General features: G+C 42.3%; 1 protein-coding gene across 2 annotated transcripts; it reads left to right on the top strand.

The window, feature by feature from the left end:
- The first annotated feature begins 14727 nt into the window (after positions 1-14727).
- On the top strand, positions 14728-38145 carry PRRC1 (proline rich coiled-coil 1). 2 transcript variants are annotated; one of them, XM_058823899.1, is made up of 9 exons: positions 14728-14805; positions 20770-20880; positions 23849-24244; positions 25652-25809; positions 27992-28094; positions 31103-31266; positions 32685-32788; positions 34834-34936; positions 36427-38145. In XM_058823899.1, exons 2-9 carry the CDS (start codon positions 20790-20792, stop codon positions 36634-36636), a joined length of 1329 nt encoding a protein of 442 aa, XP_058679882.1. In that variant the 5' UTR covers positions 14728-14805; positions 20770-20789; the 3' UTR covers positions 36637-38145. The 2 variants fall into 2 exon arrangements, with proteins under 2 accessions (XP_058679882.1, XP_058679881.1); XM_058823898.1 differs by lacking the exon at positions 14728-14805 and adding an exon at positions 14909-15025.
- Positions 38146-60948: the final 22803 nt, after the last annotated feature.

Genomic DNA, 60948 nt, shown 5'->3' with positions numbered 1-60948 from the left:
AAGAGACTGATGGCCAAGGCTGCCTCGCCAAGTGTGAACCATGCTGCCGTTATGCTGGATGAGCCCATCGAGCTGGAGGACCTCTCCTCGGAGGCCGAGGAAGCTGCAGATGAGGAGGGGGCAACCGCGCCGCCCCTCGACCATCCACGGGCGGGCGGACTCCAGTTCGAAGAAGGCTAGGCCTGGCCGGACCAGCCGCGAGTCCCTGCGTTTTAAGTTCATATGGACTTTCCTGTTCCTTTTAATTTTATTTGATAAGAAACGGGGAGATGTTGTAGTGTGTTCTTAAGTTTCTTGTTTTGCTCCCCCATTTTATGTATTGTTTCCCCCTATTTTATGTAAAATGGTTCTGTCCTCCCCAGTTTTCCCGCCACAAGCCCTTTGTCAGTTAGGTTTCCATGGTTACCCCTTCCCCCTCGCTTTGTCAGTTAAGTAAGTTATATAATTTCCCCTCCCATGATTTTCCTTATAAGCACATTTTCCTCCTCCCTGGGCCCAGTCAATCACCCCCCACTCCTCCTAGTCTTCGAGAACCTTCTTCTCTTTGGGGGTTGTGGTTGGCTGTGGTCCCAGGGCCCCTCCTTTGTATTTACTGGTTGCTTTTGTATGTCAGTTAGGTTATGTACCTCCCCATACCTTTCCCTATTGGCTAGCTGGGCATCCCTCCCTTCTCCACCCCTTGCCTTTAAAACCTTGCCTCTCCCTTTGTTCTTGGCCATTTGCTGGTCGGTGCCTACCCTCTGTTGGTGCCTACCTGCCATCAATAAACCGAATTCCACCCCCAGCAAGTGGTCACTCCTTTCCTCGTCTCCTCTGCGTTGCGAATCCGGTCCGCCATCCAGCCAGCCCAAGGCCAAGACGCCAAGGGGGGCTGGCCTTCAATGCAGCAGAGGCATCGGCCTTTCACCTTCTGCTAGCTGGACCTTTGGCCACATACGCCCTCGCGCACCCTAGTGCCACCCCATGTCATTGCTGTTGTCCTTTTGTTCGGCGCTGCGCCTGCCCTGGCAGCGGGATTCTGCAGAGCCCAGGAGAAGGAGACTGTCACCCCCCATCACCATCTAGCCGGGAGGTGTGACAGGTAGGGATTCCCCTGAAGCCCAACGAGTATCCCTTCACAGGGAAGGAGCCCAATCCAGTGGACACATGGGATGAGTGGATGAGGACTTTGCCACATGCACCAGAGGAGCCCCAAGAATTGGAGTTTTTGGGGTCTTCCAAGGCCACATATTGCATTAAGTTTTACTACCACCCACCAGGTAAGACATGGCCTACTGCAGAGTATCAAAAATCTATTCATATGAGAGATGCGTCACCAAATGAAAAAACATACAATCGATTTGACTGGTGCAATTACACCAGCAGCACACTTTCCATCTCCACCTGTCATCCCAGAGAGTTACCCCGGGGCATGTTCCTGATCTGTGGGGACAGAGTGCAGGCCAGGACTCCCTCCTTCCTCCCAGGAGATCCTTGCACGCTTGGCCAGCTTACCATCTGAACTCCAAACTCCACAACTATTACCAATTGTCAGAAAAAGAACTAATTGGCCCACCAAGAACAAGAGCTCACTCAATTAGATGAAAATTGTGACAGCAAAATTATCAACTGGTCATACACGTTGTTAGTGATGTCCATTTTCCTACCTTTGGTTTCTGCCACCAAAGCCCTCACAGAGCTTTCTCACCTGCAGTGCTGGCTTGGTAAGCAAGCCAACTTAACATCCGCTGTGTTAAGTGACCTCCTGACCAACGAGGAGTGTTGTAGCGTGTTTAGTTAGTTTACTTAATTGCTCCCCCATTTTCTGTATTTGTTCCCCCTATGTTCTGTAATGGTTCTGCCCTCCCCAGTTTTTCCCGCCATTGAGTTGTCATTCCTTCTGTTATCCTAGTAACTCCTGCCACTGGTGTTGTCAGTCCCCCTTGTTATGTAATTCCTCCTCCCCCTAACTCCCTTATATGTATGCCTGTTTCTCCTCTCCTGGCCCAGTCAATCACCCCCACTCCTCCCAGTTTGCTAGAATCTTCTTCCCTATGGGGGTTATGATTGGCTGTGGTCCCGGGGCTCCTCCCTTGCATTGTATGGATTGGGTTTTCCCTGACGTCTATTATGTTAAGTTCACTCCCTTGTCTTCCCCTATCGGTTCTATGTAAACCCCTCCCCTTTATAACCTTGTTACACCCCTCGTTCTTGGTCACTCCCTGGCTGACGTCTTGGGTTCCTCAATAAACCCGATTGTCCCCATCGAGTGTCCAGCTCCTTCATTCTCAATAACAGCGAGCCTGTCCACAGGGAGCACAGCCCAAGGCCACCAGACGCCGAGGGGTGCTCCCAGATTTGCAGCTGGGTGTTGGCCGCCCTCCTGCTGGCCGGACACTTGACCTTAAAGGCCACACCTCGCCGCAGAGGAGACCACCTGTCATGTGACGCTTCAAAATCGTGCCACCATCAAATTTTACTTCTTGCCCACAGACATGGCTGTGAGGAATTCCACAGGCTGGGCTGCTTCAATCTATCTAGCCACGGCAAAGGCATCCATGCCCGCATCCAAAAGATTCAGGACATGGTCAAAGAACTCAACAAGAAAGAAACCCAGTGGTCCAAGAGCTTCTCTGCAAGCCTGGGACTCGAGGGTTGGGTTGGTTCCCTCCTTCAAAATGTTTTCTCGTTTTTCTTACTCATCATTATTTCTACATGTATGTTTGGATGTTTAAAAGACTACTGAACAAGTCTCTAAAAGATGCTTTTCTATTGAATAAATGTCGTGTGGTGTTGTTCAATTTCCCCAGTTATTTCCCCATTTTATGTATTCTCCCCCCAGTTTCTGTAAAATGGTTCCTCCCTCCCCTGACTTTCCCGCCACTGCCTCCCTTCACAGTTAGTCTCCATGGTTACCCCCTTCCCCCTCAACAGTCAATCTTCCCTGTTATTCTCCTTATAAGTAGGTTTTTCCTCCTCCCCGGGCCCAGTCAATCACCCCCCACTCCTCCCAGATTTCCAGAATCTTCTCCTCTCTGGGGGCTGTGGTTGGCTGTGGTCCTGGGGCCCCTCCTTTATGTTGTATTTATTGGTTCGTCTCCTTTGTCAGTTATGTTTGCACCTTTCCTAGATTGGCTAGTTGGGCTCCCCTCCTCTCTCCACCCCTTCTTTTTAACACTGTACCTCCCCCCTCACTTGTTGCCACTTGCTGGTTGGCACCCTCCTTTCCTGTTCCTGCCATCGAACCACCAATAAACCGGAGTTAGCCCCCAGCCTGTGGTCACCTCTTTCTTCGTTCCACTGTGCTTCAGTCCACACCGCGCATCCAGCTCAGCCTGAGGCCAAGACGCCGAAGGGGGCTGGCAGTGTATGCGCCGGGGGTGTCGGCCCCCTCCCTCCTTACTTCAGCTAGCCGGACACTTGGGCCAAATACGCCCTCGCGCAAATAAAGAACAAGGAGTTGTGGGGGCTGGGGGATTGGCCAGCAAGGGACTGACTGCTCTTCCCTGGAGAACAACCCTTGAAAGAAGCACACTACACTTAGGGTAAGGAAGCCCTCCTCCCATCATCCTTTGCAGTTCTATGTTAATGTATTATAATCCCATTGGTTTCTACCCTGTCCCTCTCCCAAGTTTCATGTATGTCTGTCACAGACATCTTTTCATTAAAATCCTTCCATTAGGATTTTTCCTGCTGAAGCTGAAAAGTTTCAGCAGCAAAAAGTAAACAATGGTTATCTGCTGCTGTGGAATGCAACAGGTGGATCTGTGATTGGTATCCTGTGGATGTTTGGATTTACTGACCACTCACGGCAGAGCTGTTCTCGCCTTCTGCTAGGACACAGAACTTGGTTATTCATTCCTTTTCTATTCCTAGCTTACCTAGCTTCTGAGAACTTTTAGTATAATGTTATATATATACCATAAAATAATCAATCAAGCCTTCTGAACATGAGGTCAACACTCTTGCCTCTCTCTTCATCCTGCAGCCCTTACAAGCCCTGTGACATATCCCTATTCATTCCTTGTTTCTCCCCGCCATTAGAGTTCCCTATATAAACCCCTGTTTTCCCCTGTGAGCCACAAGCTGCTGCCCCCGGCTCCCTTCACAGAGGTCCTGCTCTAATAAAAGCCTCCAACTCTGTGGAACCAGCCACACAGTGCTCAAGTCTTTCTTCACATCGCTGGCACTGCCGCAAGATTGAGAGCTGAGAAATCACTCAACTGCCAGGATTGTGCCTGTCCCCCTGGGACATCTTCATAAAGGCGCTTCTTCAGGAAGGTCACGGCACTCCTGCCATCAACACCGCCATGGCAGCGTAGTGCAGAAAAGGACTCGGGTTGAAATGAAGGGACTAACAAGAATCCCAGCAACGCAACACTGCAAAGCATCTGAGTACTCTGTCTCAGCAGGACCCAAGACAAGCTGTGTTCAACCACACCAGGAGCGTGGCTGCAACTCTACTCATTTGCCCTGCAGGTGTGAACTGCACAGAGCATGGTTCCCAGGGCTGGGGGAGAAAGAACTGGGGCTCGGTCCTCCCAGCGTGGCAGAAACCCAGAGCGGCTCTGGGGACATTTCCAGGTGCCCCAGGTTCCTCCTCCCTCCCAGCCAGATGTGCTCGGAATGTGTCTCATTTGGGCTGGTGCAGCACAGAAAAGCGCTCAGGTTGAAATGAAGGGACTAAGAAGAATCCCAGCAACGCAACACTGCAAAGCATCTGAGTACTCTGAGCAGGATCCAATACAAGCTGTGTTCAACCACACCAGGATCGTGGCGGCAACCCTGTTGGCTTGCCCTGCCTGCGTGAACTGCACAGAGCATGGTTCCCAAGGCTCGGGGAGAAAGAACAGGGGCTCGGTCCTCCCAGTGCGGCAGAAACCCAGAGTGGCTCTGGGGACATTTCCAGGTGCTCCAGGTTCCTGCTGCCTCCCAGCCAGATGTGCTCATAATGTGCCTCACTTGGGTTTGGCACAGTACAGAAAAGGGCCCGGGCTGTAATGAAGGGACTAAGAAGAATCCCAGCAACCCAACACTGCAAAGCATCTGAGTACTTTGAGCAGGAGCAAAGACGAGCTACGTTCAACCACACCGGGTCTTTCTTATCTGCGGAGACAGGGCATATCCAGGAATCCCCTCTCGGGGGCCTATCCCTGACATCGCTGAACATGACCCAAATTCCAATTCAGAGTGCCCAAATTAAGCTCAAAGACTGTCAAAAGGGGTGCATCTCAATTCAATGAGCATTGTGACAGTGAAATTTATCACTGGGCCAAATCTAAGTGTGTTGCTGTGTCCGTTTTTCTACTTTGTTGTTATCACACACTGTACCCGTATTGGAAAACTGAATTGTCCTGGGATTCTGGACATAATTACAAACTGGCCGGAAGGTGAAAACTTTGGTCTTGCTGATGAAGGGGAACAAGAAGGGACCACCGCATCCCAGAAATCTCATTTCTGGTCCAAACCACCACAGGTAACAGCTGCAAAAGCTCTAAGTGAGCTACGAAATCTTAAATGCTGGGTGACTCGCCAGGTGAACTTAACGTCTATGGCCTTAAGCAACCTCTTAGATGACGAGGAGATAACCAAACTGGTGACCCTGCAAAACAAGGCAGCTACTGATTTTCTGCCACTGGCACACAGGCATAGATGCCAGGAGTTTGAGGGGCTGGGTTGTTTCAATCTGTCATCCAAGAGCCAATCCGTCTGTGGGAGGAGGGGACAAGGGGGAGGTTGCAGAGAAAGTTTGAGGTAAGGTTGATGTCAAAGGGGAAAAAACTGTTCTTGTATATTATCCATTTTGGCTGTTTGTCTCTGCACGGACACGCGTAGAATGGCCTTGGGACAGCCCGCGTTTCAAAGGACGAGTCTGGACTCTTCAGATTTTCAGTCTTCGAATTGTTTATTATTTCTTATCTCCGAGTCCTCCTTCTGTCTGGCCGTGCCGTCTTTTAAGCATCCACGACTGTGCGTGTGTTAGCAGCAGAGACGCTCTGCGACAGGACACGTCAAGAACAAGGTCTGCCCGCACCCACCCAGTAACGGGGTTCCTGGGAGCTAGCTGGGCCCTGAAAACCTTCCACGCATCCATCCAGGAAATCAAAGGCATGGTGGGTAACGTGCAACAGGAAGGCAAGGACTGGTTTAAGGGCTGTTAAAAAACTGGGGCCTTTCCGGGGGGATGCTGTCCCTCATGAAGGACAAAAGTTATTTTATTATCATCCTTTTTCTGCTGTCATTGTGTTTCGGTGTCCTGAAGCGGATCATCACTGCCTCCACCACAAAGCCTTTCTCAGCGTCCAAAATAGTGCTTGCCACCGCAGTCACAAGAAATGACGGATGACGGAAAAGACAGAAAGCAGAGAGCACCGAGGTATAAAAACGACTGAACTCCTTTTCCACAGTGCCCTTCTCTTTATTTTTAAACAAAGAAGAGGGAGATGTGGCGTTGTGTGTTTTAAAACATTCATATGAGTTAAGTTGTTAAGCTGGTTATACCTTTTAGAAGTTAAAAATATGGTTTGGTCCTCAGTTTCCCCCAAGTACTTCCCTCATAATGGTTTTTCCCTAAGTTGTTCACCCCTTGTTTTCCTGCCAATGGCTTGTCCCTCGAGGTGACTGATCCCTTGATCCTTCCTTTATGCCCTTATTAGTTTATTTCCTCCCTCCTGGTGCTGCCCACTTCCCCTATCATTGTAGCCTTTATTTCGACAGCTTTCCGTGTCAGTCATCCCTGACTCAATGCATGATTTGCCTCTTCCCTCCTCCCCATGTAATCCTTACTGGTGTTCCACACTCCTTCCTTGAGCTTCATTTATTGGTCACCTTGTGTCTCCTGCTGTCACGCCCATTTCCTTTATCATTGCCTCCCCAAGCTGTCCTCCTCTGACACCTGTCACCAGTTCTGCCTGGGAAATAAAGCGCCCTGGCATCCACACAAGTGTCCACTAGTGGGAAGTTAAGATATCGCAATGTTACTGTCAGGCAGAACCCCTCCCGTTTTACCGTTACCTTCTACCGTTAACTGTTGCAGTGTGTTTGTTAAGTTTATTGTATTGTTCCCCCATGTTCTGTATTGCTCCCCCCATTTTATGTAAATGGTTCTGCCCTCCCCAGTTTTCCCGCCATAGCCCTGCCACTCATTCTGTTACTATAGTTACTCCCGCCCTTGGCCCTGTCAGTCCCTCAAGTCATATAATTCCTCCTCCCCTTCATTTCCTTATTTGTATACTTGGTTCTTCTCCCTGGTTCCCGTCAGTCACCCCCCACTCCACCTAGTTTTCCAGAAACCTCTTCGCTCTGGGAGTAGTGATTGGCAGTGGTCCCGGGGCCCCTCCCTTACTTTGTATCAATTGGGTTTTCCCTAATGTCTGTCATGTTACGTTCACTCCCTTATGTTCCCTTATTGGTTCTTTGTAAACCCCTCCGTGATACACCTCCTCCCTTTAAAACCTTGCTTCTCCCTCTTCTCTTGGTCACTCCCTGGTTGGCTTCCTGGGATCTCCAATAAACCCGACTTTACCCCCAGAGTGTCCAGCTCCTCTCTACTCCTCTCTACTCGTCTTGGCAGCAGCGAGCCCCGTCCGCAGCCAGCACAGCCTGAGGCCATTAAGACGCCGAGGGGTGTTGGCAGGATTGCAGCTGGGTGTCGGCCATCCTCAGCTAGCCGGACACCGACCTCTAAGGCCAGATACACCTCGCCGAAGTTAACCCCTGTTATAAATGACCTGGTCTAACAATTAATAAATGCCATTTACCATCTACCACATTGGTGAGTGTGTGTACTTGGACCATGTGGCAAAAGTGCTGCCACTGAGCCGTTCTCGACCTGGGACACCACACCTCAAGCGAGGCAACATCCACTCTCTCCTTCCTTTATCTCGGGACTTCATAGCTATGCTCTTGCCTGCACCACCCATGCTGCAGACAGCACCACTATCCAAGAGTTTTCCAGAAGAACCTGGAAGTGGCAGATCTTGTGGTCTCCTCTGGCCACACACCAGGAGCAGCTAGCCGGCATTTGTCCAGCTCCCGTGGCCACAGAGCAGGCTACAGCAGCGTAGTGCAGAAAAGGACTCGGGCTGAAAGGAAGGGACTAGGAAGAATCCCAGCAACGCAACACTGCAAAGCATCTGAGTACTCTGTCTCAGCAGGACCCAAGACAAGCTGTGTTCAACCACACCAGGAGCGTGGCTGCAACTCTACTCATTTGCCCTGCAGGTGTGAACTGCACAGAGCATGGTTCCCAGGGCTGGGAAGAAAGAACTGGGGCTCGGTCCTCCCAGAGTGGCAGAAGCCCAGAGTGGCTCTAGGGACATTTCCAGGTGCTCCAGGTTCCTGCTCCCTCCCAGCCAGATGTGCTCGGAACGTGTCTCACTTGGGCTGGCGCAGCACAGAAAAGCGCTCAGGTTGAAATGAAGGGACTAAGAAGAATCCCAGCAACACAACACTGCAAAGCATCTGAGTACTCTGTCTCAGCAGGACCCAAGACAAGCTGTGTTCAACCACACCAGGAGCGTGGCGGCAACCCTGCTGGCTTGCCCTGCCTGTGTGAACTGCACAGAGCATGGTTCCCAGCCCTGGGGGAGAAAGAACAGGGGCTCGGTCCTCCCAGTGCGGCAGAAACCCAGAGCGGCTCTGGAGATATTTCCAGGTGCCCCAGGTTACTGCTTCCTCCCAGCCAGATGTGCTCAGCCCTGTTTCTCCAACCAGGCCATTTCTCCAACAATGGCCTTCATGTTGGCTCTGTTAGCCACTCATACAGGGCTGAAGGTGTGTCCTAACTTTTATTTCAACTTGATATTTCAACTTGACCAGGATGAAGTTGAGCAGATGCAAGATGCCAGGAATATCTCCATGGTTTCTCCATCAGTTTTGGTTAGGATTTCCTGGCCAATGCACCAGTGATCAGCACAGCCATCACCTGGGTTTTGTGAGCAGCACAGCGTCCACTTCGTGTGAACAACCCAGAGCGTGCCTCACTTGGGTTTAGGATAATGCAGAAAAGGACTCAGGTTGAAGTGAAGGGACTAGGAAGAATCCCAGCAACGCAACACTGCAAAGCATCTGAGTACTCTGTGTGGCAGCTTCGGCCGAGCCCTCCACCTTTGGCGCTGAACGTGACGCAGCTTTGAAAGCATCACAGCTCAGGAGGGAGCCACCTAATGGCGCTGGACCTGTCCTGTGGGCATGGGCCCTTGTGGAATTACTCGTTCCTAGCAGCACCAACAACCCTGCGTGAGTACGCTGATTTATGTCCAGTGGTGCTCCCAGGGGAGCGAGGGTGCACCCCTTTCTTGCAGCAGGCAGATAAGAAGATGCCTTCCTGGACTGGGGACTGCTCCTGCTGTGTTTTTTCCCGAAGTCAGTGGTTTGGTGAGATTTCCCCTGATGGCGCTGGGATGTACCCAGCTGGGGGGGCTCCCTTTAGGCGATTGTTGATCCCAGTGGATGGGACACGCAGCATGAGCAGTTGCCGCCACGGCTTTTGGGACCCTTTTCAAAGTTTTAGGTTCTCCGTTTCCACCAGCAAGTGGGTGGAAATGTTCTGAGTTGGCAGCATGGGTAACAGGCTGTCTTCTCAGCAGAAGGAGGTGTATTTCCAAGTTGTGGGATTCCTGCAGGAGGGGGTTGGACAGTTTTCCAAAGGTTTAGTTAAAAGCTTTGACCGATCGATATTTTCTTAGTTTCCGCAATTGACCGCTAAAGAGTCAAAGAAGAAGAATTTCTGGAAGGCAGTGAGTTGTGAATTAACAGACAGTACCAAGAAAAGTGATCCTACTGTCAGGGAAGGGTATATGCAGCTGTTTCTTTTAATTATCGAAGTTGTAAAAAATGATGCTGCGATTCGTGAACAGGAAAGTGGAAAATGTCCTGCAGCAAGCTCCCCAGTTCTTCCCTCAACCCCTGTCCCTGCCTTCTTTCCCTGTTCCCACTTCCCCTACACCGGGTGGAGGGGGGGAAGCAACGTGTCCAGAGCAGACGCAGGGCTGCTACCTGACTACTACCAGGGAGACTACTGGGGTAAGTCTCCCTGACTTACCCCAGTTCCCTCGTCGGGGAACCTGCTCCTAACCCTCCTTCCAATCCCTTTTTCCCAGTTGCTGAGTCCGAAAAAGTTCAAGGTCACTTCAGTACCCAAAACCCCTTCCCGAGTAACAGGAGTGTACCATGCTGCCTGGAGTGCCAGAGCAAGCTGGGGTGACTCTGATCACACACTCGGAGAGACACTGGCGAACAGTGCAGGAGGACCAGGAATATCTCCATGTAGTCATTTTGGTTAGGATTTCCCAGCTAATGCACCCATGGTCAGCATGGGCATCACCTGGTGTGTGAGCAGCGCAGGGTCCACTTGGTGTGAAGAGCTCAGAGTGTGCCTCACTTGGGCTGGCGCAGCACAGAAAAGCTCTCAGGTTGAAATGAAAGGACTAACAAGAATCCCAGCAACGCAACACTGCAAAGCATCTGAGTACTCTGTCTCAGCAGAACCAAAGACAAGCTGTGTTCAACCACACCAGGAGTGTGGCTGCAACTCTGCTGGCTTGCCCTGCCTGTGTGAACTGCACAGAGCGTAGTTCCCAAGGCTGGGGGCAAAGAACAGGGCTCGGTCCTCTCAGCGTGGCAGAAACCCGGAGTGGCTCTGGGGACATTTCCAGGTGCTCCAGGTTCCTGCTGCCTCCCAGCCAGATGTGCTCAGAACATGCCTCACTTGGCTTTGGCACAGTGCAGAAAAGGCTCAGGTTGAAATGAAGGGACTAAGAAGAATCCCAGCAACACAACACTGCAAAGCATCTGAGTACTCTGTCTGAGCAGGACCCAAGACAAGCTGTGTTCAACCACACCAGGAGCGTGGCGGCAACCCTGCTGGCTTGCCCTGCCTGTGTGAACTGCACAGAGCATGGTTCCCAGGGCTGGGGGCAAAGAACAAGGCTCGGTCCTCCCAGAGTGGCACGTAAGCAGAGAGCCCTGGGGACATTTCCAGGTGCCCCAATTCCTTGCTCCTTCCCAGCCAGATGTACTGAGCCCCTCTTCACTTCTCACATACTCTGCTGCTTTCTAAGCAACTCAGAAAGTGCCATCAATGCTGAGGACATTTTTTTGTCACCGGAGTAACATGGGGCTACTTCAGTCAGCTCTTCTACCGCTGGCACCGTGTAGGACGCCACTTCCGAAGGACATTGCTGCATGGCAGGAAGCCCTCTGGATTTGAACTGTTCCTGTGGGCATCAGCCCTTTGGATTTGGTTCTTGGCAGCACCAGTGCCCTTGTGTGAGCACGCCGACTGTTGTCCAGTGGTGCTCCCAGGGACGGAAGGGCAACCCTTTCCTGCAGCGGGAGAGGATGACCCCTTTCTTGCAGCAAGAAAGGACGCCTTCAGGACTTAGGACTCTCACTGCTGCTTTTTCTCCTGAGGTCAACGGTTGGGTGAGTTTTCCTGGTGGCCTTGGGACGGACCCGACTAGGGGGGCTCTCCACAGGCAACCACGCCCCTGGGGGTGAGGGAATGCACCGCGCGCAGTGCATGGGGCCTGCCGCCATCGGCTTTCAGGACCCTTTTCCAGTTTATTTTCCTTAGTTTCCAGCAGTGAGCGGGTGGGAGTAAGTTTGGTCAGCAGCATGGATACTTGGCTGTCCACCATCAGAGAGAGATTTATCTCCAAGTTGTGGGGTTCCTGAGGAAGGGGGGTGAAAAATTTCCCAAAAATTTGGCTAAGGGGTTTGTTCGTTGGATGTTTAAGTTCCCACAAATAATGGCCAAAGAGGTTAGTGATGAGAATTTCTAGAGGAGCGTAGGGTGTTTGTTAACGGAAAGCACAAAAAGAAGGAACCCTACTGTAAAGTAAGGATATATGCGGTTGTTTCTTTTGATTATTAAGACTGTGAAGACTAGTAGCACAAATTGTGAGTGGGAAAGCAAAAAATGTCTGACACCGTGGTCCCCAGTTCTCCCTCAACCCCCATCCCTGCCTTCTTTTTCTACCTGTTTCCCCTACATTGGGTGGACAAGGGAGAGCAACCGATCCACAGCAAACGCAGGGTTGCTACCATCTCCCTGGCTCCCCCCAGTCCCCTCGGTACCTTCACCCTGACAGTGGTGGCCACACTGTCAGGGAATCTGTCCCTAAACCTTTTCCCAATCCCTTTTTCCCCATAGCTAATCCTGAGAATGTTCAAGGTTGATTTATTCCCCAAAACCCACTCTCGCACATTCCAGAGAAGTGCCACAAGATGGCCGCCACCTCGTGGCAGCCGCTGCGGCACCACAAAATGGCCGCCACCTCATGGCAGAGGCTTCTCCTCCCCAGAATCCTTTCCTTCCAGCACTACCCCCTGATCCTGCCTTTTCCCTGTCCTCTTTCCCCCCGCATCAAGGCTGAGGATGTTTTTTGTCACTGGAGTAACAGAGTTTTGGGAAAGTGAGAGATCACAGAAAAGCTTCAGCTTTTGTTCATCACTTACACTTCCTCTTAATTCTTTGTGAAAAATGCATGTATTTTATGATTGACTTTTTGCAAATATTAAAATGTGTATTATACGTGTTGTGTTAGAAAATAATGCTATATTAATTTTCTGAAGTACTGTGTTAAATATAGTTTTAGGTTATAAACATTGTTAAAATATAAACTATGCTATGTAAGATGCTTTGTTTAAAAGAAAGGACTTGCAGTGAGATAGCAGCCACAGGACACGTAAATCTTTGAGAAAAAAAGAATTTATTGCCTTCTTATTGGAAGAAACTAACTTCTTCCCACCTCGAAGGCACTGTTATGATTAGAGGGAAGAAGCTGATGAAGACCAGACGGAATCCTGTGTTTGAATGAAATTTATGCATCATGTATGAAGTGTATGAATACGCAACAGGCTATTGTTCTTAAGGATTAATCCTTTGTTAACGGGTGTCCTTTTTTTGGGCTCGTGATGTCCAGAAAAAGGCACCTGGACGTCTGTAACTCTTCGCTTTTATTGTTGTATTCTCTTAATTCAATGTGTCCAAATTGTTATTACTCTAATTGTGTTACTATTTTTTAAACCATTTTACTACTATTAAACTTTTAAAAGTTTTAGAAACAAGTGATTGGCGTTTTTCACCTTCTTGTTTCTCTAATATTTTTAAATTATTGCTGCTTGTTTTCTTTCTACGTACTCCTTAACAAAGCATACCATAAAATCATTGTCACAATTAAATAGCTCATCCTTCCTATTGATACAAAGCAACGTGCATCAACATATTTGGCAAACAGTTAAAAAAAACCTGAAGGCATGTATTCCTTCTGCTTCTCTAGCTGCAAATATCCCCTGCTTATCTCTATTCTCTTGGTTAACGCCCTTGGTCTTGTTCTTTCCAATGGGTGCTTCCAACTAGCTTGTTTTACCACAGTCTAGAGGAACAAAAGACTGCTGTTGGTTCCAGCAAACATTTCCAAGCACACACAGCATGAGAGTACACTGGATCTAGAGGCACTTCACTCACAGCATCCCTCTAACAATGAATGCTAAATTAATAACTACATCTGGATGCATATTGAAGAGCTGCACACTTCAACTGATAAACCATTTGGATTCGAACGTAAGAATTCTGACAGTATTTTGCTGTGTATTTCTCTCTGAGAGAATGTACAAATTTATTCTCCATCAGGACACAGCTTCAAGGGTGTATTGCAGGCTCTGGATTCTCACATACTCTGCTGTTTTACCAGCAAAATGCAAAATACCATCACAGCTGAGGACATTTTTTGTTACTGGAATAGCAGTTTTGGGAGAGTCAAGAGGGCACAAAAAATCTTCAGCTTTTGTTGCTCACTTAAATTTCCTCTTATTTCTCAAACCTTAAATTCTACTGGGAAATGCAGATACAAGAAGAAAAAACCATCTCCTGAAAAAAATATTGAAATCTGTCTAATTTAAAAGTACTTGGCTTTGCTAAATTTCCCTTAATATCATATGCAGATTCAACAGGAAGTGTATCTGTTGAGTCTTATTTTTCAGGCCTTAACTGAGACACACTCCAAATTCCTGCATTAGCTGCAACAGGAGCCTAATGGAGCGTCAAGCCTGCAAGACTTAATTAATCATGTAATTTTTTTCTTCTTTTGTAAGCAGGGATAAGACATCAGGGGGGCTATTCAGGTCCATAGTGCGGCTGGTGCCCCGGGGGCCGAGAGGCCGATGGCCCCGGGGCTGTGCCGGCTGTGGGGCGGCAGCAGGAGCAGGGCAGGGCCCGTCCCTGCTGAGGCCACACCTCGAGGACTGCAGCACCTCTGGGCCCTCACACGGGGAAAGGACCGGCTGCGGCGTGATCAGGGAAGGGAACGGAGCCCCAGGAAAGGCTGAAGGAGCTGGTCACAGGCTCCACTCCATAACCTCAGAAGCCTTTCCCACCCTAATTCGCTCTGTGAACCCAAATCACTTAAATGGAGACGTACTTCAAATCTCTACAATTAGTGATCTACACAGGATGCCCGATTACGTCTTAAGGCTGTCCTTAGAAGGCTAAGATCTAAGGGCACCACGTAATTCAGACGCGCATTCCGCCCACACCCGCTCCCTCACGCCGCCAACGTGGCGCTGCCGAGATCCCGCCCGGCCCGCCGCTTTTATATGCGTGCGGAGCGAACCAAGCTGAGGGCGCAAGACGGGGGTGCGACCCCCCCGCGAGGGGCCGTTGGACCCGGCCGTGAGAGACGTGGCATGGCGCGGGGCCGGCGGCGCGCAGAATGCTGGGAGTTGAAGTCCAAGGCGGCGCCGGCTGCGGCCTCCTACCGTGTATCTCTGGGACGGGAAAGGCCGGGAAGAGACAACACGGGACGGGGGGGATCTGTCTCGGTGAGGGCACTTTTGGCGGCGGGAGGAGGCGCCGCGTTGTGGACCCGTGGTTCCCGGCGGTGGGGAGGAGCGGCCGGAGGGCTGGGCCGGGCGGTGCCGGGGCCCGGAGCGGCTGCGGGAGGTGCGGGGTTCGCTCCTCGTGTTTTGACCCGGCGCGTCCTTGCAGGGCTGCGGCGGCTCCTGCGCTCCGAGAGCTGCCAGCGCTGAGGCTCGCTGTGAGGTGAGGGTCGGGGAGCAGCACTGCGCAGAATTCCCGGTGCGATTTATCCCGGGGATTCCTTGGGTCGCCAGTGCCGTCCTGCTCCTGCCTCAGGCCGGGTTTCCTCCTGCGTGGAGAGTGTGGGTGCCGGGTTTTTCGGAGCCTCGGGGCACCGAATTCCAGCCCCGCAGCGGGGAATGGGAATGCTGGTCCTGGTAAAACGCCTGCGGGTTCATCCTCACTTTTGTTAATGCCGGAGGGAAGTGGTGCTTCAGGAGCCTTACTGCTTCATTGTGGTGTGTCTGGAGGCATAATTTGCTCTTTGTATGATTTATTTCGTTTTATTATCGCAAAAAACCCCCCCGCATTATTTCTTTTGGGAGAATAGCTCTGAAAGTGCTGGAGCTGTTGCATCATGCCCTGTGATATCCATACTCTGGAAAAATGATGGGAGCGGGCTGTTGGAATGGGCTGGGTCTGGCTGTTTCTTTGGTGCTGTTATTTCACGGTGCTGTGCAGTTCAAGACCTGGCTCTGCTGCAGCCATCGCTGGTGTGTGAGGTTTTGAGAGGGTTTTGTGACACTGAAATATTTGATAGCAAAGGGAGGAGGCAGGGGGGTGTAGTTTGCTGCAAATCCTGAGGATTGGCAGTGGCGTGAAAATGTGAAATAATTGACATTCTAATGAGTCTGATGAGGTCAGGCAGCCTTTGGAAAAATGGAGCTTGCTGGGTTTATGTGTCTGTGGACTATGCCAGCACTAGTGACAAGGGAAGGCCAACAGCCCTTGCTGTCATGCCTGATGTTTCCAGCTGTCCTGGTGCGTGTTAGTTCTCATGCACAGTGGTGAAAAGGCTTCTTTGGGGTTTCTTTTAAGGTGAAAAAGTTATGCGGGTGCTGCAGTTAACATAATTTATGTGGTGAATATGGAATCACAGAATGGTTTGGGTTGGAAAGGGCCTTGAAGATAATTTTGTTCCATCCCCTGCCATGGGCAGGGACACTTCCCACTATCCCAGGTTACTCCAAGCCCTGTCCAGCCTGGCCTCGGACACTGCCAGGGATCCAGTGGAAGCCTCAGCTTCTCTGGGCACCCTGTGCTGGGGCCTCACCACCCTCACAGTCAAGGATTTCTTCCTAATACCTGACCTAAACCTACTCTCTTTTAGTGTGAATGTTTTTCACTCTTTACTGATAGTTCAATACATCAGATTCTGCATTAAGCTATACCACGAAACATGTAAACTAGCACATTGCACAGTTATTTCATTTGTGGATTTTCTAGCTTATGTCACATCTTTGAAGCGCCCATGTTAACTTGGAAGAAGCACAACTTGAACAGAGCCCCAAAATAATAAGTGCACAGTACTGTTTACCTGGTGCAATCAGCTTCACTGTGAATTGGGAGGAAAGTTGACTTAGCTTCAGTTTCCTCCTCTAAGGCCTTAATCGTGAAAAGATATTTGCCACCTCAGTTTCCAGTCAAGGGATCGCCTCACACCCAGGTGCGTTGTTCGAGGTGTGACATCAGTAAAGAGCCCAAACTCTCACAAGTCAGGTACAGGAGAGTTTTGGGGGCTTGGTCTGTTGGGGGTTTTTCTTGTGTTGTTTATCCCCTCTCATGATTACTTCTCTTTAAGACTTTGGACTTTGGAACAAGTCGTTCACACGAGGTGATTAAACTGATGGCCTCTTTGTGCACTGTCTTTGCACAGAGAAAGGTGATCTCCTTAGTGCTCTCCCTTTCTAAAGTGAGAGAAAAAAAAAAAAAAAAAAAACCACAAAAAACAAAAACCAACCACGAGGAACTTTTCAGATGAAAGTTTTAAATGTACTCAGGGTCCAGTTCTGGTTTGGTTTCATTTTTTGAAGAGTGTTGCCATTTGTTTGGTGTTAGCTGCACCTCATTCTGCACAGTTGTCAGCGTGTGCTTAGCGACAAGCAGTGCCTGCAGCATGTGAAAACTTAATTAAAAGTTATGCCTAGTATGATTAAAGTCAAAACGTTTAGTGACATTTCAATTTAGTGTTCCAGCTTAGTGGTTATGTTTCATTTTAGGCTCTATTTAGAGAGCAGTTTCCTCTCTTAGTGTGCCTAAATATATTGTGGTTTATTTTTGTGGGTTTTGAGGGGGTTTGGTTTTTGTTTTGTTTTGGTTTTTTGTTTGGGATTTTTGCTTTTTTTACTAGCAGGAGCACTTACTGAAACAGAAGAAGAGATCAATTAAAGATGACTGAAAATACACCTCATTATAAACTCTGAAGTGTAGCTGATTCTAGATGATGTGTTTTTATCCACATGAAATTTGCTAATCTCCCATTTGTAGGTAATCTTACCATTAGCTGTGAATGTCTGTATTTTAGAGTAATAACGTGAAGAATGCTTTTGAAGTGTGGTTAAGTCGTTAGGATGATTGCAAAATATTAGCACAAATGCAATTACTTTCTATTAAAATAAAGTGAGAAGATTAATAACTTGCCATTCTAGTCTCTAAATCAAATTATTTACTTCCTGCTTTTAGCACAAGCCCTGTTAAAAACTTCAGTCCGAGTTGTAGTCTGGTTTTGTGTTCAGTATACACAGCCTAATTACCTAGTTTGAGAACTAGGTTAATGGCTGAGATTTTGTTTTAGATTAATGGATGAGGTTCAGCTGGTGAGAATCAGTAGAAATGGTTCTAGAGACGGATTTTGTGGGTGTACTGTAATTCCTTTGTGTAATATGAGGATTTAGCATCATCCTTACAGTGTCTTCATTGTACTGAAAAAGGTTTTTTTTAAAAAATAATTGGTCAAACAGAATTCATGCTTCTACTTCCTAAAGGGTTTGTTTTAAGGATGACTGATCACTGTAAATACATTTTTCCTGTATTTCTCATCACCATATCCCCACTTTTTCATTTCCATATAAAAACAAACCAGGATTTCCTTCTAGGAAGACGTGGCGTTATCGAATTTGCAGTTTCTGGTCACGGATCACTAGATGGCAGTACTGAAATTGTTTTCACCTAAATTCCATGTGCTTCACTTTCCCCGCCTCTGGGTTTCTCCTTTGCCTCTTCAGTTTAGTAAACCAAAATGTTCCAGTTTGCAAGAAGGCACAAAAGTCAGTTCCTTGAGAAGTTGGGCTGAGTTTCCAGGTGCTCCCTGTTGCAAATTGTGTGTTTGTGGCTTGGATTACGTGGAGTTATTATTATAGATTTGGGGTTTTTTGTCAAGTCACTGAAAAGACAGTCCTTAAGGAAATAATTGCGGGCTCGTCCTGCGGGGAAACTTTTTCCCTGCATCTCCCATGAGGGAAGTTGGGAATCCCCCTCTGGGATTTTCGTTGAGGACTGAACACTGCTAATGGATTTCTTGGGTCCTTTTCCCCATGGTTTTCTCCTTCCACCCATTCCTCTCACACTGCTGGGTTTGGGTGTGCCAGTTATGTTCATGAATATCCTGTAGGATCATTTCAATAATCTGTGGTGCTGGGTTATTTCAACATTGTGAGCTATTAGGTTTAAGTTACCCTTTGTGCTTTCTGCTTTCCTTTTGCCTATTCCTGTGTCTGGTCTTTGTCCTTATTTTTTTTTTTCTTTAAATTATTTACTTTTTTCATATTGCAGTACCTGCAAACCACAGGTGGATCCTGTTGAAAAATCACTGTACAGAAAAAAAAAAATCACTGCCTGTTTGTGCAGGCTCCACATTAGTCAAGACATGGTTGAAGTCAGATCCATATGGGATTTTTTATCGTATTTCAGCAGCTGACATGATTTTTTGCACATTTGGAATTATTATTTCTGTCCTTAATCTTTCCTATTGTGAAGCTAATAGCAAAAAACAGCTACAGAGTTATTTATATTTCTACTAATTCCTGATTTTTCCGGACGTCAGGTGGCTTTTTGGGGAGTTGCTCCTTCTCCCACCCCCCAGCACCACCACTGTAATAGATTTCTGAAAATTTGAAAAATCCTTGCACAGAGTTTTTGGAAAGTTGCTCTGTGGAACTTTACCAGTAATTCTGCATGGCCACAGAATTTATTTTAAGTAGTAAGCACCTCTCACCAGCTTTTAATCATGGAATTGGGTGAAATCAAGCAGCAGATTGGAAGAGCCTCAAAAAAATGTTTCTAGGTTTTGGTCAGTGATTATTTTAATTGCACAGTGGAAAATTCTTTCATCCTTTGCAGTGTATAACTGGAAGAATAACTTAAGAAATACCTCTGTGCAGAGGAATGTAAACTGATTAAAAGACAAAAATCATAAATTGCAAGTTCCTGCCCTTAGTAAAGTTAAATGGAAGCGTGTGCATTTCTTTTTTATGGGATGATGGGATGTACTTTGCAAGGACAGTCTGTTCCCCACCAGGCAGCTACTGACCCTTTCATCCCATCTGAGGAGAAGCCTGTAAGTGAATTAGAGATGCTCAGAGCCCAAAATCCATCTGTCATAAGAATTTGTTGAAGAGTGCTGCACATAAGCCACGTTGACTTGCTTTCCATGGCTCGACTGAAGCATTTAATCCTGAATCACTTAATGCAGATCATACTAATTTGGCAGAGGGTCTGTGGCTTCTGCTGTGTGATTTTGATGCTCTCATTTCTTTTGGGAACTCCTCCTCCACTTGTCAAGACTGACATTGATGTCCTGCTCTCTGGATTTTTCAGTTTGGTAATAATAGTAATTTTTCCTTCACGTTAAACTGAGAGTTGTATGTACCTTTGAAAAAACGATGAGAGAATGAGAAATTTTTACTTTTGTTTTTTAAACAGAGGAAAGCCCCTGTGCCTTTGTAAGTGGAGCTCTTTTTTATATATATGTGAGAATTTTTATTCAACATACTATGTACGCCTTTGAATTCTGAAAGGGAATAAGCTGGCAGTCTTCAGTAGCCCCTGATATAATGGATGTGGTGGAAAATGTCTTGAGCCTATCTGTTTTTTATATAGATAATTACTTTCATTTCAGTGAAAGTTCCTTAAGGACTGCTGCCTCAAGGAGTGGTACAGGTAATTTACCAGGCTTGTGAAGAAGCAGGACTTTTTGTAAGCTGCTGCTGCAATGAAGCATGGAAAATCTCCTGGTGTTCATGAAAATCCTAATTTTTCCACTTTTCTAAGACCTTTTACATTAATACTCTTAAGTTAATTTTTTTAGAAGTAGTACATCTTAAAGGTTTATTCAGATATGTCAAAAGATTCTTCTGGCCTTCTAAATAAAAACCAAAGCCTTCAATTACTTCTGCTTCTGTTAACATCAACAGAGAAGTGTGGTATATGGATTTTACAGGAATTGGCTATACTGGAAAACTTGGTGTCACTGTAATTTTAATCATGCTGGAAGTAACAGGTTGTGGTTTGCATTATTACAGCTCAACAATGCTGCAGAATTGTTCCCTGTAGTTAAGTCTTTCTTGCAATGGGGTATGGGGTTTATGATGTGTAATTATTTCTGTATGGTTATTCTTCCAAGTACCACCAGTATATTTTGGAAGCAGTAGCTGGACAGGCACAGTAAGAATTTTAGAAAGAGTCTGGGAGTTTGAGGTATAATCAAAGTGCTAAAAATAAAGGGAAGATACAGGAGAAGGGGGACAAACTGGATAATTTTGTACTTGAGATAAGTCAGTGTTTTTCTTTTTTTCCCCCTAGAGTTGGTATTTGAACCACCTGCCCTGTCCAGCAATGTAAATTAACTGCGTTGTGGCCTTTGTGTTCGAACTGAAAATCTTTTTCCCTTGTTTCTGAAGACTCTTTATGTGGTTTGTTTCCCCTCGCAGCTTTTTGTGGCTGAAGGAAGATGATGGAGGAGAGTGGCATAGAGACGACCCCGCCTGGCACGCCCCCTCCGAGCGCAGCCGGGGACGCTGCTGCCGCGCCTGTCACTTTAGGTGATGATAATAAATAATAAACCTTTACTCGGGCTTTTGAAGCACTACAGAACCAGCTGCAACCAGCATAATTGCAGTTCTCTTCTCCAGGATAATTGGAAGCATTTAAATTGTTTCTTAATCGCGGAAGTGGGCTCCTTATCTGTAATGCGTCTGGTATTGCACAGAATAATTTTAGCTTTTTTTTTTTTTTTTTTTGTGTTCTTGAAAGTCTTGTAGGAAGTGATGTGGATGCACTTGTGGTTTTTAAGGATGAAAGGCTAGGGAAATAATACCTTTTATTATAGACCGTAGTTAGATGAGCAGCATAGAAGGGAGTTAAAACAGATATACAGGGGATAGTGGTAAACCTGAATAATCACTTGTGTTTTAATGCTGGTAGAATCCTAGAATGGTTTGGGTGGAAAAGGCCTTGAAGACCATTTTGTCCCACCTGTGCCATGGCAGGGACACCTCCCACTGTCCCAGTGTCCAGCCTGGCCTCGGGCAGTGCCAGGGGTGCAGGGGCAGCCCCAGCTGCTCTGGGAATTCCATCCCAGCCCCTGCCCACCCTGCCAGGGAACAATTCTTGTTAATAACTGCCCTAAATAATCCAGTTTAACACCATTCCCCCTGTCCTGTCACTCCACCTCTTTGTACAAAGTCCCTCCAGCTCTCTTGCAGCCCCTTTAGGTACTGGAAAGTGCTTTAAGGTCTCACTTGTGAGGGGTAATCAGAGTGATTTCTCTGATTTTTCTCAAGATTCTGAACACCACATTTGAATACCACATACTGAACTTTTTGGCAGATGTAACTTTGTTAAATCAGACTTGTGCGGTATGTTTTGTCAGATGCTAAAGGAGGAATATTCTCACAAGATCTCAGCCTATAGCACTAAATTAGTTGTATAACAAAAGCAATTTTCTAAAATTAAAACTGTGGAAATGTAACCTATGATGGTGCAGTTGCTTTAGCTAGGATGAAAATGGATTCTGGAGTAGGCTTGCAGAGATGTTAGCACACATGAAATGTGTTCACTGCCTCATTCATACACAGGCAAAGAAACCAGAGCCAGAAGTGCATGAATTGTGGTACAGGATGTCATCAATAAAGTTAATTTTATAGAAATGGTCTTTAAATAGTACGTCTTTGGCAGTATTTTCTACTTACACAGGGAGAAACCATGAAAGATCTAATTTTTTTTTTTATGGGGCAGAGGTTTGCTGGCCACCAGTGGCAAGGTCTGTTAAAAGAGTTGTTGAAATTAATGTGGACATTAACTTTTTTTAACAAAAAGTCTCAGATTTGCTGAGACTAGTTGATATTTTCAACTACTGCCTGGTTGATGTTATAAAAAAAAAAATGCACTCATAACTTGTCCCATCCAGGTAAAGGTGACATTTCAACTAGGAGTGATGCAGGAAGTACTTTTATAAGAATGTCATGTTTCTGAGAAACTATTTCCAAAACTGATAGTTGGAAATAACTTCATCATTATTCATTCCTGCAGCCAAAACCAATGCAAGTGTTGCATAAAAACTGTCAGATCTGTAGACATCAACCTGCAAAGATAATTTCCTGACCTGTGTGAACATCTTCCAAACTGTTTGTGTGGGATTTGAACACACTCAAAATAAAAATGAAAATTTTTTAAAAATTTATAAAATTAAAAATAAAATTAAAATACAAAAATGCAGCATGTTCATCTTGCAAGGGGAAGATGAAAGTTTGCCAGCTAAATTCCAAGGAAATGCATGGTTTATGGGTGTAAGTGGGAAATGAATAGCATGGTACAGCAAACACAGCCAACAAAGCAATTCCATCTCTGTAAGGTATTTTTTTCAGCCCTTAAATTTAAACCCAAGCATCAGAATAGTCTGAATGTAGAACCAGACCTTTAAATTCCTGCACACCATTACGTGTTAAACCAAGCTGTAAAAATTGCTGAGGTTCTTCAGTTGCACTGCTCAACCTAGAAAGTTACTGTCAATGATTGTGTTATATACTATGTTAACCGTTGTTAAAGAACTATATTATTATATTGATAGTATATTATCAAAACCATTTCCAGTGCAAAGAGAAAATATTTTGTACTCTTGACAATTTTTTTTCATTTGTCTTTATCTCATAATTTTGAAATTTTTGTTGTGAATGTTTTGTAATATATATGACATACTGAACAGTGGTACATGTAAACAATATAGAAGTAGATTTTACGTGGGGGAATGGATGCTCTTTTTTTTTTTTTTTCTTTTTTTACTGATGTGTGTGTGTGACCAAGTTTCGAGACCATGGCATTAGTGTGAATTGTACATCATTTGACTGTGATGCTTAAGCTGATTCAGCATGTTGCTGCCATCAAAAAAGGCAATTTCTGTTTTTCTGACCTCATTTCCTGCCTTGATTGGCTGTAGACAGGAAAATTGGCTTATCCAAGGATCAGCTGAAACAGGGAAATAGGGATCAGGGAGATGAGTGCCAGAGAAGAGAGAGCTGCCTGAGGTTCAGTCCATTTTCCAGTGCCACACCTCTAAATCTGATATTAGGAGTGTGTGTTTTATTCCTGAGGAGGAGCACTTCCTGCATCCTCAGCTGATGCAGCAGTCCCTCAGGAATAACAGAGCTAGCTTGAAATTTCTGAGGCAGGTTTCAGCTGCTGTGAATTCAGTAGTCAAATGCTGACTTGTCTTTTTAAGCTAATGACCAGTAGGGTCATGCAGGAAGAGATGTGTCCTACAAGATGCTGTCACCAGGGATTAAATGCCATTGGAGCTGTGTGAAAACTCAGGCAGAAGTTTCAAATTCACTTCAAATGAAAAAAAAAACCTGACTGGTTAAAAATTATTTGTGAAGTGTCTGAACAATATATATAACTGAACAAAATATATAACTGAAGTGTCTGAACAAAATATATAACTGAATCGCTGAGATTAAGGCTTCTAAATTTTTTTCTCTCTTTCCCCCCCCCCCCCCCCCGTATTTTTTGTAGCTTTTTCCAGCCCCCTTGCCACACCAAGCATGCCATCTTCTCCTGCCTACTCACCCCCCTTGCCAGCTGGAGTGTCCCCAGCTCCTCCGCCCATGATGACCTCGGCCTCTCTTCCACTTGTGCCTTCTGCCGCCGTTTCTACAATTGCGCCGCCCCAGAGCCCTGTCCCACCCCCTGCTGCCCCTGCAGCCTTCAGCACCCCCGTGTCCCAGTTCTCTGCTGCTCCTCCTCCTCCTCCTCTGAGCTCTGCTGCTGGCCCTGGCCTTGCTGCACCTCCCACTGGTCCCCCCATTTCAGGGTTTTCCATTTCTTCCACCTATGATATCACCAGAGGTCACGCTGGCCGAGCACCTCAGAGCCCGCTGATGCCTTCATTCTCTGCACCTCCAGTCACAGGTAACTGTTTATTGCTGAGGATCTCCTTGGTTGCTTATTATTCTTTTGGGTATACTTAATTAATTAGTTGTACTTAGAAGGGATAATACTCTTAATTAATTAGCTCTACTCAAAAGAAGGCATAATCGCTTTTAAAATACAGTCATGGTCCAGGACAGAGTCTGCTTTAAGTTATGGTAGCATTCAGGTTCACAGGAAAATCTTTTGTTTGAGGACTTTTATTTTTGTTACCTTGCACACCAAAGGCCAGCTTTTCTTCAGCTCAGAGAGCCACCCTCAACTTTTTTTTTATTCTTGAAGCTATTGTAGGAAGTGATGTGGATGCACTTGTATTTTTTAAGGATGCAAGGCTAGGGAAATAATACCTTCCATTATAGACCATAGTTAGATGAGCAGCATAGAAGGGAGTTAAAACAGATTTACAGGGGATAGTAGTAAACCTGAATAATCACTTGTGTTTTAATACTGGTAGAATCCCAGAATGGTTTGGGTGGAAAAGGCCTTGAAGACCATTTTGTCCCACCTGTTTCCCCAGAATGACAATAAACTCATAATTTTCAGGGTTTTGTTCTGAAAATGTGTCTCTTGACAAGCTGTCACATGACACCAGCTTCTGCATTTTTTTTTTTTTTGTTTGCAGCCACAAAATTGCATTGGGATAGCTAAAAATACATAATAATACATGCCTTCCATGCAGGCAGTTGCTGTGGTTGCTGAACTGATGTCATTTTCAGCTTGTGGAGTGGAAACTTCTCTCCTCAGCTGCAGTTGGGCCAAGCTTTTATTATTACTGGTGATATCTCTTTTAAGTAGTCTGTATTAGGAGGATGTTTAAAAACAGCTATCAGTTGTGCAGCATAAAATAAAAATAACGCTCAGTTAAGGCTAGTGTTGGAAAATCCGTTAAAATAAGCTTGAGTAATGGGGCAAAGGCTCTGACTTTATTTTTCTACTGTTTTAGTTTCTTTTGTTTTCAAAATACATAAAGCTTCCGTCCTTTTTCTACTACTATTGATTTCCAGCACTTGGTGTTAGAAAATTTACTTTTCCTATTGTATGAAAACATTCCTGTGCCTTTGTTCAGCGACTAACACTTGTCCCTCTCTTTACTGAGAGTTTATTCTGAAAATTTGAATACAGTAAAAAGAACAGCTTTTAAATTAGTGTGATAAGAGAAAGAATAATTGTTTAACTTTGTACATAATGTGCAAGCAGTCTCAATTTTCTTAGCAGATATGATTGCATTCATTAGATCTGCTAGCCTTTGACAAGCAGAATTGTTCTTGTGCCTCCAAGAAATGAGATGAATTTGCCTGGAATTGTTTTATTCTTCCTGCTATTTTCCTCTTAAACAATTGCTTCAATATAACAAATTAAACCCTTGTGTTTTATATTTCTCTCTTACAGGTGTTTTGGCAGATCCCATTACTCAACAGGCAACTTTCTCTTCATCTTTGTCTCCTGGGTCTGGTTCTGCAATCACTTTTCCCGAGGAGCATGAAGATCCCAGGGTATCTACTGCCCAGAGTGGAGGACCTGCTGGAGGAATCTGGGGGTTTATAAAGGTAGGGGGTTTTTCTGTTGCCTTCGTGAGGAATTACCAACTTGTACTGACTATAGGAAGACTTGTTGCACTCTTTTAAGTGCATGCTACTATAAGTAATTTCTTTTTCCAGCCTCATGTGCAAGGTGGCTGTTTTTAATAGTGCTGTTTGCTGAAACTATGCTTTTACCTTTTCTCTGTATAGAAGAGAGGGGACTCACAAATGCAGGTGTTCTAGGTTAGTTTTGATTGCTGTGATACGAACTTGTGATAGAGCCTGTTCGATATGGATATGTTCTTAAACCAGACAAAATTCTAGAGCCCTTTAAGTCCTGAAGGGTGTTTTTTACTTCACAAAGACTATGCAGAATGTAGAATGTATGTAGAAAAAGAGAAGTCTGTTTTACCTTACCTGAATGCTTTGCATATCCCATCTATAACTTCCTAATTAACTGAGTTGGATTCCTGTGGGATGCAAGTCATATTTGTTCTATAACAATCAAGTTATATTTTGTCTTTTTTCAAGGATAGACAAGCTACCTATTTTTTCAATCACAAAGAAGCATCTAAGGTATTTTGTAAGATTAGTCTGCTAGAAGGGATGGAATGCACAGTGCAGAACAGATTCTCCTTGTGATGCCATCTAATCAGACAGGAAATAAGCAGCAACATCAGCTAGTGGAATTTCATTAGCCTGTAAACTCTATGGAGCTGTAAGAGATGCTACATTCAAGTGGCATCATGAAGATTGTAGCAAGAAACTCTGAGGGCTATACATCAACACTGAGCTGTCTTAAAGAGCAGCACCACATTTTGTCCTTGGGAAGAATAAAGAAAATTATTGTCCCAGTGCCCTTGAAAAATTTTGGTTTTCAATCCCTTTTAAGCTTGAAAACTTGGCAGAAGAAGTTGTGTGTGACATGGCAGACTGGACCCTCCATCTCTCCAGTGATACAGCCTTAAAGAGAAAGGTTAACTCTCCATCAGTACACTGAGAGCACAGTGTCGTGCTGCCATTTTCAGGGAGAAATGTCTTCTCATGATCATAAAAAACACATTTTCCTTCTTCCTTTAAGTAACACTGTTTTCCTTTCAGTCCTTATATTCCTCCTAATATTTGCAGTGGGTGGCAGTGTTCTAGAAGAGAACGTTTTACTTGTAACATGGTTCTTTAGCCCTTCTTGGAGTACCAGAGCTTTCCATTGCAAATTAATTGAAAAGCCAATCTCATCCACATTTTAGTGCTGCCACTAGGATCCAGAAGGTGTTCTGTTTCTGTTTATAGAGCGGGTCTATGTTACTGACTCCAGTAAAAAGATTTTGGTTGAAGTATCAAGCATTCCATGTGCTCTGTGTGTTCAGTAACCACTGCTTGAGAATTTCTTCAGTGAAAGAATGAGGAATCATTAGTTATACTGAAACCATCAAGTTCATGATGTATGAAGTAAGCTCACAACAGACTATGTGCTTTTTAAAGGTGAGCCAGAATCTGGGACATGTTGTGGTAATTTTTACAGAAATGCATCCTGAATTTCCTGTTGAGGAGCTCATGCAGTAGTTGCCACACTTTTCTTTATTTCTGTTGTTGAAGTAATTTGATATACCCTTTTTCCTCTGGTGTTGTTAAGAAATCATACACCTTCCTTTCAGATTTCCTTCAAGCTCAGTAATACTGCAAACTGTGTCAATCTAAAATTGACAAATTAATGGTCTGGAATCAAATGGGACTGTTTCAGTTTCTTCAAAGATGCCTGAGCAGTCCCATTGCAGTTCCAAGACTAATTTCCACATAATTGTTGCGATAACCTAATGTTTGGGATTTGTATAAAAATATGGATTATTTCACCCTCTTTGTGCTAGGCAGATAAACACATAAAGGCATCCTTCACAGGTAGAAGCAGTCTCAGTGTTCAGGATCCATCTGTATAATGACTTTATGTTAGTTAGGCAGGCAGGATGCTACCTGGAGAAGCACTGCCTGGCTTTGCAAGGGCTGTTTCTGCATTACTGAGGTAGTAACAGAAAAGCCATACACTGATAAGTGTTACCCTGCAGTGTTTGTGCTGAGTAATGCACAGCAGATGTTACAGAGCAGCTTAATATTTTTGTTATATTATATTATATGTAACATTTTGAATTTCTTGAGGAGAAAAAAAAAAACCAACCCAGGAAAATAATATGGAAATATATTTGCTTAAATTTAGGGTGTAGCTGAGAATCCCATGGTGAAGTCTGTTCTTGATAAAACCAAGCATTCAGTGGAGACCATGATCACAACGCTGGATCCTGGCATGGTTCCATATATCAGTAAGTGTTTATGATAAACCATTAAGTATTGCCTGTAAATCCTGGAGAAGCTACTACAAAAGCCATTACTTGTACACTTGAAGTGTAAAAGCATTTCAGTTACAGATTGAAAATGAACAGGAAAGAAAATCTTTGCGTTACTCACATTTCTTATGTTACTGGCGGACACTGCATGTCACATGTAGGTGACCTGAAAGTAAAATAAGCAAGCCAAAGGCACCAGTTGTCCAGGCTGGTGGCTTGTTTTTGTTTTTTTTGGCATGGCTTTTTTTCTCCTAATAGTCTGATAAGCAGGCTATTAGTCCTCCCTCCTAGGTGTGTCAGTACTGACTTTGTTCTGCCTATGACAAAAGCTGGTCAGGAAACACCTAAGACTGAGAAGAAACCATTAAAATGATTTTTTTATTATTTTGTTTTCCTGAGGTGTTTTTTTTCAGCTGAACCTTTTAGGTGACCCAGCTAACTACTGCTGCACTTTTGTACTAGTGCAGAGGACAGGGGAAGATGACTTAATTATTGAGTAGTAGTTAATTCTCTTACATTTAAGGGAAAATCTCCCAGCAGCTGTCTAGGGAGGAGGGAGTGGGAATAAAACTAGTGAGGCCACAGCCAGCAATGCCTTCTAAAGGTATTTGAGGAGAGTAGCAGGATGCAGGGCAAAGCTACAGTAAAGGTTGATTTGACAAAGTGTATTTAAGGTTTCTATTGCAGTCATCACTGTCCTTTTTTTAGAAACAGGATCTGTTGGTATCCTGGATAGTTTGACCCAGTGTTTATTGACAGAACAACTTTATCTGGAGGAGGAAGTAATATGAATAAAATGCTTGGTTTGTAGGACTTAAGGTTGAGTATATTAAGTCAGTAGTTACCTCTAAACTCTCTACAGTTCTGGAAGGGGGAGTATCTGTATGTATCTTGGCCATTTATGTACTGCATTATTTTTGTAGTTTCAGGTTGTGAAAAAGGAGCAGAGGTTTGTAAACTTAGCCTGTACTTCCTTGTAGAAATGTATTCTACAAAAACAGCCCCACTTCTCTCTGCTCTCCTTCCATTACTGCAATGCCAAGGAATTTCATGTCCCTCATTGCCAAAACCTGAAATTACCAAAGCTTCTGGATGAGGTGGTTGAAATTTTCTTTTTTTTCTCCCTCATCTGAACAAATAGTATTTCTGTAATCTCTTTCTTGAAAAGAGCTGAACTGTTTTCATTGGCACATGGTGAAAGTGTTATCTGAGCTGCACTCCTGGAACAGACAATTTCTATCTAGACAGGAAATGGTCACCTCATAAGCATCAACAACAGTACTTTTACAACAAAAGACAGCAGGGAATCTTAAATAAGGATAAGGAACTGTAATTTCAGTTTATAATGCACAAGGTACGATGAAATTTCACATTCAGGTGTCAGAGCTAAACTTGATACAAGAGTTCTGCCCCTGAATTTACCAGGGTGCATCTAGTTCTTACATTTTAGGTTTCCATTTTACTAGATTTTGTCACAAATGGTTTCTTTTAACCCATGTAGTGTCTTTTTTTCAGTTCTGTAGTATCTCTGATGAAAAAAATAGATGGCTTTGATATTTGATGATCCATAATACAAAAGAACATATTCTGTATTCTGCAACCAGAGGCACATTTGCCATTCTTAAAACTGTTAGGTAGTAATTTGCTAGATATGTTATGGATTCGTTTTTAACTTCATTAAAAGCTGTTGAACAGTATTTCTGTTCCTGAGCAGTCAGGCAAGGCTAACTTCAGTAAAAGCCTGCAGTCAATTTTAAGCACTTGTTTAATTATGTTAAATTGATTTATATCAAGAAGGAATCAATGAAAAAAGATACTCTCAATTATTTTTAGTCCAATAGTTGCACAGCATTTAAAACAATTGCTCCAAGTTCAGTGATCTGTACACCTAATTACATTCAGCAAAGCAATTGATAAATAAAATGATAAAAAATTACCTTAAACCCCACAAATAGTAGGAATTGCTAAAAGGTTCTAGCCTATCTGGTGATTATTCATAAAAATAAGATGATTCCTGTAACTGAGGTCTGCTGAGCCAAAAAGTTAATTGTTTTTTTCATTAAAATTAAGCTTTGGGTTTACCCTTATCAGTGAAGGAACTTTTCTTGAATCAGGATAAATACTGCAAACTCCGTAAGCTTGTGTGGTTGATGTATTTTATTTAGGCAGCTCTCTCTGATGTCATATTCCCTGTTTGAGGAAAGATTTATCTGTTCTTGAGAAAGCTTCTCACAGCAGGGATGAGTTTTATTGTGTGTTTCTGCACAATAAAAGTGATCCAGCTGTGACAGACAGATGTGAGGTGTGATTGAGTCTTCTGTGGTAGCTTTAGATTTCTTTTCATTCATGAGTTCTTTTGTTTCATTCTGAATAAGTTTAGTGAAAGCTCATGCTTCTTTGTGGAGATACAACCCTACAGGAAATGTTTAGAACTCTGTACAAGCTTTTTGGTTCCGTAGGTATTTAAAATCTAAAAAGAGCAATAAAATGATACTGAAGTTCACATTCCAAGGACAGCTAAAAAGTAATGGGAGCCTTTCTTTTAAATCTTGTGTAATTTGGCAGCTGCTCACTGGATTTTATGACCAGCATCAGTGTTCTTCAACCCATTCATGAGGGTTTGCAGTATTCCTTGATGCTTCACAGGACACCAAAACATCCTTGGAAAAGGATGTCTTTGAGTTATTTTCCTAAAGCTCTGTGAATTGTCATCTTGAATGAGTGGTATGATTTTTTTTTTGGGTGCTGAACCTGAAAATAGATCAGTTCCTGCTGCCTGTTTTTCACCTTTGTATCCCTTAGTTATTCGTCTGAATTTCAGTTCCTAACTTAAGTGACTTCTGCTTCATGGAAGAATTATTGTCCAGTGCATGGCAAAGAGAAGAAGCAGCTGGAGAAGGTGTAGAACTGTGTTTGAACTATACTGCCATGGGAAGGAGAAATATTCCATTTCTTACAGATCACTTTACAAAATTATTTTGCAGGAACTGGGGGAGAGCTGGACATAGTGGTCACTTCCAATAAAGAGGTGAAAGTTGCAGCAATTCGGGATGCTTTTCAAGAAGTCTTTGGGATGGCTGTTGTGACTGGAGAGGCCGCACAGTCCAACATTGCACCACAGCCTGTGGGCTATGCTGCAGGCTTAAAGGTAAGTTGATATGTAGTAGTAGCAAAGAGAAATTCACCCAAAATTATCTCATTTTCTGTAAAGTGAAGGTCAGTTTCTGGGATAGGTAAACATTTTCTTTGGGGATTTTTTTGGTGTTTTCGTTTTTTGTTATTGTTTGTTCATTTAGGTGGTTTTTGTTTGGTTTTTTTTGTTTGTTTTGTTTAGTTTTTGTTTTGTTTTGTCCAGGCTTGATGGGGTTTTTTGTTGATTCATTGGTCTTGTTATTTTATGGTTAAGGGGTTTGGCGTTTTTTGTCTTTTTTTCCTCAGTTTGGATCATTAGATCTAAAGCTCTCTTTGAAATATTTTCAAGATTTCTTGCAAACATATTTGCAGCAAGTGAAGAGTACCTATGTCAGTGTATGATGCCATTTATGTCAGTTTCATTGTACTGTCACTGATTGCCATCACATCTTGCATACGTCGGGCTATTACTGTGGCTTCCAAGTATATTAGGCATTTTTTGAATATATTGCCAGCATATCATGTTGGAAATGTTAGAACTTAAAAAGTCTCCAATATTGATTTTTCTCCCCACTGATTCTGTGGATCAAAGACAATTTGATTAACACTTGATCTTTCTGAACAGATCTGTGTTCTCTTTGAAAAATAAGAATTCCCTGGGCAGCCTTGCAAACTGCTGTGCCGCCCTAGAGGAGGGGTTAGCAAAGGTTGTTTCATCAATTCAGGCCAATGAGTGAAAATCCTGAAAACAGCTGTTTCATACTCTATTAACTAAAGGTAAACAAAAATTCATGAAAAAGGAAGGCTTTCCCCCGACTGTTGTGGCAGTGTTTGCAGACTAAAGCCTGTCCTCATAGCAGTGTATTATCTGATGCAATTTTATATTAAGATAAAGCAAAACAACGTGCGTGTTCCTTTATTTATCTCCTGCAGTGTATTGTATATTTCTGTTACAACTTCAGAGTGATAACAGTTTTCAGGGGAATAATTCCTGTGTGTTAGTTGGATATGTAACACAACAAATGGATTCTTTCCCTTGCTCTTACAAAGCTGGTCCAAAGCTCTTAAACAGCCTAAACCCAAGAAGTTTTAAGTGGTAGAAATGTCAAAGTAACACAAATATACACTGATGCTTTAAGTGAGAGTTAAAACCATCAAAGGTTAGGAATTGTTGTCACAGATTAGGAATTCTTTGCATGCTACCCTGGGTATTTTTCTTGGAATGCAAAAAAACCTAAAAAAATTTAATTAGCTTTATCATAGGTTTTTGTTGCTGTTTGGGATTCCTGGCCTTTCCTTAGTTTGGGTTGTTGGTTTTTTTTTTCCCATAGAGTCATTTAGAAAAGTGTGTTCTGGGGTTCTTTTGGGGTTGATCTGCAAGCCCAGCACTAAGCTGTGGCTCAGTTTTGTCTAACAGCTTGTGTTGCCACTCAGGGAGCCCAGGAGAGGATAGACAGCCTGCGCCGGACAGGAGTCATCCACGAGAAGCAGCCTGCTGTGTCAGTGGAAAACTTCATCGAGGAGCTGCTTCCTGACAAGTGAGAGCCTTGCATTTGTCCCAGGAGGGTGGGGACACGTTGTGGGGACACCTTGTAAGGAGCTGGTGGCAGTTTGGGAGGGAGAGGGAGAAGGAGAAGGAGAAAGATAGAGAAGGAGAAAGAAGGAGAATAAGGAGAAAGAAGAGGAGAATTAAGGAGAATAAAGAGAATGATAAGGAGAAGGAGAAAGAAGGAGAAAGAGAATGAGAATAAGGAGAATGAGAAGGAGAAAGGAGGAGAAAGAGAATAAGGAGAATGAGGAAGAAGGAGAATGAGGAGGAGAAGAGAATAAGGAGAAGGCGAATGAGAAGGAGAAAGAGAGTAGGGAGAAGAGAAAGAAGGAGAATGAGAAGGAAAAAGAGAATAAAGAGAATGAGAAGGAGAAAGAGAATAAGGAGAAGGAGAGTGAGAAGGACAAAGAGAATAAGGAGAATGAGAAGGAGAATAAGGAGAATGGGAAGGAGAAAGAGAATAAGAAGGAGAAAGAAGCAGAAAATTTGTCTGAAGTATCTTGGCAGGCTTGGTTTTGGTGATGCCGTTCAGCTTTTTGTCCAGGCTTCTTGAGACCTTAATATAATGAAGTCCTTGTCAGATTTTGTAGATTGACAATGTAAAAACACATTGAAGTGAGCTGAAAAAATTAAGGAGTGGTAAAATTGGGAATTTGGCTAACAGTTTGTGCATTGGGGTGTGCATCCTCCCTTCTCTCTCTGAAATTGTATCAGAAGAGATATTGGGAGATGTTTGGCATTTAGAACAAAATGATTTTATCAAATAATGTATTTTCTGTTTTCCTTTCACTGAGAATGTATTATTGCATCTAATTTGCACTGCACAGACACAAAAATTCTGTTTCAAAATGCTTTGCAATTTGATTTTGTAACATTGTTTGACTGGCAGTTCTTGAAGCAGTTTTATAAGTAAATGCTAAGACATTAGGGACAATGCTGTGTTTTTCTTAATACAAACTTACATAGTTTTCTTCCAGTGTTGACCATGCTTCTACATGTCCAGAGGAGAGGAGTTTCAAGTAACTACCCACACTAGTAATAATATGTGTCATAGTTAATCCTCTTTGAAAAGACAGTAAAATGTCTAAATCAGACTAGATGGAAATAAATGCTAAACAAAAATTAAAACTTCTTCCTACTCCTATTTACTTTAGAAAATTCCTCATTTATATTTCACTAAAAATACTAAATGAAAAATATAGCAAAATGAGAGTATCTGTCCAAAACATAAATAAAAGCCCATCACATGGATAAAAATGCAAACATTAGAAGACAAGAAAATACCAGCAACTTCATTATTAATTGGAAGCAAGTTATATTTAGCCATGAGGCTTTCTCAGCAGCCTTTAATAGTTGCCAGTCAAAGCATCCCAGTGCTCTGCTCCCTGCTAAAAAGATGATGGAACTGCTTCTTCCTGTCTGGCTCCACTAAACTCTTACCGTGAGGCTTGTGTGGTCCAGACAGGCAGAAATGTTTCCCTGAATAAATAATTTTAATTATTGCTGTAGCATTACACTTTCCAAAAAAATCTTCTGAATGTAGAACATGAATGATAAATAGACAATTTTCTTTAAAATTGTTAGGGGAGGTTATTTTAATGAGAAATGTTCTTTGAAAGATTGAATGAAAACTCTGTCAGAATACCTGTGGCCAAGGGATTGTGTCTGCCCACACACCCAGCCCTCCAGCTCCCTTTTTTTTCTTTGATTTGTAAGTTTCATGAAATTTATATTTCTGTGTATTTTATGCGTTTTACTTGCATATACATGCGCTATTATGAGAGATGGATGGATGGATGGATGGATGGATGGATGGATGGATGGATGGATGGATGGATGGATGGATGGATGGATGGATGGATGAAAAGTGACATATGCAAATTTCACTTGCAAAATACCATAGCAGTTTGATGAGTTTCATTATTAAATTATTACTGCAGCTGTAATAGGACTTGTAAAATGTTCATAATGCAACTTTTAGCATGTTGGTTTTCACCAGTACTCAGAAAAAAAACAATTTGCACATCACTGCAGGTGGTTTGACATTGGATGTCTGATTATTGAGGATCCAATTCATGGAATTCACCTGGAAGCATTCACCCAAGCAACACCAGTGCCTTTGCAATATGTTCAGCAGGTGAGAACATATTTTCAGTTTTTCAGTTTTCTTACCAATTAACAGCTGAGACATAAGACTGAAGTTTCATTTTAGTTTTGATGTTAGTTCTTACTGGAAGTTATTACACTTAAATGTTTTCATTTATGGAATGAGGATATTTTTGCATCATGTTTATTAATTATTTATGAATATTTTTGCAGAATATTTTTGCATCATGTTAATGAATTCATCTTTAGACATTTATAGTAAAGCTTTTCTTAGTCAAGAGTCTCATTCTGCAATATCTGTCACTTCGGATATTTGCAATATCTGTCACAAGTTTTACTCTCCTATAAGAAGAAACACTAACCAAGCAGGCAGCATGCTTTACTCTCTGAAAATTCATTCCTAAAAACAAAGCATTCCCATTTTCCATGTCAATACTTGGACTTAAGTCCTCTGAACACAGAGTCCTACCTGAAAGACAAGGCTGATTTCAAATGTGCTATTTTGGCAAAGATGTACAATTCTGAAATCAGAATGTTTAAATATTGAAAATACCATGTTTCATTTGAGTGAAAATAATGGAATGAGCTGCAGTAGTGTGCAGTTCTGAAATACCACCAAAAGAAGTTTTTCTGGAGGTGGTTTATTTTTTTTGGGCACAGACTGGGAATTACTCCAGTCACTGCATGTTGCCTGACAGCAGATATGAGTCATTCTTCAGTTAACTCTGGCCTGAAAATTCTTTTAAAATAAATGTTTCCATGAAGAATTTATAACCAGAACTGTTTGGGGTTTGATCCTGAGGATGTTGTTTTGGGTGAGCAAACAGTAACTTTGGGGCTTTTTTCAGTAGCACCAATTTCTGAATAGCTGAAATTTGTGTGGTGGTGTTCACAGGGGCCCCAGGACGATGGAAGAGACGAGAACTTTACTCCATGTTTCAGAAGGCTGATTTATTATTTTATAATATATATTGTGTTAAAAGAAAATTATATATTAAAACCATACTAAAAGGAGACAAGAACCTTGACTCCATGTTTCAGAAGGCTGAGTTATTATTTTATAATATATATTGTGTTAAAAGAAAATGATATATTAAAACTATACTAAAAGAATGGAAGAAATTATTTCATCAGAAGGCAAGCAAAGAATAGAAAGGAATAGAATAATAATAAAATCTTGTGACTGACCAGAGAGTCTGAGCCAGCTGACTGTGATTGGCCATTAATTAGAAACAACCACATGAGACCAATCACAGATGCACCTGTTGCATTTCACAGCAGCAGATAATTACTGTTTCTCTTTTCCTCTGAGGACTCTCAGCTTCTCAGGAGAAAAATCCTAGCAAACATATTTTTCATAAAATATGTCTGTGACAAATTTGCTTCTCACACCCTTTAATTTTCCACATAGGTCCGTTGATACAAGCATGATTCTTGCAAAATCCGCTTAAATCCAACAGCAGACACAAATCTACCAATCCAGACTGTTTCAGTAACCAGTTGTCAAACTTTCACACGCAGGCCAAGAGCCTGACCCCTCAGGACTACAGCCTGAGGTGGTCGGGGCTGCTGGTGACGGTGGGCGAGGTGCTGGAGAAGAGCGTGCTGAACGCGAGCCGCACGGACTGGCACGCCGTGTTCACGGGCATGTCCCGCCGCCAGATGATCTACAGCGCGGCCAAGGCCCTGGCAGGCATGTACAAGCAGCAGCTGCCGCCCAGGACCGTGTGACAGCAGCGACGCCCTCACGCCGGGAACGCGCGTTTGGTTCTAGTGGAAGCCCCGCGTTCCCGTGCTCAGCAGCGCAAGATTTGTGATTTCAACTCTAAACCGTCTCTGCTTGTTGAGAAGTGAAGGTGATTGCCAGGAGTGGAAGTGAGCAATTGCAGTTTCTAGCTAATGTGTGATCTCCCATATGATTCATAAAACAAACGTGTATTTATGACTGCTACAGGCAGCATTGCAGTTTTTTAACTGGAATGTGCTGTGGTGTGACACCTTACCAGCCATTTGCTGAGACAGTTAGTTAGTATTCTTTCTAAAGGGGATATTTGTTTAGCTGTTTCTATTATATTAGTAATATAAACATGTTGACAGCATAACATGTACATTATATATGGATTTCAGTCCTGAGAGACTACCTTCTGTATTACATGTGGTTTTTGGGGCATGTGTTTAGGGGATACTTACCACCTCCTTGGGTTGGTGTCTGTATGTAGTTCTCAGGAGTGATGCCAAGTAGTGTCTACAGCACCTAAGAGTGAGCTGCTGAAGAAGAGCACAAATCCATGCCCTTGTTAGTTGAAGTCGTTGCTAAATAATTCTGAATTTTCATTTTCTATGCTGCATCTTTCTGCTTTTTATGTAACAGTAATTGAATTCGTGGCCAGCTGAAGAACCACAGACACAATTTCAAGTTGCTTCAGTGGGTTTTAGATCAGGTACTGCTCTCCCCACATGAAATCATCTCAGCAGTTTCAATAACATGATTTACTCCAGTGCTTCCAGACATCATCTGTTATATGTAATTATGTAATTTTTTTCTATGTATTTACAGTTGTCAGTAATTTGATTATGGAAAATGGTCATGTGTGTATCACTTGCTATTCTGAGTTTTCTAAACACTTTTAAGTCTAAAGCTTTCATGATGTCATGAGTTCACTGTTTCTCATGTAAGTTTTGAGTGGTGTCTGATTTTTTTTTTTTTTTTTTTTTGTGGCTATAAATATCTTCCATCCACACTCACACAATCTTAAATCTTTACTTAGAAATATGGAAGTAATTGTGAAGAAATATTTTGGTAATACTTTTTTAAGAAACAAAGAATAAACAAATACTTTTTGTTTGCCTTAAAGAAGCAGTTTTTCAGCTTGTATTGCTCAGCCTTTACCTTTCTTAGATGCTTTCAAAGAACATTTTGTATACAGTATACTGTTAAGCCAGCTCATATTTGTACCCAGTGAAAGCCTGTCTATTTCCAAGTAATATATTTGGCCTTAATTGGCTTACTCTGTAAAGCAGTTGAATAAATGTTTTCCCTAGAGAATTGCATCTATTTTAAAGGCTTGGTTTTTATTACAGATGATGAACACCTTTATTGAAGTTGTATTTGCATGGTCAGTTTGCAGGTTTGTCACATACTAAAACATGATCCAGCTCTCAGTCTTGAGGTCCCTCATTGAGACTTCTTCTTTCCCTGTTAAACCAAAAAGGGGATACAAAGAGGTTTTCTTGTCATTATGCAGCAAAGGCATCTTTGCATTTACTGTAATTTCAGTTTGCAGTAGATAATAAATTGAATGCTGCAGTTTTATCCACTGCTAGCAGCATCCATGATGCAGAGGAGGAGGACATGAAGTCATCAGTAGGTTTAGGCCCTGGCATGGCTTAAAATTAAAACTCAAGAGGAACAACCTTTTCTTTATGCCTTTCCTGTCCCTGGCATTCACTTTTGAAGAGGTGAGAGGAGTAGAGGAAGACAATGTGGTCAAGTGCAATGTTTTTTCTCCGGCTTATGAACGTCTCGTGATTTATTTCTGACAGCTCCCAGAAGAATTAAAATTATTTAGCTTTGCAGCTACCTATTAGTTCTTTCCCTTTGGAGAGCATTATTTGCTTGTGTGTTGGAAAGTCACACCCTCACATGAGCACCACAAGCTCAGCTTCTTCCCTGAGAGGCCAAGGGAAGGAAAAATGTCTGGACTGTGATCTGGGAGGCCAAAAAGTTGGAAATTGCTTTCTGCATTTTTCGGGAGGCCTTGCTCAGGCTCTGAGTTACATGGATAAATTCTGAACCATATTATGGAGACAGTTCAGCTTTTTTACCACCCCCAGAGTTGTGTTGTGGCCAATAATAAGAGAGAAAGTTCAACAGGGGCATTAAATTTATACACAGATCAACTTAGAGAAGCAGAGACGCTTGGGACATGTAACTTTTGTTACAACTCCCAACTGCCACATCATGGCAGGGGGTAACTTGTAGGTGCAGCTGCAGAAGCCATTTCTGCTGAGGTCGCTCCAATGTGAGTGTCAGAAGAAATCATAAAAACTACTATATGTTTTACTATTATACTACCATTTTTAAACTGTGTTCCACATAAAAAAAAAAAAAAACCAGCCAAGCTCTTTGAGTTTGCATTACATAAAGATTTGTGAGATCCTTAAACTGAGATTCTTTAAAATTCTGGAAAAAAAATCTGCATTTGGGGCTGCTTTTGTTGAGAAGTTAATTCTCTGTTCCTGGCCTCAGTTTTTCATCACGGCATTGCTCAGAACAGCATGGCTCTGAGATGAGAAAAATGATGGGAAAATGGTGAGAAAAACCTTGGATATAAAATTCCACACACATTTCTGTTGAACAAAGTCTGATAGCTTTCACCCAGCTGCCTTTCTCAAGATTGTCCCTAAATGTTTGTGAAGGGATGGGGGCGTGTGGGGTCTGATGGAACAGCAATTACAGCTTGGTGGAACATATTGGTCCAAAATCAGGAACAAAACAGCTTCAATAACTGCTCGTACTCTTTCCAGAGTGTTCTCCTTTAACAAAAGGCTTTCAGAAATTATAATACCACTCCCCCTTTCTAGACCCCTGCTCAGTTTGGCAAGATATTGAGTGGCAGAAGAGGGCAAAGGAAAGAACAGGGTCTGGAAGGATGTGAAAGCAATCAGGAGAGTGCCAGAGAAATAGGAATATCTGGTGAGGCCTGAATGCAGGAGGATTGCAGAGGGTAGTTGAGAAATCAGGAATGTGGAATAACTTGTGTCTGATTGCCAATTTTGGCCAGCTTTTTAGGAGAGCACAAGCATGCAAATATTCTAGCAGAGACACTTAGCACAGATGTGATTCCATATCTCTGTCTAATGAAGTTTATAAGTTGCTTTTGATGTTTACCCCCCTCCATGCAGCATGAGGGAAGTTTTTCAGGGGGTGTTTTTCAACTGGTAGATTTCTGAAGGATTTCTGTAAGTATAAACCTGTGCAAATGAGAATTTTTGTAACAATTCTTAAGGATATTTGTAAAAGTATCGCCTTTGTTTCATAATAGTAAACTTTGCAGATCAAAGTAAGGAATTTCACTGAATAATGTTCACTCTGCAATACAGAGTTCTGTGTGTTTAGTTTGCAATTACATTGAATAATTTTGAGCAAATTTTTAAAAAGAAAAAAAATTATTTTGTTTATTTCCTACTGTTAGGAACAAGTAGTAAATGAGAACATGCTGTATCCCATGAAAAGTTGTTAACAGACTTAAAAGCAAGAGTAAAATACCTTCAAACTTGATTAATTTTCTGATGTGGATTTTAACTTCAACACTTCTATTTGTAACCTATCATGAACTCATATTTTGAAATCCTGAATCTTGGGAGTAATTTGCCTTTCACTTTATGGCTTTGTTCCATCCATAGTTACATAATTCAGGAAAAAAAGTGATAAAACTAATGGTGAATGGATTTCAAGGTCCTAAAAGGAAAAGGGGCCAATTGGTTTGATTTATCATCTCATTGTGCAGAATTCTGTCAAAGCTTTGGATACTCCAGCCAGCTGATTCTGCTGGCCAGACTATGGCCTGTCAGCTAAATTGGGAATAAAGGGAGGAATAACAGGTCCAAAAACACTCAACAGCTGCTTCTGAGCTAACACAGGGGGTTCTCACGTACTGGATTAAAAGGAGATGGATCTTTAAGGTTACAGGAAAAAATAAAATATTTAGTGTTGAGAAAGTGATTTTCAGTTGTCTTGGTATTTTACATGTGTGAGCAAATGTAGCTGTGTGAAAAATAGGGAAGTACCTCATAGAAGTAAAGGAGAAAGGTAAGTTGTTTTTCCAAGATTATGTTGGCTGTTTTAGTACAAAGTCATATGGAATTCTGTGTTATGCCAGGGCTTTTTTGGTGTTGACCACAAAAACATGCTTCCTGGTAAAGGATGCTCCATGACACGAGTGAATGTTTTTGTTTGTTTTGGTTTTTTGTTTTTTGGGGTTTTTTTTAATAAAATATCTGGTATTGGAAATCACACACCAAAACTTTCAAACTTGTTTTAATCTTTGTTGTCAGATGAGTGCAACCATCCTGTGTTTGGTAAGGATCAAATTAAAAATTAGCTACTGCCGTAGTTTTGTGGTGAATAACGCGTTGAATCACTCGGTCAAGTACCTTTGTCAGCTTGGTTTTGTATTCCCTCAAGAGTTCTCTGAGTTTTGAAAGTTTTCACTTGCCTTAACTTGAATATTTGTGTATTCATGCCTTGCAGTTGAGTTCACTGCTGTGAGAGGGACCTTAATTTCTTTTTTCCTCAAGTATCACCTGCTTCCTCTGCTTTTACCATAACTCATTGAATGAACAGTACCCATGACTCATTTTCATAATGTAACCCTTACACTTGCAGGAGCAGCCATTCAGCAGAGCAAGTGCTGAATGCTCTACATGTTCTTGGAAAAGTGCAATTTGTGTGACTGTTTAGACCAGTAGTGGGATTCTGAATAGCTGTGCCCATCCAACAAGAGGTGAAAAACAGTTTCAGGCACAGCAGCAGGCATAGAAAGAATTCCCAGGCAGACCAGTTATATAATAACACTTATAATATATTATATATATTATAGGGTGTATATATATATATACATTATATATATATATGTGTGTGTGTGTGTGTGTGTGTGTATATATGTGTGTATATATATATATATAAAAATATGTAGTATATGATATAATTATTGTTACTATCATTATTGTTATTAATTATACTATTAGTAGTGGTGGACCTGAGATGCTGCTCTTGGATGATAATGCTCTTTTAATAATCTGGTGTGAATAAAACAGAAATTAATGACATTACAGTACATATATGTTTTCAAGTTCATATAGTAGGAAGAAAACGTTTATTGGTAAAAAGAATTACACATGCAAGGCAGAAATTACTAAATACAAAATTACTGAAATTACAAAAATAACTACTGAAATTAGTTATTTTGATAAAATGCGTTAAAACTAAAAATCAGCAAACCTGTGTCTGAAAAGGAAAGGGCAGGAGAATATTTTTAACATAATGGGAGTTACTCTAATAAGTCATTGCACTGTTACCTGTTTCTTTTTTTTTCTGTGGTTCTCAGGGGTTTTATATCAGAATATATATCAGTATATATATCAGAAGTGAACATCCCAATATTTAGAAAGTTGTAATTGTGATAAAATAAGCATTGTAAGATTTGTCCCATTATCTGATGCACATGAAAAGCAGTATTGGCAAAGTCCATACATTAACTGCACAAAGTGATTAATTGTACTTTTAGAAAAAGGAAGCAGAAGGAGTGCTGCCTCTTCTTACACTCATTTCTAGTAGTGAAATTTCTGCTGCTATGAACGAGAAAGTATCATCATTTTGCCCACGGAAGACCTCTGTTGCATTTTTGAATTACCTCTTTAATTTACTTTGCTAATCTTAGTTTCCTCTCACTGCAGGCTGTTTATATTCCCAATACACAGTTTTCTCTCTGTTTTCTTCATAAGGAAGTCCACATCTCACTTTTTTGTTGACTGAAACATGATTGGTTTCAGTCAAAGTCCCAGTCCTTTATTAGTTTAAATCAGTGTTTAAACTGCAATTCATGTGGGGTGATAAGGTAGCTCCATGTTTTCATTATTTTATTTCATTTAAAGACAGCAGAGGTCGTGAGAGGTTTTTTTCCAAGATCTGCAGAACTGTCTAACACCAAAGCATTGCTCCCATACATTTAATTTAATAGGGGAAAAAAAGTGTTTTCTTCACAGTTTGTTTTGACTTCTGAGTCATGGCAAAACAAACAAACTGGGTTTGTTTAATAAGTTTCAAAATAAGTTTAATAAAGCCCACTAAGTTCTCTTAGTTTTGAGAACTGAGAGTTCAGATTTCCCCAGAAATTAATCTTCCTGCTCATTGGCTGTGACCAAACCCACCCTTATTCTTGGTGCTGGATGAACTCATCTGGAAGTGAAAGAATAGTGAATAAACACTATTCTGTGAGAGCAGATCCTTCCAGTCAGTGTTGACACACGTTTTCAGGATGAACTTGAGCAGAATGTCCTGCCTCTGCTGCATCCTTCCGACTGTGGAGTTGCCCAATAATGTTTAAATTTAATTTTTTAATGAAAGGCATGTTGTTGCTGAGAGTTTTTTTAAACCATTCAAAGTACCTACTCAGAAAATTCTGGCAAATTTTAATAATCTGGTGTGAATAAAACAGATAAAATAATGCCATTTCAGAGCATATCTTTTTCTGAAGTTTGTATAGTAGGAGGGAAATGTTTCTTGGCAGAGGATGTAACTGTGTCTTCTACACATCCTCCTTCTGTGCTTGCAGTTAGCACAATTCATAATCAGCTTAGTGGTGCAATTCTGTATTAATTTTATGAGTTGCATATGCCACATGCTGGGCCAAAAACATTTTGGCATTTTACATTCTGGATGTGTAATCCTTGAGTGTGTGTTTTCTTCTGTGTGCTTCTGTGAAAGGGAGATGATCTACCCTGAAAACCATCCTGTAATTACCCACTTGAGGGATACTGCGGCCAAAAAACAAGAAAGGGAAATCACAAGAGGTGCCAGACTCCTGTGTGAGGGGTTGCAGATAGAGCGGCTGCCTGTGTCTGGTGTCTCTCTGCTGAGCACAAACACCTGCATAAATCTGCTGTGTCCTCCTTTATCCCAAGCCAAGGGCATTTATTTCGCCATTGTACAGGCAGAACTGTTGAAAATCTAAAAATAAAAAAAACCCACAAGGCATGTGATACATGTAGATAACAAGTGAACATGGTGACTTAAAACTTCCTTGCACTGGGGGTGGTGGATCCAAGACTTCCTCAGGAAGGCTGTTCCAATGCCTGACAGCCTTTTGGGCAAAGAAATTTCCCCTAAATTCCAGTCCAAACCTGCCCTGTCCCAGCCTGAGGCCGTTCCAAACTCTGCTGCTGTCCCTGTTCCCTGGAGCACAGCCCGACCCCCCCTTTGTGCTGTTGTGAGGGCCCCAGGACGAGGTGAGGGATGAGAATTGACTCCACGTTCTCAGAAGGCTGATTTATTATATAATGATGTTATATTATCTTAAAAGAAAATTATATACTAAAACTATGCTAAAGAAAGAGAGACATCAGAAAGCTAGAAAACAATGAATAATAAAAACCTGTGACAGATTCAGAGTCACACAGTTGGACTAGGATTGGCCATTAATTAAAAACAATTCACATGCTGAGTAAACACCTCTCCAAATCACATTCCAGAAAAACAAAACATGGAGAAGCTGAAGCTTCCCAGCTTCTCAGGAGAAAAGATCCTGGTGAGGGGATTTTTCAGAGAATATCACGGTGACACCCCCCGGCTGTGCCCTCCTGGCAGGAGCTGTGCAGAGCCACAAGGGCCCCCTGAGCCTCCTTTGCTCCAGGCTCAGCCCCTTCCCGGCTCCCTCAGCCTCTCCTGGGGCTCCGTTCCCTTCCCAGCTCCGTTCCCCGCCCCGGCCACGCCGCAGCCCCTCCATTGCCCGTGTGAGGGCCCGAAGGTGCCGCAGCCCTCGAGGCGCGGCCTCAGCAGGGCCGGCCCAGGGACGGGCCCTGCCCCGCTCCCGCTGCCGCCCCAGGCCGGCACAGCCCCGGGGCCATCGGCCTCTGGGCCCCCGGGCACCCCTGGGCTGTGTCCGGCTGCTGGCACAGCACCCCCGGGGCCTTTTCCTGTGGGAACCCACAAAACCAGAAGGTTTGGGGAGAGCTGCAAAGGCAGGCCTCAGAGACAGCGGGACTGTGATTGGAGCTAAGCAGCAGCCATGAGATAGGTCAGCAGAAAAATTATGTAAGAAGAAAAGTAAGACAGAGAAATGAAAGGACAAACAGAAGAATGGTGTGTGTATTAACACTTGTCTAGAATTACTCCCTAAACTGCAGAAAAGTTTATCTAGCAAGATAATAGGAAGTTTTAAGCTTAATAATGGAGGTCTGTGCATTGTGTTTTAAGGCTTACAAGCAGGTGTTGTATTTGAAATAAGCAAGCATTGTTTAACCAAAGGTACCTGTGCTTACAGTGGTTGGATAGAACTACTGTAAATGTGTTTTTGCTTTGTGTGATTGGTCAAAAATCTTATAAAGTGAGTTGTTACATTGAGTTCTGTGTCTGCTGCCTGGGATGTGAGCTGCTGGCATCTTCCCATTGTTATACCCATGTAATGAGAGTGATGCTGGAAAATCAAACAGCTCGAGGCAGTTTCTCAGCATTCTCATCCCATTTGTGATTTGTACAGAGACCCTTGTCGGTGATATTTTCCATCCCCTTTCCCCCAGCCTGGAGCTCCATGGGGTTGTTGTGAGCCGAGGGCAGGACCCAGCACCTCACGCTGCTGTCCCTCACCCCAGTGGCCTGTAGGTGCTTCCCCAGACCCTCCATCTGGGCCTCTGGGAGGTCGGTAACACATTTCCTGTGAAAAACGCCAATCACTTGCTTTTAAAGTTTTAAAAGTTTAATAGTAATAACATGGTTATAAAATAGTAATGCAATTAGAGTAATAATAATTTGGACAATTTGGATTAGGACAATATGAGACAATAGAAACAAAGAGTTACGGATGTCTCGGTACCATTTTCTGGGCAGCACGAGCCTGAAAAAGGACCCACGTTAACAAAGGATTAACCCTTAAAAACAATAACCTGTTGCATATTCATACACCTCATACATGATTCATAAATTCCATTCAAACACAGGATTCTGCCTCGTCAGTGTCACCTTCTTCCTCCTAATCTTGACAACGTCTTCATGCCTGAGCGAGGCAGGAAGAAGTTCATTTCTCCTGATAATGGGGACATAAATTGTCTTTCTCTGAAAGATTCAGGTGTCCTGTGGCTGCTATCTCGGTGAGAGTCCTTTCTTTAAAAAATTATCTTGCATAGAATAGTTTCTATTTTAACATTATGTTATAACCTAAAACTATATTTAACACACTGCTTAAGCAAATTAATACAGCATCACTTTCTAACACAACACATATAATATTCATTTTAATATTTGCGAAAAGCCAATCATAAAATATGCATTTTTCACAATGTAACAGCCAAGAAGAGGGATAAAAGCCTGGGAAAACCAATAATAAAATTCGCATTTTTCACATTTGCCAACTTCCAGTCACCTGGGACCTTCCTGGGTTGCCAGGACTGCTGTTAAAAGGATGAAAGTGGCTCAGTGAGGCCTTCCTCCATCTCCTTCAGGATCCTCGGTTGGATCCCACCCAGCCCCACAGATCTGTGGTTGTCACAAGTGAAACACAAGTCACACAGCACATTACTGACCCATTCTCCTTGGATTGTTTCATCCTTTATTCCATTTCATGAAGGTGAGTATTGTACCTCAGCCCTTTCCTGCTCCTGTGTCACTGCTTTCCCCTGCATCCAATCAAGATTCTCCTTGGCTCTCCTTTGGATGATGAGATATTTTCAAAAATGTTTTTGTTCTCTGTTACAGCAGAAGCCAGATTAATTTCTGGTTTCTAGCTTGGCCCCTGTGAATCAGGAGACAGAGCACAGGATGGCATAAACCAGTGACACCTCTGAGTATTCTGTGCTTGAGCCTCTTCAGTTCTGCTTGTGAGTGCTGCCCAGAGGCTGCTTCACTGATGCTTCTTTAACAAAGAATCCTCCTGGTTTATTCACCATGGACACAATCCTGAGGACCTGGCAATTACTGGCCCTGTTTAAACTGGCCTGCCAAATGAAGAGGCTATAAAAGCTTAGGCAAAACAGGGCAGAAATTGTACTCTCACCAAGAAGTCTGGCTGTTTTTTTACTTTGGTCATACACATGCATTCATATGAACTTATATATGCATGATTATTAAAATTTTTAATGTATTTTCTATAGTATATTAAAAAGTGTATGCATAAATGCAAATCAACATCCTCATTTGAATGTTTTGCCTTTTTTTTCCCCCTCTAAAGTATAAGAGCTGTGTAGAAGGGACTGTATTGCAAGAACAGTTCTAAGCATTCACAGACAACCATTCGTGGTGCCATGGGCTTCAAGAGGAAAAGTTTCTGCTAAAGGGAAAGAAAGCTGGCTTTGCTGTGATTTTCTTTGTTTTAATCCAGATTAGTGAAAAGTTTTGTGGCACAGCAAGTCCTTGAAAGTGTCACAGTGGTTTGACTAGGACTTTGCTGTATGGGGTGATAACCTGTTTTTCTTCAGACCTGAGAGATGCTGTCAGTGCTTCCGTGTCTGAGGCAAAGTAAGACAAATATAGAATTCCTGCTTCCCTGCTTGTTTCTGTGCACAACACTTTTCACCGTGGTTTGTAGGCATTTGGGGGAAAGCTTCAGAATTTCATTTCAGATTTCATTTCTCCCGACATACAGACCTGATCCCAATTCATTGCATGTTTAATTAAAAGTGCTCCTGCCAAAGTCGCACAGCAAATTGTGGTTACTTCCTGGGCTCTTAAGGCTTGGTGAAACATGACCCACTTGTTTCCTTTGGTTCGTATCTCCACACTGGATGTTTGGGCTGTGGCAGTGGGACAGACCACAGGGTATCATTTTGGATAAAGTTAATGTGCTGTTTTGCTATCCTCAGTAATGGATTCTGATAAGCATCGTGGACCTGCTTGTTTGAAGGTCATTTTGACCTCCCTGGAAAACTTGCTGTGCCAAAGCTAAATGTGTTTGTTCTGTGGCAGGAAACACCCGAGGCAGAAGGAGTCAGTGCATTGCAGCACCCGAAATTTGCTAATGTGACAGTCACCTGTCACATGTGTTTTCTGTGCAGCTTCTGACAATTTGGAAGTGAGCACAAACTGTTTTACTCTTTTATTTCTGCGTCTTCACATCGATTTGCCTTCAGGCCACCATTGAGTCTGAAACCTACCAGGGTGGAACTCCTGTCTCAGGGAGGTCAAAACATATTGTGACCACAAGGAGACCATCCTCTCCCCCATAATCTGTCTCCAGGTTAAATATTTTATGGGGTTTTTTTGTGCATTTGTGGATATGAAAGTGTATGTGTGTCTGTGTGGGCATATAGTTATGTAAGAATGGAAGATAAAACTGGTTTCTTTTTTCTTCTCAAGGAAGGAATCTGTCAGTTTGTCCTTGAGGAAAGACAGTGAAAATTTTAGCACCCAAAAATAAACTCCAGTGAATGATGCTTTCATACCATTTTAGAAGATTAGAGCTCTCTTTTAGAAAAGGTTTCTTTTATTTTAATACAGGGAGAAGTCATGGCAGCTAGCAGTACAGATCTGAGGCATTAAGGAGGTTCTTAACAGCCAAGGAGATTTTAACTGCCAAACACCTTATTGATGTGATTTTTTTCCCCCCCAAAAATAGTTTCATTATTGCAAATACCAGATTTTAAGTGAATGTAATTGTTTATCCTTAGAAAAAGCTCCTCTCAGGCATCCAGAGAGTAACAAATTGTCTCCACATGGTGGCACTGGATGTCAGGGAGAGTGGAGTGGACTAGAGTCCAGCCCTGTGGGGAAAAAAATGACTTTAATTAGCCAGCAGCAGGGAGATAATCTGCCTGCCATGTGACACAGAAGTATTAGGCATGGCTTGAAAACCTGAGCTCTCCTGCTCAGTCATGAATCCGAGTGGGAGAGCTCAGTAATTTTAATTTTAAAAAAGCACATTTAGCTGCTTTCAGCGTTAGCAGTGCAGTAAGTTCTGCCTCAAAGGTTTTGGTGTGTTCCAAAAATTGTTTCTCACTGGAGGTGTTGCCCTTAAGATAATACCTTAGAGATAAATCAGGTGTCTGCTTCCTGTAGCTTGGTCAACTCCTTGTAAAACATACTCTTGCAGTTTGGTGGGACTGTTGTAAAATGCTACTGAATTTGTTGATAGGAAATGTTCCTCTTAAGTTGATAGGAAATGTTCAAAAAGTAAGTTTTGGACCAAGGAGACATGAAAATACTGAAAGTATTTGGACAGATAATTTTAATCTGGCTGTGGAGGAATCATAAGTAAAATTAGCTTAGTCCATTTTGCTTTATAAATAAACAAACCAAAAAATGTCTAATAAAAAAATCAAAATAATCATTACCCTGTTGAAATGAGGGGAGAACGACCTCCTATAATGCATCGAACTCGAGTTTATTGATCGATCAGCCAGTTTACATAATAGTGTTAATAAACTTCATGTATATTCCAAAATACAGGTATATGATAGGCTAACAGAGAAAACTCTAACCACTCCTTTTGTTATACAGTACCGTTGATTGTTTACACAAAACAAAACCATTGTTCCCACTGTGATATGAACGGTTCCCAAAACTTCCACATCTGTTCCCAGGGTGCCATCTTTTCCCAGAGAGGGTGTTTCGCTTGTTATGGGAAGACTGCCTGGGAACCTTATTGTTTATACAATGATGCCTGAGAGAGTCTAATTGTTTATAGAAGTCAGGCTGGGAACTGCTTTGGAACTGCTTCACAGCTACCTGTTACTTTTCTCTCAATTGCATGGCTTCGTGGCCTTTTTCCTCAAGCCATGCCTGAACTAAACTCTCCACATTACCCTGAGATGATGCACCTTCCCATCTGCAGGAAATCTCTCAACCTCTTATCCTTCCTGCTGTTTCTGAAGATATTTCTTTAATTGAAACATTGATTTCTTTTCAAGGCCTCAGAAATATCTTGCTGCTTTTTTTTTTTTCTTCTTGGATTTTTTAACAGGTAGTGGCAAAGAAAGGAAAACTCACTGGATCAATAGTGGTAGACAGGTATTTTTAAGAAATACTGAAGAAATTAATTAAAATTTAAAATTAAAACTATTTTCAGCAGTCCTCTGTGTTTCACATGTAACCCACCACTTGGAGATCCTTGGATAGTTTAAATGCATATGAAAATTGGGGAGGCATAATTTATTCCAGCAGCATTCAGCCAATTGTTTTAGGCTTCTGGAGGAAATGCTGGAAATAATGCTTGCTAAATAAAAGGTCTTCAATAGAAGCTGTGGCAGATAAAATTCATGACCATAACTTCCACTAGCCATATTTACAAGTATCGTCCCTCTCTGTTCCCACTGTTACTCCAAACTATATCAATGTCAGCCTTGCTGCATTGGTAGTGCTTCTTCTTCTATAAGTTCAATAATCTGCAGAAATCTTCTTCCTCTTATACAGCAGAGACCTCCCATTCTTGGATTTTCAGCTAAGTGGAAAATACCATTTTCCAGCATTTAAAAAAAATAAATATACATGAGGAAACACAAGCCTGTTAAGTATCTCAGTGCTGTGGATCTTTGCAAAGACATTTATATTATAGTGTGCATTTGACCTGAATGTTTCACTTGATTAGATGTAGGTGGTGATGTTTTTCAGAGCTCAGCCATCAGCCCTGGCTGTTTTCTCTGCTAATGAAAAAGCAAATGTCAGGTTTACTTTCTGTCCTTATTAACCCCCATTCATATTCCTGCTCAGGAATGCATGCCTGGATACAAAACCTCCAGAGTGGGCAGGAACTCTTGGAAAACAAGACCAAAAAAAACCCCTCAAAAAACAAGAACAACAAAACAAACAAACAGAACCAAACCAAACAAACAAACAAGAAAACAAAACAAACCCAAAAAGAACAAAAAACAAACAAACAAAAAAAAAGCAAAAAAGTCATCCAAAAGCAAAACAAAAAAAGGGAAAAAAAAAAAAACACAATAAAAAAAACCAACCCAACCGAACAAAAAAAACCCAAAAAAAAACCCAAAAAAAAAAAAAAAAAAGGAAAAAAAAAAGGGGGGGGGGAAGGAAAGAAAAAGAAAAAGGGGGAAAAAAAGGAAGAAAGGGGGGGAAAAAGGAAAAAAAAAAAAGAAAAAGAAAGGTGAAAAAAGGATATTTCAGAGTCTCTCTGTGCCATTCACTCCCATCCTGATAGTGCTGTGGAAATACAAGTTGTGGCTCTCAAACCACAAAGTGCAGCCTCTGAAACAAGAGGAAGCACCTGGGTCCCAGCACAGCCAGCAAGGAAACGTGAGCCTCATGTGCACTCCATGAATGCTGAGAGGCTGCCTGACCTCAGGGTGAGGGAACCCTGCTCCTACCACCATCCTTACAGCAAAAATGCCTCTCATCACCCCCCTGGGAACAAATTTCACCCTGCCCACCAATCCAGCCTGTTCACAGTGCCAAATTCCCATCTCTCCTGCCCTGACTGCTGTAAGGAGGGATAAAGTGAGAATGATGCACTGTCCTGCACCTTAAATTTTATGTTGTCTTGCTTGTTACATATTACTATAAAACAATATGAATTTCAACCAGTTCTGTAGGTAAAAACTGGGAAAATCAGACAGATTTAAGCAGAGGCACCTAGGATAGGCTTTGGGAACTAGAGAGGATGGTTCTCTTCTAATGTTAAAGTTGTGCTTGCGCTTCTTTATTAAATTAGAGCCATGTAGAGCCGTGTTTACACTCAGTCATCTTGTGTTTTCCCAGGGCTGCCTGGACATTCTGCCAAAGTGGCAAATAATGAAAAATCAGTGTGGCATCTGACAAGATTTAGTAGTGCACAGCTTTTTCTGGTCGCTTGTTTAAAGTCTTTTTCCCCACAGAAATTAGTAAGGATTTAATTGGTTAATGCTATTGTTCACATAAATATCTGAACTATGTTTTGTTGCTGGGCCCACCCATGACCAACAAGGGCTTATGAACTCAGAGTTTCCTCTGTGGTCTCTAGAGATGGAGAGCCATATGAAGGCACATCAAATTAATCTAATTTAAGTGCTCCAAGTCATTATCTGGAGTACTTGTACTCATCTTGTGGTCAGATGCATACTTTCAGGTCTTTCCCTGAACTTTTTAGTCAATTCTCAGCTTGAAACAGAATTTTTCCATTTGACCCTGTGCGCATAGCAGAGGTCTCTATTTTAAAATTAAATCAGTTTTCAGTTATCTGTGTCCTCAAGTTTACTCCCTTCTCATTTGGCAAGGTGTTCTCTTTTCACAAATATCTTTGTGCTTTACCTCTCCTATTTTATTTTGTAATTGTATTCAAACTTTTGTGTCTTCACTGTTTCTCTTCTCTGTACAGACTGGAGAAAAAAGCATCAGCATGCTCAAGTTATCCCTAGGGCTAATGTCCAGATTTATTCTTTACCAAACACTATGACAGCAAAAGGCCATTGTACTTGCTCTTGTCTTTACTAAGGGCATAAACTGAAAACGGAAAATCACTTAATATTTTTTCCTGGGTTCTTTTTCCAGATCTTTCAGCTGAGTTTAGGGAGTCACATAGTTCATCCATTGAGAAGGTAAACCATACCCACCAGCCACATGTCATTCTGTAGTGCTTCTTTTGGGTCTTTTTCCTGCAGGGAGAAAATTCCTTGCCTTGGAGATAATCTTCTTTGTCAGTCCTCTACAACACACTTAGGCTTGGCACATTCTGGTGTAGCAGTAGGGCTTTAAAGTCCTCTTTGTTAAAAGAGCTCAGTTTCATCATTTTCTCCATCACACCTTCAAGCCCATATATTGTTTGCTGCTGAATCCAGTTGTATTTGTGGTCACACCTGAGCCTCTGATAGTATTTTAGCTTATTCAATATGCTTATGTGGACGTGATAAAATCAGTTAAAATCTCTTTGTCTTGTGCTTCCCCATCCTTACCAGGGCTTTTTTTTTGCCCTGATTCCCAAGAACTTAGAGCATTTTTTTAAGGATTATATATTTTCAAAATCATAGTTGTCTTCAATTATAATTTGTTACTTTTGTTCATAAGGTGGCTGGGAGAACAGATAACTTATCCACAAATAAGGCAGGGAAAACACAGCCTTTTTCATCACAGCATTACAACTTGCACCTTAAAGTTAGTCAGCCAGTCTCAGATTCAGTGATTTGTGGGCAGTTGTGCACAGTTCCTGTTTAAACATTTCTGTGAAGTTTTTATTTGTACTGTGAGGGGCATTTGATGTGGAGTTCAAAGCATTTCCAAACAAACCTGTGCCAGGAGAAGGGATGTAAGAAAGCCCCACAACACGGTGCCTGTTTTTATTGGTAGCTAAGGACAGAAATGACAGTGATTTATGACACTTGTGAAAACCAGTTGAGCCCCAGGACTGCCAAATTAGAATAATGTGCACAGAGAAGCACTCAAAACAATGTCGTGCGTTTTCCCTCTGTGTGAGTCAGAGCTCCACTTGAGAGCCTCCAGCTACTCAAAAACTCGCCCGCTTTTCTCTCTCAGCAAGTTCAGGGGGTGCTGCCAGCTCCAAAAATTCAATTATGGCCATTTGATGCTTTACTTAAAACCCAGTTCCCACTGGCTTGTGACCATGTGAGAACCTCAGCTTCCATTTAGAGAAAAATGAAGATTCTGGCCTTCAAAAGGCAGGATTTAAGGGCAAGTGGGACCTAAGCACACACAGCCATCTCACAAAATGAAGGAGGAGGAGAAGGAGAAACATTATTTTTTGGATGTCAGACAAACATCTACCAGAGTAATTCTGCTGTAATTGGTTTTGCCCTGGGAAAAACTCATATTGGCTCCAAATAGTGCACTGAAAAAACATTGTTTTCGAGTTTTTGTTTGTAATGACAAGAATAGGCTGTGAATGGGACAATGAGATTTTCATCACTATTTTTATGCTTTAAAGAAGGCGTCACTTTGGTATTTTTAGTCATTTAACATGAAACTTTTTGGAGAATTTTCAGAGAAATGTCTTTCATTGGAAAATGCAGTATCTGCAGGATCAAAATCCTCTGCAGGGGACCACATTTTTCTGAAACTAAAGCAAACACAGAGAATTTTTTGCACAATTAAGAGTTTATTATAAGTATCTATCAAAAGAGAGTGTCTTTTCTTTCTCGGTGGAGAAGCCCTCTATGCTTAACATTCTAATAAGAGGTTGTGCAGAAAAATGAAATCATTCAAGTCTACCAGCACAGCAGGTTCTTCTGAACTGGAAAAAATCAAAAAGAGTGTGATATTTTGCCCCCTCAATTGTGATGAAGAACCAGGTGGATGCTGATGACTGTAAATTTAAGCCAAAATATTCATGTGACCATTTAGAATTCTCTGAAATGAAATGTACTTAGACAGGCAGCGTATGAAGGGGAGAAATAGCTGATTTTGCAGCTGTTCCTAATGTTATTGCAGCAGTGACAAAGCAAGGCTGTGCCCTGTGGTGTGAGGGCACTGCCTTGCTGAAAATCCAACGTTCCAGGCACCCTCAGTGCCCTGCAGGTGTGGATGCAGTGCTGGCCAGCAGAGACTGATCAGTTGTGTAAGGATGGGCTGGCTGCTCTCTGTGGAGCCAGGGTGACTTGCAGAAGTGACTCAAGTGCATCTCTTGGCACAGGTCCTTGGTAGATGCCCAGATGAGAGGGTGCCGAGGTTCTGACGCTGGCTGGGGTCTGTGTACAAATCACAAACGGGACGGGGCTGCTGAGGAACTGCCTCGAGCTGTTTGATTTTCCAGCATCACTCTCATTACATGGGTGTGACAATGGGAAGATGCCAGCAGCTCACATCCCAGGCAGCAGACACAGAACTCAATGTCACAACTCACTTTATGAGTTTTGTGACCAATCACACAAAGCAAAAGCACATTGACAGTAGTTCTATCCAACCACTGTAAGCACAGGTACCTTTGGTTAAACAATGCTTGCTTATTTCAAACACAATAACTGCTTGTAAGCCTTAAAACACAAAGCACAGTCCTGCATTATTAAGCTTCAAACTTCCTAATATCTTGCTAGATAAACTTTTCTGTAGCTTAGAGAGCTATTCTAGACAAGTGTTAATACACAGACCACTGTTCTATTTGTCCTTTCATTTCTACAGTTTAAATAATTTTTCTGCTGACCTATCTCATGGCTGCTGCTTATCTCCAATCACAGTCCCGCTGTCTCTGGGGCCTGCCTTTTGCAGCTTTCCCAAAACTCTCTGATTTTGTGGGTTCCCACAAGGTGTCTCTGCTGACTGCAGAGGGTGGCAGCTCCCGATGGGACCTGTGGCAGGCAGGAGAGGTGGGACAGCAGGGTGACACAGGGAGGGCTGTGCATCCACATTGCCAGAATTGCTGGGCGTGGAGAGAAAGTAGAGAGCAAGGTGAATATGTGTGTTGTTTTGAGTGAGAAATTGCCAGATGCTGGGAGGGCTGATCACAGGGCAGGTCGACTGAGGAGGGGGAAGCTCTGCCCCACAGGAGAAGAGGCTGTGGCACATCACCAGGCACTGCTGGGCCCTGAATTCTTATTGCTCCCCCCTTCAGAAGGAAATATTTCAAATAATGTCTTTCAGAATGAAAAAGGTAAACCAGATTTGTTAAATAAACTCTCTGACCAGTGGTAACAGCAGTATTGGCTTGCTGTGTATTTCTTTGCAGTATGTACCCCAATTATTTATTTTTTTAAATTAAAAAGCCTGAGGCCTCTATTTGAAGTCAAGTGAGGATTTTGAACAATACATCTTTTGTCTTACAGTTCACTGGCAATAAGGGAGTGAATTAATGAATCAATATTAGCACCCACCAAACCAGATCAAAGTTACCTAGGCAGGCAACAGGGAAAAGATCTGTCACACCACTGAAAAGCCTGAGAAACAAAAATTAAGAGTCTCTATTTCTGATTAGCCATCTTCTCTCTTAAATTTCACAAGTGTTTCAGTATTATTTTATATCTTACTTTTTGCATGCATTTCATGTGAAATGTGGTTTCATAATGTGGAAAGCCTTAAGAGCTACTAAGATGTAACACCATCAGGAGGGTTTATTGATAAATAACCTTGTGCTGGCAAAAGCAATGACACCCTCATTTGGTAACATGTTCAGTGTTCATTGCTGCAGCCTTTAGTTAGAAATCACCCCAGTACCTCCAGCACAGCTGAATGTCAAGAATGTCAAGAATGTCAAGAAGGAGGTTTGAAAACCAGTGTTTGAGATTAATCAGAACCATTCAGGAGTAATGAAAACATTTTTTCATCTTTATGGTGTTTAACAAGATCTCCCAGAGCAATGCTTATTGCTCCTCTCTTTAAATTTTGACAGATCAGATATATCAAATGAGAATCACAGGATAGACCAGGTTGGGAGGTCCCTTTTGTGGGAAAGCAGCATCAAGGGGATCATCCAGCACCTTGTCCAATCCCATCTTGAAAACCTCCAGAGATGGAGACCCCACCATATTTACAGGGAGCTTGTTCCAGTGTCTGATAGTTCTGTCTGTGAAAAAATGTCTTATTTCAAGATTAAATGGTTGCTGTTTCTTATTAAAATAATTTAGGAATGATAGATAACATAAGAAAGATGTTTAAATAGTCCTTTTATTTTCCTAAAGTGCTTAAACCATTAAAGTGGTTAACTGTTTAAAACTTTAGCTTAATCACATTAAATTTAAAAATACTAAAATCACACTTTTCAACCTGCAAGTAAGTGATAGATAAAAACCCCCCCAGAATTCGGGCCCTGGAGTTTTGCCTTTGTTTTGTCTCATGGTCTCACAACAAGAACATAAGGAAGGTGACTGCTGGTGGTGTCAGGGGGTGCCCAATGAGTGTAAAGAAATGTGGGTATGTATCGCTGAGACTCTTGCAGTTTGCCATTAATAATCTGCTCCTTTACCAGATGTGCCTTTGGTTTATGGCATGATAACAACCTTAGCACCTTAACATGTGTCTCCAAGTAAGCACACACCCTCTGAGCCGGTGTTTTCTTGTGCTTTCTTCCCAGGTGTTTTGATATGCAGGAAACTTCTGCCCCTTCCTTTCAGCCATTCCACTTTTCTCCTACTCTCACGTGCACTTCAATGAAACCATGATTTTGCAATTCTCTGTCCCCTGAGTCTTCTCTGCCTGGGGAGGAAAATTGCTGGGGAGGATGAAAGTTTGACAAGAAAGTCTCACAGATATGTGTGCTTGGCAGAAAGATTTTTAAATGTAGAGTCTGATGAAGGAATAGAGATGGAAGCAAGTTTTGATATAGAAGAATTGCTGAGCCAGTCTCACTGGTCCTTTTCTCTACTTGAGCTTTGCTGGCTTGTTTGCCTGTGCTTTCTTTCTGCTTGGTAAAAACACCTTCTTGTTTGGGGGGGGTTTATCCTTTGCTCTAAGCCATAAAACCCCTTCTAATTAACACACCCTTTGCCTCCTTGGTTATGCAGTAAGACTGGCTGAGCAATTCTTCTATATCAAAACTTGCTTCCATTTCTATTCCTTCATCAGACTCTACATTAAAAAAATCTTTCTGCCAAGCACACATATCTGTGAGACTTTCTTGTCAAACTTTCATCCTCCCCAACAGTTTTCCTCCCCATCTCTGCACCAAGGCTTAGGATGCACTTTCAGCCTGCAGCCTGAAGCCAATTTAATCATCAGCTGCTCTGGTGCTGCTCTGTTTTCAGCTTGCCCCCTCTCTCTGCCCATCTCTTGCGATGCTAACTGGTCTGATGACAATGTCTTTGTTTTCCTTCATGTTTAATTCCTCAGGAGAATTCTGCACACCTGATTTGTGCTGCAGTTGCACACCAGCCGTGTCTGATGCAGAGGCAGTGGTGGCAGGCAGCCTGTGGGGCTGGAAGTTGGGGTGGGGCTGAGTTTGCCTGTTCTGTCACACACAGTCACTTTGTTGGGCTGTGAAAAGCCTCTCCCAAAGCAAGAGGCAGGGAGGTGAAAGGCTGGCTGCAGATTTTTCCAGCAGAAAAGGTCCCCAGTTCCTTGGTGATAGGGATCACCAAGATATGGACAGCCTGGAGGAGGTTGGAGGAGGGAGTAGAAATGGAGTGGAATTTCTCACTGCTGCCCGTTCCAAAAGCATTCCACAGTAGCTTAGGTCCTCCTTGTTGGTTTGGTGGTTTTTCATTAATGCTTCAAAGCAAAGGAAAAAGGCAGAATAATAGTGTTATTTGAGACCATTACTGATTTTTGAAATATCAGGCTAAAGAAAGTGAGGGCTGTATTAACCGATTGCTTTTCAGAATAGGAATGTAGATGAACTTTATTGAACTATAATATTTTTAATAATAATATTATTATTAATAATAATAATAACTTGAATAGTTATAATTTTTTTGTGTAGTTCTATTAGTAAATAAAAGATTTTTTGACACAGAAAAATGTAGTTATACACAGTGATGCTTTGCTGCTTTTGAAATATCTTTTTCAAAGTATGTAAAAGTAGGTACCATACTTTTCCCTTGTTTGTCACAGTTCAAGAGTATGCTCCGTTTAGTACAGAAATCTTCAGATTAATCTTAATGTGTTGTGGGCCTTCCAAATAAAACCCATTAAATTTGTTATTACCTTTTAAAACAGAATTAAGTCATTAGCCCCAGTCATGGAAAATGTGAGCTGATCTTGAATGTAAATTAACTGCAGTAGTAAATAGCTCTGTCTGTGTGTGTTTCCTTATGTGGACTCATATGCTTTTATCTTTAATTAAGGACACTAAATTTACTTTTGGAGAATTATAAATTCCGTGAGTCAGAACATTAAGTGGTTAACATTCATATATGCTAGTTACTATTCTATTTGGAAAAGAGAATTGCATAACTGATATTTTGTCACGTGAAATCTTCATGCTCCCAGCTGAAATGTTTGAAGCCTTTGTTCAGGTAGTATTTTTTACACTGAATAACTGCTTTTATGACCATTTTCCTAAATGACTGTACATTATACTCAGTTATTTCCTGCTCCAAATGCAGCGTATGACATTAGATCAGTGACAACAGCAAGCTGTGGGGGGAGAAGTCCCAGTTTGGCTGTGTCAGTGTGAGCTGTTGCACTGCTGGGCGTGTTAAACATTCAACATGGAATTTCCATTGGTTTCACTGAGAACGTACTGCCCCCTCTGTCATCTCTGGGTCAGCCAGAAGGATGACTTTAATTTCTTTAAAGACCAAATTTCACCAAAACAGTGAGTAACAATCACCTGGGCGTTACCAGCTTCCTCATCTGGGATTCTGCAGCACATTGTGTAGAAACTTCAGCTGTATGGCCTTACTTAAGGGAGCTACCTCTTCCTTTCATGACACACTCTCCAAGGATGACATCATTGTGAGAAGGGGCACTTTTTTGCAAAGGAAACAGGATTCTTGAAAGGGAAGAACATACTCACCATTCCAAACTGCTCCGAAGGTCAGCAACTGTGTCGCTGCAACAGCCCAACCTCGGTGCTGAGACAATCCTGCCTCCCTTCTCAGCAGCAGCTCTCAGCTCTGCAAAGTTACTGAAAGCCAGGGCAAAATCAAACTGCAGCAAAGCCAGCTCATTAGGCTTTCACATGTGTCTTCATCCTCATTATTCCAAAGGGCTTTCTGTTATTTCGAGATGACTTTTAAGGCAAGCTAACTAATGTGGGTTAGGTAGTGGTTATAATTCCTTACTAAAATCTGTTCAGTGATGTTATTCTGGGGTTATTTTAATGAGAGTTGGACATAAAATGTGTCTTGGCTGGCATTACTGAGCTGCATCACACCAAATCACAATTCCTGCATAATGCCTTTTGGAAGGCATCCTTCTTTAATCTTTAGAATTATAGCAATAAAATTGCACATTACTTGCTTAATTACCACTAAACCTATGGATTAAACATAGATCTATCTGCCCACTCTTATTCTGCTCTATCCATGCAAAGTGTAAGTTTAAATCAGTGTTTTTTCTGGACCTGCCAGCCACTAGATATCTAGCAATCTCTTACATGCACACACTACCCAAATTTTACCAGCTGCCTGCATAAACCAGCTGAAGGAAGAGAAGCAGATTTTTTATACAAATATTTATATTTTTGGCAGCAGAATTGCTGTAATGTTATGCTAGGTTTCCCATCTAGGCTGTATTGAGGCAAAATTGGGAAGTAGAGGAAAATACAGAGAAAGGAAATTAACTCTGAAATCTTAGCTTTTTTGGTAAGTTATGTAAATGATGTTAGGGATGTTTTCAGTATTGTCACCAGTGCACAGTAAAGAATACAAATGAAGGAAAAATAAATCAGTATGAGTGCAGGATAATTTGCAAACTCTACTTCTGCATCCCATGCCAGCTCTGGGTTAAGATGATTTAAAGCTGCCTGTATCATGCTGATGGTTTGAAAAGATGCTGTCTCCCCAAAACTTTTCCTTATTTCTTTTTCTCCCTTCCTTCTGCAGACAGACAAAACAGCCTTCTCTGCCTCAGAATTTGCTGTTTTCACCTTGTTCTCAGGCAGATTTTAGGAGTCTCCTTAGGCTGAGATTGTATAAACACACATCAGTGTTGACCACCAGATTATGAATTATATTTACAGTGAGTGCAAAACAAAATCTCCTACATCTTCCTCTGGCCAAGCCAGGATTTCAGGCTCTCTGCTTTGTGCACAGGCTGAGGCAAAGTTACAGCAGTGGATGCAAAAGGGAGATAATCACTTATGTTAGGGCAGGAGAGAAGGGAAGCTACAATGTCCAAAGTAAACCATATTTATGGTGTGAATGTTCCTTCAGATTTCTGAACATTTTTTACCTCCCCAGTACTTTATCCTTCTCACTTTGCCCTGGCAGAGCTACATATTCCCTGTCCAGGCTGAGCCATTCTTTTAAAACGCTCAATTTTTAAAACAAGTTTTCAGTTTTACACCGTCCCACCAAAAACAAAACAAAACAAAACAAAACAAAAAAAAAAAAAAAAAAAAAAAAATCTGGGAAACTGAACATAAGTGGGAGAGCACAAGTGGAAAATGCTGGCTGATATCTGGATCCTGGATTACAGGATGAAATTCCAGTGTAGAAGCGTGCTGGATAGACAAGGTAGAGAAAGAGGTTGTGCCCCTTTCAAGGTTTTCTTCTGAGGTTACCACAGGGGAGCCAGATGTATTTCAGACAGTGCTACAAATGAGAAGTCAGGAATCCTACTCCTTGCTTACTACCCTCAGATAACGTCTAGATTACATTTTTAATGGTTTCTCTTAAGGGAGATATTTCATCTACCTTCACACAGCTGCCAAAGGAAACATTCCCAGAACAGGGAATGCATCAGTCAGAGGAACCTCTGCAGGAAAAATCAGGTTTTGGTGGTCCTCTCCCCTGTGAGTGGGGTGGCAGAGGACCTGCAAGAGGCACACCTGGTACAGGGTGTGTGGCACACTGCTGCATGTT

Source organism: Ammospiza caudacuta, chromosome Z (assembly GCF_027887145.1).
Source record: "Ammospiza caudacuta isolate bAmmCau1 chromosome Z, bAmmCau1.pri, whole genome shotgun sequence".
Taxonomy (NCBI): domain Eukaryota; kingdom Metazoa; phylum Chordata; class Aves; order Passeriformes; family Passerellidae; genus Ammospiza; species Ammospiza caudacuta.
Note: the sequence above shows the minus strand (reverse complement) of the source record. Positions and strands in the feature narration are given on the sequence as shown.

What these genes read in the sequence shown, in the direction of transcription:
- PRRC1 (XM_058823899.1), top strand. Translation starts at nt 20,790, where the DNA reads ATGATGGAGGAGAGTGGCATAGAGACGACCCCGCCTGGCACGCCCCCT. An exon ending in TGCCGCGCCTGTCACTTTAG is followed by an intron (nt 20,881 to 23,848) that starts GTGATGATAATA and finishes TATTTTTTGTAG; the next exon opens with CTTTTTCCAGCCCCCTTGCC. An exon ending in GAGGAGCTGCTTCCTGACAA is followed by an intron (nt 32,789 to 34,833) that starts GTGAGAGCCTTG and finishes ACATCACTGCAG; the next exon opens with GTGGTTTGACATTGGATGTC.